Here is a 72,089-nt window from a genome sequence, read left to right as displayed (position 1 = left end):
TTTGAACTCGCATTGCCGTAACTGTGCAGTACAGAATACTCACGGCTCTGCCCTAGTGAATAGTCTTGAGCGTAAACGGTTCAAAACCACGCTTGACATTTCCAATGGTTTTTATGCACATAGATTAGATGGTCTGAGTTCCCAATGGACCAGTTTTACATGCGGCGGCGTACAAAAAAAGTTTAAACGACTCCCAATGGGATACAAAAATAGTCCTGGAGTGTTTTCCGCTCGCATTGTCTCTCTTTTGGAGAGTTTCGACCCAGTTGCATGTTCGTATGTGGATGACATTTATCTCACAGACGACGAGCTTTGGGTGCATCTGTGTCGAGTAAACAGCATAATTTGTAACTTTGCAGACATGGGTTACAAGTTTAACTTTGCTAAATCACACATTGCAGAGTACACAGTGTTGTTTCTAGGTTATGAACTTAACCATGAAGGAAAGGGATTGGCTCCTCACTTCCTGGAGAAGTGCGCGCAGTTGCGCTCTCCGACAACACTGAAAAAATTACAGTCTTTACTGGGTTTTTTAAATTTCGGGAGGACATACATTCCGGAATATGCCCAGCGTATCAAGCCTTTATATGCCTTGGTACAACCATCTTTTTCCAAATCATGCTGGCTGCCTGAGCATTCAGCCATTCTGCAGTCTTTGCAGGCTGATTTGCTCACTTCTGACTACTTACAGACCCGTGATAACAGGACCAACCTGGTGATAAGAATAATCCCTGGGACGGTGGGTTTCACGTACCTGACTTTTAATGAGGGGGATACTGTACCTATTGCTTACAAATCACACTTGTACACTTCGGCTGAACTGCGTTTTTCCACTGTGGAGAAAGTGTTAACGGCTGTGCAGATGGCAATTCTTAAGGAACGTGCCCTGTCGCAGGGAAAGCGCATGTTGGTTGTTACCCCGTGTCCTGCCTTGGAGGCGGTCACGAAAGCCAGTGTACCTAATTCTAAAGCTTTGCACCCTCGGTGGATTCAGTGGGCTACTTCCTTGACATCTCAGGATGTCACGTTTATTTTTGACGCCGCTTTACGGTCGCAGGAGTATTTACAGTATGAATTTGTTCATCCTGCTCCTTTAGCAATGCGGCCGTTGGAGGATTTCCACTGTATCATTTACACGGATGGTTCGGCGCAGGTTGCGCATGGCTCTAAACATGCCTACGTTTCCGCTTGCGCCATTGTGGTCGGTGCCATGGTGAACGATGAGTTCAAGTCCAGTGTCGTGCACACGCAGACACTTGGAGACTGCACCGCACAATTAGCAGAGCTCCGTGCTCTTATGCTTGCATTGGAGTACGCAGATCCTAGTGTGACAACTTTAATCGTAAGTGATTCTTACTACTGTGTCCAGTCTTACAATGAGAACTTGTTCTTTTGGATTCAGAATGATTTTCGTGATTCCAAAGGTAGCACAATAAAACATAAAATGATCTGGGTCCGAGTGGCGGAACTTAAAGAAAAGCTGCCGCTCGTGTTTGTAATTCATACTCTCGGCCACCAGCGCGTGGGAGTCCACGCTGTTGGCAATTCGCTTGCTGATGAGGCAGCGAAGTCTGCGGTATCAAAATACTTAGTTGCAGCGGTCACGAGGTCCAAGAGCAAAATAGATGACGACATCTTGGCGGCTGTTGCTGCCACGGCGAAGGGAGGTAAATATCCTGCGGGGTTCCCTTCGAAATACACATACCACTTAAGTCCCGATAAGGTTCCTTATGTGAAAATTCCTGAAGTTGGAGAGCGTCTGATTCCCAACTCGGATCGCAGAGCTTCTCTGATTACAGTGGCTCATGAAGGTGTGGCGTCTGCGCATGCGGGCGTCTCAGCCACTGTATCACAGCTACAACAGAGGTTCTGGTGGCGGGGACTGTACAAACAGACGCGCGATTATGTCCTTATGTGTGACATTTGTCAGCAGATTAAGCCTTCTACTGCTGCGCGTCCGCCTCAGACAAAGTTGTACATTTCTAATAAACCGCTTGGTTGTGTTTATTTGGATCACTGCGGTCCTTTCTCTTCTGATACTACGTATAAATACATCTTAGTAGCAGTTGACTCATGCACACGCTTTGTGTGGTTATGGCCGCATCGCAGCGCTGATTCACGGACTGTCATTAAGGATTTGCGTGTCTTTGTGGGAATCTTTGCTTGTGGTGCTTTCCATTCGGACCAGGGTCCGGCTTTCGCCTCTAAGGCGTATAAGGATGCTATGGTTTCGTTGGGAGTACAGGTGAAGTTTTCAAGCCCCTACAGGCCTGAGGGCAATTCTGTGGTAGAAAGAATGAACCGCGACTTAAAGCAATCTTTGACAGCCCGAGTTATAGGCACTGGTAGAAACTGGCTGTCCCACCTCTATGGCGTGCAGCGTGCGCTTAATAATCTCCCTAGAAGGTCTCTGGGTGGGCGGACCCCATACGAAATGCTCTTTGGTATCAAGATGTACGTCCCTGACCTTGATGGTGCAGACTGCCAGGCCCAGGCCGCGGCCTTTGACGTAGATGAACATTGCAATGTTTTACAGGATCTACAAAAGACCAGAGACAGTCTTGCAAAGGAACACTTGCCCTCCACGTCGGATGACGCGTTGCAGATCCCGGTAGTTGGCTGGCTACCCCAAGTTGGAGAACTGGTTCGAGAGAAGATCGATAACAAAAAGGAATTTGGTCCCTCATATCGAGCGCCAGTTCGGGTCCTTGGAGTGAAGGGCACAAGAACAGTCATTTTACCACCACTTCCAGGTCGTAAAGAAAACAGATTTATTTCTATTGACAATGTCAAGACACACAGGGTGGCCGATTCTTCATAGCATGACACCGGCTGTATCCTGTCCTTCTGTGGTGAGGCACTCTGTGCTGGCTATTACATCCGGTGCAAATCAGGAGGTGTCCCTCGAGATGCCTGCCATGACAAGTCCTTTATTAAATACTATTCCTGTTACTAACATTGATGAGGTGACCTATGCAGATCCTGCTGATTTATCCATGTCCGATTTACATGCACGTTTGGCTAACCAGTCCAGATTCTCTTTTGACTCTGTTTCGGAACTTTCAAAAAAACCATCAACTATTGCAAAATATGCCACGTTGTTTAAAAAATATTTTTTAATTCCGCCTTGGACATACGTTTGGCTGATACTATTTTCGTTTTATCTTTTTATGTCAATTGGTTTTGTGTTTTATTTTTTCCGCCTGATTGATGGCCATTATGTGAAAGAAAGAACAGGAATTCGGTACCTTAATGGAACATTGGCCCCTCACTCCTCCTCGCATTCGGCACACAGACTAAAGAGAGACTTACATTCAGTACAAATTACTGCTTGGCCTGTCCTTGATGGGATTGTGTGGGATGCGGTTAGGTTTCAGATACATGGCCCCACAGAAGTTATTAATGTTCCTAATGTGCTTAGAGTAAACATGGGAGATGTGATTAAGCAAAATATTCGTTCTGATGATTGGGATCTTCAGGCAGTAGAAGCATTATTCTCTGATTTAAAATATTATGCGGCTTTTGATGATGAGGATTTATATTTAGATTCTGTCAATTATGGTGATTTATTTTGTTACCAACATTATGGAAATCATTTCTTGCACAAGACAAGTTCCAGGCGGGTTCCTGTGAATTACACTCAGTGGGAACATTGCCCTGCTCCTTTACAGGGGAGCTCAAGTACTTTTTTGGGAAAATACTCTTATTTTACAGATTTTAATCAATCAAATCCTGAGTCATTTTACTTCAAGGTGAAACAGAAATCAATGCCAAAAGTTAGACTGACTGACACAAAATTGTTGTATTCAAAGTCCTTTCTAGAAAGGTTATCTGTGGATGGCTATGAGTTATGGAAGGATGTTATTGACCTTAAATCGGTTTGGGGTACCAAAGATTGGCAGGTACAAGGCACTGAGGCTTTGCATCGTGCATGTCTCATCCCAAATCACATGTTGTTTTTAAATTCGACTATTTCCCAAACAACGTGTTTTGGATTGGCTACATCTAAAAAATTAAATACCCCTACTATCCCTGATTTGGAAGAATATTCGGGTTGGAGTAATTTCACTACCTTGTCCATAAATCAGATACAAGCTCTTTTGCAAAATTCCTCCTTTAATATTTCCAGTTTTGATCCGGATGGGTGGCTTTTATGGCAAAGAAGCTCTGATTCTTGCCAAAGTCGTTTTTTGGGTTTGTCTGAGGGTTTTACACACATCAGGCCAGATCCCAGGTTTGACCAAGATCACACTGTTACAACTTATTCAGTAGGCAAATTGTGTCAGAACTGGTTACAACATTCCACTTTAGCTGCAGTTAAACTGCATTTGTCCCAGTTGAATGAAAACATAGAGTTAAATGATTTTATAAAAGGCCCAACTATGGGTAGGTCTAAACGCTTTATTTATGCTATTTACAATGAAATTTGGAAATTTTCAAGAGTCGAAGCAGCTAAACGCCTGAGGGCTATTGATCAAGCCAATTTGGAAAAAGTGCTTGCAGTAGTTGATAATAGTATTAACACGCTTTCTTCCAGAATTTACACATTGGATAATATTGTTTCTTCTGTTGTTGATATTGTACATGATGAAGTGTCCACGTTATACCATGGTCAAAATCAATTACGTTCTGTAATGCAGTTTGCCTGGACTCTACAGACAATTAAGGCTGGTCGAGTTCCCTGGACCTCATTGAACGTTTCATCACTTTTTGCCCCTTTTAATCTTACTGATAAACAACGCATGCTTTCAATGCGTGATGCATCGTTTTCTATGTTACATATTGAGAGGCTAGAATCCTTACCTTTTTCTGTTGCTGAAACCACCACTGCCACGTGGCTTATTCATGGTTTAATTACATTACCATTTCCCTTATATAAATTTACTAACTGTATGCGGTATATTGCTATAGGACGATATGAGCCACTAGGCAATGCATTCCTACATGAGGCTTGGTCATTACCATACACATACAGATGTCTGAAAGATGGAAAAGAAGTGAATCTTAATGGTGAGGAATGCACACAGTCACCTGACCATTCATTAATATGCAGACACATTCAGTTACACGGTTCTTGTAATCAGGACCGCCCAAATTTAGCATGTGTTTTAAAAGGCACGCCAGTTCCAGCAGTAGTGCCCACATTTACATTATTAGCTAATGGTAGTTATTTGCTTTTAAACAATGAATTATGTTGTGGTTTATTAATTGGTGTGGCTTATATAGTTACTGTATCAGAGCGTGTAGTGTGCTGCAAGAACGTTCTATACCCACCCACGCATGGCTCTTCAGATGTCTCCATCTGGCCTCGGATCCCAACCTTGGAAGCGAAATTCAATGGTTTAAGCAGAATAAGGGCTCTTTTGTCTCAAAAACAAGTGACCCTGAGTTCGGCCCGGGAAACTTATGTCCTTCACATAGCTAACACCCGCACAGAGGTGCAGGCGCTTTTAAACACTGATTTGCCATTTCATTTCTGCGAGCTGGTACACCAGATTTTTAATGCTTCTTCAACGACTGGGCTGGCGCATTTTTTTAAACTAGTAAGCAGTGGACTCGTGACTACGTTTGAAAAAGTTTTTGGTATCATTCCCACGTTTTTCCACACTATTTTTGGGAGTTTGTTTGGTGGAATACCTGTGTTGCTGGCTGTGGCCGCAGGCTTTCTGTTGGTGTTTTACTTCATAAAACATGGATGCCCATCCTGCGCAAGACGCCGTTCAACGCCTCCTGACACTGTGCCGTAATCGGATGCTCAATTACTATGGAACTTTGCCGCTTGCAGCATTAAGCACGGCCTATAGATTGTCATTTCGGTTCACCGACTTCACGTGTGTCCAACCTGTGTTTCACTGCCTAAACTGCGAGTTCGATTGGGCCATTGATTTGTGCCTATGCTTGAGGACTGCTCCTGACGTCGATTTTGATCAGCTAATGCGTCCCGTTGTGGCTCACGAGCTGATCTGTTCTGGCGAGAGAGTTATGGCCTTGGCAGCGATAAATGGAGTTCTGGGCCAATGGGAGATCTCTGCAGCGGCGAATGCCTTTCTGACACACAGCGTTCTGGTGAACCCACCGAGTTGTCCTCTGACGTTGCAAGAGGATCCGATGCTGGAGGAGCACGTATGTTCTTTCCCATTGCTAAATTGGATGGCTGAACTATTTTCGGATGATGGCAGTGATTTCATACTGGAGGCTGTTGCAACTTTCTTTGCATATACTTTCCAATCGTGAGATGCCTGGAAGGAATGCTTTGTTGTGAAATATGACTTTCCCCTCGCTGAATTGGAGGGATGGACTATGTTCAGCTGATGGAGAGTTCGCTCACGTGAGGTTGCTGGAGATAACGTCTAAGTGGCACATGACTTTGGATATCGGATGAGTGCCTTGGTTTTTTCTCTTACAAACATTTGAATGGAAGCGACCTGGTCATACATTTCATAATTTTTTGAACCGGGCGGAAGACTTTTGGTTCAGGACTTTTGATATTTTTTAGATTTGATGCCACTGTAGGCATTCATACATATTCATTCATACATATTCATTCATACATATTTTTAGCTTATTTTGGCTCAAAACTATTGAATTTTGCTTTCAAATTGTGTATCTGATTTAGTATTGCCTTTTCCCTTATGATTGGCGGTGCTCGGACCAATGGGGGGGTGTCATATGGATACTTCATTACATATATTGCGTTAAGTTAGCATGAGTGTATTACATGTTTAAACAGCCGTTTTTCCTTCAGGCTTCAGTTTTGCACACGACACGTACTTGTTGTTGTAGCTTTCAGCCTAGAAGTGGTGAGGTGTTTTATTTGAGAATAATATGTTATTCCTAAGCTATCAGCTTTGCCTTGTACACTTGGTACAACTGTCTGCACACTGAGAGCTGCACACTCTAAGATTAACCTAACACAAGGTTGCTGGGAAGTCTGATCCTCGCACCACATTAGACATTAGACATAACACAAATAATGTTGATGCCAACATTTTGGGCTCTACGCGGGTTTAAGATAGAGTTACACGGAATGAACGCAGACACTTGGTGCTGCGCATGAAGAGAACTGGTAGATGCTGATGTGAACTGCTCCTACTGACATTGAGAGGTATGGGGTCGCCCTGCTAAAGCCCGAATGAGACCTTCTTAGATATAATATAATATGCTAGATAGGGTGCGCGAAATATAGGTGATATAGATTTCTATAGAAATTGCATTGTAACATGCTAGCACCTTTTGCTTACTATGGATTAGTGACTATGCTGCTGACTCTGAATTTTATAATCTGCATTTTGGTATTATACAAGATACTGCGTTTGAGAACTTTGCATTGAATAATAAATATTTCAAACTTGCACTTGTGTTCTTTGACTCTCAGTTTTGGTTTGAAATGATTATAGAACGAAAGAGTGTTCATGTGTTCCACGACTCCTGAGGTATTCTAAAGATCATGTTCTGGTTTGTCTAATACATGTATCATTCCATAATGATCCATGAGACACTGTAGCTAGCTAGGTAACTAGATTTCTGACACTGAGATGAGTTTTTGGATCATCCTAACTCACTAAGGTTCTAGATCTCTATGCACAGTTCTGTGGGAGAACGGAAACCCTGCTACAAGGGGAGAACAGGCGTTGCCATGGACCCCCCTTACATCCCATTTAAGGCGGGTACAGTCACTCACCTTCTGCAAGGGGATCTCTCTTCCCTCTTGAAGGCGCAGGTGGGTTGCCGCCTGTACAGAGAAACATGGAACATCTTTTAAACAGCTGTTTCGTATTTCCTTTCAATCTGCTACCCTGGGGGCAGTCCCAGTTCACGGCTGCCCTGAGGTCAGTGAATTCTTCCTAATAGAGCACACTTTCCTGTTTGCAACTGGCACACCTGCTTTAAGGTGCGCCATGGCGCAAACAGGAAAAGTGCACCCCATCTGTAATAGGGGCCCTGATTACTTAGGTTTTGGGTGAGTGTTGACACAACGCATATCAACACAAACAAAAGCTCTAAATACCTTTCACATGCAAAATGCACCTGTAACATGGCTGAAAGTCTTTACAAGCACCACAGTGCTAAATGGCATTGCATGGCTTATCACACCTCATGGAAATAGCCATATGAGTTAATGCAAACTCAAACCTACGAAAGGAACACAGAATAGGACAACTTTGCAATGAAAGAAATACTAGTGTTAAATGAAAAAAAGGCTTAAATTATGGTCAAATATTGTGTGGAGCGACATGGCAAGACTTTTCTGTGCATAAACTGTGATTGCATCTGTAACCTTGATTGGTCGTCTGCAGGAAGATAATTGTACTCCAGGTTATGTCACAATAGATACCCATAAACTTTGCACCATAGGGCAAACTTAGATCACTGCACTAAATCTGTCAGTTATTGAAACACAGTGTAGCTGGCTTTCATTCACTGTAGGAATCTTCATAGATCTTTCCCCTAGTGTGCTCAAGCGTAACATATGACAGCTGATTGCTCATTCTTTGAATAGGAAATCTGCTAATATTCAAAACACAGGCATCCATACCAATGAGCAAGCACTTATTTGAAAAGGTGTAGTACTGCTACAGCACTAAAAATGTGCAACAAAATGTTGTTCACAATCTTATGATGGAGACATAATTCATCTGCCTCACCTATCTTTTTCTGTACAAGGGTCTCCACACCCAATTGGGGAGTCTTACCACATGTAAGTATACATTTTAGCAGTAAATGTGGGAGGAGGAGAAGGGAGAGGCTGTAAATTAGGGAATGCTCACGACTAAAGGGGAGTGGATTAGGTAGGAATAAGGGGAGATTTAGGGAGGTTAATTAAGGGTGGTGTTTAGGGAGGGACATTTACCCACCCACAACAGTGTAAACCCATCGCTATTCACAAACTGTACTTCTTTAGTTACTACAGACAAAAAGGAACCTAAATTAACAGTAAAATACTCCGGTGCAGAGCTCGTCAGTCCAGCACCACACATGGCCACCTACTGGTACTGCAACACCCTCCTATAGCAAATAATTAAACAAAACCACAAAGGAAAAAATGTTAAATGAATGTAAATAATGTAAAGTAGTTTAACACAAAAATAAATGTAAGTGAAAGTTAAAATTGCAAAAAATTAAATTTTTATTTATTTCTAGCATATTTTAACAATTTTTTTAATTTTAAAATTATTGGGACATTACATTTCAATAACATGTAAATATTATTTATACTTTTTTGCATTTAACAATTTTATCATTAGCAATACATAATAACATTTACTTTAGGTGGAAATTTATTTTAATTCCTGTGGTTGGTAATCTTGATCTTATGGACCATGTTTCTTGGATGACCTTAATTTGTTTTGTCTACATTTTGGATGAGCCACTGACAAAGTTCTGGGTAAGAGCCATTTGGTCCATTGTTATAAGTCAAATATTGAGGAGTTCTTTCGTGACAATAGTGAATTCTTTGTGTTTTCCCTGCTAATCAATAAGGAAGAGTTATGAATGCATCTGACATTTCAGCACCAAGTCAAGATGTCTCTTATTAAATTATTATGATGGATTAAACATCCTGGAAGACATTTAGGAACGTTTACATAGAAGACACCCTAACCAAGAGTGGCCCTTCCTATTCCCCCATTTCCACATAACGCTCAGCCAGTGATATTATAATGTGGGAATCAAGGGCCAGATGTAGGTAATTCATATTTACCGACTCTTAAATACCGAATTTTACCGATTCGGTATTTAAGAGTCAGTAAATATGAAGGGGGGAGATTTAGGTATTACAGATTCTGTAAATACCGAATCGTTAAGATTCGGTATTTACCGAATCTGTAAATACCGAATCGGTATTGCCCATTGATTCCTATGGGCCTTAAAGCCCATAGGAATCAATGGGCAATACCGATTCTGTAATTACAGAATCGGTAAATACCGAATTTTGCAAGGGTGCAGGGGGTGTCACTTTGACACCTTCTGGCACCCTAAAAATAGGCATGTTGGCCATGTGGCAACCAGACATGCCCTAAGGGCATGTCTGTCTGTCACATGGCTAGGTGTGCATGCACACATGTGCATGCACACCTGAATTCGGTATTTTAACACCCAATTGAGTCCCACCTACATCTGGGAATTACCGAAACGGTAAAAATACCGATTCGGTATTTTACAGATTCTGTAAATTTACCGATTCGGTAAATTTACAGAATCTGTAAAATCTGGCCCCCTACATCTCAAGATGCCAAATACCGGTCGGAAACGGCCGAATTCGGCCGTTTCCGACCGGTATTTGCCACCTACATTGGGCCCCAAATGCCTGCTTGGGAATGGTGAAAACGTATGACTTTGAAAGCAGCTAAACAAGCCGCAGGTTAATTTTTTTGTTGATTGGTTTGTGGATATGACATGGCAACAATTCCAAATGTGTGTACTGCCACTGCACATCTCCCACCCACTTCAGATCTTTGCACCAGTTACAGATGATTCCTGACCTGTGTGATTTAGATCGTTGCTGTGGAGCAGAGCTTATGCTAATGTACACCAAACCTGCTGATCCCTAGACCAGGTTTTCAGTATGTATTGCCATATTTTCGTTAAGGGATAAAGTGAACATTTTTAATAGGTTTAGAATTACTCAATGCAATCACCTCTTTGTGATCTCAGAGTCCTAAAATCAGAGACAGTGCCTCTGGGCTCTGCACCTTGTAATGTGAGAGGTCAAATAAGTATGCAGGAGCCTTTAAGAGGCATATCATGCATCACTTATGTGAGATGTGATGATACTTCTGTCTAACAACAGAAGATAATAAAAAGAAAATACCCGTCTTTATGATTATCTGTGACTCCTCATGTTCCATTAAGTAATGTGCCTATATCCATATTGTATGTTACATTTGCTAGAAAAGAAATAACACAACGTTCTGAACACAAATACTTTGACGAAGAGGACCCCATGTGATAATCTCGTTTACCAACAAAACTGTAGTTGGATATGCACTTGAAGAAACATGATAACTACAGGGACAATCAATCAATTAAGCCGCATTTGTAAAGCGCAACACTATCACCCCAGGGCGAAGGTGCTGTGTCTCCTTCGTAAAGCCAGGTCTTAAGCTTCTTTCTGAAGTCTGCTTGGGAGGATTCGTTCTTGGCAGCAATGTAGGAGAAGGAGCGTCCACTGTTGTAGTGGATGCTGGTGGTGTGTGTGAAGGTGTGTGAGGTGGAGTGCAGGTGCCTTGAGGGCTTGTGGAGATAATTCAGTGGTTGATGTAGGATGGTCGTTTGTCATAAAGCGCTTTGTAGGTGTGAATGAGAATCTTGAACTGGCATTTCTTCTTGATGGGGAGCCAGTGGAGGTTTCTGAGGTGGGGATTGATTCAGGTCCATTTGATGAGGTCTAGGATGAGCCTGGCTGTGCCGTTCTGTATGGTCTGGAGTCTTTTTAGGAGCTGGTTGGAGATTCCAGCATAGAGAGCATTGCTATAGTTAAGGCCGCTTGTGACGAGGGCCTATGTGACAGTTTTTCTGGTGTTGCTTGGGATCCATCTGAAGATTCAGCAGAGCATGTGAAGGGTGTCAAAGCAAGAGACGGGGACTGTGTTTACTAGTTTCATGGTGATGTAGGTGTCAAGGATCATGCTGTGATTGCGTACATAGTCGTCCGGAGTTCTGCTGGCAAACAGCTGTGATCTCAAATGGAGGTGAACCATTTTCTCGAAGAGGAGCTTGAGGCATTTGTCTGTCCTCCACTTGGCTATGTCCGTCATGGTGTTGTAGAAGTTGATTTTAGCGTTGGCGGAGTCCTCGGTGAGTGAGAGGATTAATTGAATGTCATCTGTGTAGGAGATTATGTTGACTCCATGGGATCTGATGATGTCTGCCAGGGAGTTCTTGTAGATTTTGAACAGGATGGGGCTGAGGGATGATCCTTGTGGTTTATGATGCCCTTGGGTGTGGAGGGGTAGGGGGGCAGTTGTGTGCTCTGTGTGTGTTCTTATAGAAAGAAGGCGATCCACTTGAGGGCGTTTTATTGTATGTCTATGTTGTAGAGTCTGTTAATGAGAGTGTGGTGGGTGACGATGTTGAATGCAGCAGAGAGGTCGAGGAGGATCAGGGCCACAGTTTTGCCATTGTCGAAGAGAGTTCTGATGTAATCTGTGACAGCGATCAGCATGGTCTCCATGCTGTGTTTGGCATGGAATCCTGATTGTTGTCTCTCAAATCCATCAAGTTCCATTAAAGAGACTCAACAATTGTTTCTGTCCAGGTTATGCAACGTCACAGGCACACATGCTAGAAAAGACACATTGTTTAAGGAAGACAAAGTCTTCTGTGTCAGAAAGTAACTAAATACAAGTGGGAAACATCATTGTGGACAAGAGAAACCAGTGGCCCTACCAAGTACCAAACCTCCAACTGAAGTGATGTTACAGAGTGAAGAAAGCAGTCACAGCACTGTTGGATACAGATGAATGAGATGTTAATGAACAAATCCCATTGGAGGAGAATAAACCTTGAGAAGGGACATGCAACACTATTAAAAACTTGCGATAGAGAAGCCGAAAGTTTGGTGCTAATTCCTAAAATAAGAGTAAAGCTACTGAGCCATGAGCAGTCAGCCACAATATATAGTAAGCAAAAGAGGTTCCAAGCACTGTCACAGGTACATGCAATAAATCGTCTAATGGTATCCGTACTTAGTTAAGTTGACATATGGTTGAAGGTTAGTCAAATACAAATGCATCATTAATGACCCTTGAAATGTTACCGGAAGGCAGGATATGGTACTGTCTCAGATGAACAGTTTGCTACCAGAACTTTTCCCCCCACAGTGTCATCCACTTCAACAATACAAAAACTCACACAAGTTTCTTCTCAAATGGTAGCGGGTATTCTGTATGAATGGCACAATTTTCAGTCTCCCCCAAAAAAAGACACCAACAAAGAAAAACAAATAGTGAGCCATTATGTTTAAGATATTTATCATAGTGCATTTGAATATTATTTGAATGTAATTGTACCTGTATATGTTACTTTTTAAAGTGTATTGAAGCACTGATTGCTTGTGTACATGTACCTGTTGACGAATCAGTTAATAAACACAATTTACATTGAGTAATGATGTTGAATTACCGAGAAAGTTGTAATTGACATATTTACATACAAGTTGAAGTCATCAACATATGAGTATAATGAGAATAAATATAGTTCTGCAAGCAGTAGTTGTGTGAGTCTGTTTTTCATGATTAAAGGCCTAATGAACTAAAATGCATTCTGTGAAAGTGGTTGGAGTTTGTGCACTGACGCAGTGGCAGCTCCTCATCTAAGGTGGAGAAGCGCCGTCCCACTGGTCCTCAGCAGGAAACTCTGTAGGAAGCTGGCTCTGTATTTACTATACCAAAGTAAGGTATAGTGTGCAGAGAGTCCAGTGGAATCCCAAAGGTAGGCAGAGGTTAAAGTACATAGTACCTTGCTCTCTATTTGTGGTAGTGTGGGTGAGGTATGAGGCCTTATGAGAAGGTGGTGCTAAGCATATATTGTACACACTCAGGCAAGCAAAGATTACATATGTTCAATGACTAAACTCTGACCAATTTGTTTTATATAAAAATATTATTTAGTTATGTTTATTTTCTAGAACCAAGCCAGGGCTGGTACAGGTACGTATACAAATAATTTGCAAGCATAAGCAGTTTAAAAACAGTGTGAATGCAGCGAATCGGTTTACAGAATAATTACTTTGTATTCACAAATAGTCAGAGTTCATTTTCAATTTCTTTTCTTGTACAGCCAGGTATCTCTAGATACAAGGGTGGTACATTTCCTGTGGGAGGTAAGAAAAAGAATATAATGACATTTTGCAAGCTCAGTACAGGTTTACAATATTACTCACAAGCCACATTTAGTACTGAGAAGACAGCACTGGGTTTACGGGCCAGTGGGTAGGATTCGGCCAGATAGGCACTCAAGTCGCACCACCAATGGCTCGGAGGCAGCCAGGTGAAGAGTACAGGGACCACACATTAGCCGATGGGCTGCGCACGGTCGTGGGTGTGGGGACTGCGGCATTCAGGCCACCAGGTTGGGAAACAGAAGCTTCTTGGACCAAGGTCAGTATGGTAGGGCCAAATAGCAAAAACAAGAACTACACCGCCAGTGGCCCAGAGGCGGCCGAGTGTATGACACGGTCTTGGCTGAAGCTGCAGATTCCGTTGAGGGTCCCTTAGAGTCAGTTAGCGGCTGATGAGGAGAATGGGGCCTTTTGGAGTTGTCATCTTGTGACCACAAGCTTTCGGAGAAGGAATCGGTCGAACAGTCACAGTTGGTCTTTTTGTACTGCTTCTGTTACAGGTTTGGTCAGGGGGTCGCCTTCGGTTGAGGGAATCCTCCACTTGTTGGCTGCAGATTTGGTTTAGGAGTTTGTAGAGTTTCATGGTACAATGGGATCCAGGCTAGGATCACCACTGGGGGGACCTCATGAGGATAGTGGGTCACTCTGGCTCAGGGCGCCGGGACCAGAGTGTTGAAGACTCCCTGAATCAGCCAGAGTCAGAGTCGGTTAGTTTTGAGCAGGTCCAGTGCTCAAGGGAGAAAGAGTCTGTTTGGTTGCGAAGGCAGTGCAGGTCCTCCAGGCTGAGGGCTGATTGCTGCAGGACACACCAAGGTTCTGCTGCAGGAGTCTGAGGTTGGGACAGGCCAGTAGGGCTGAGGACAAGTCAGAGGGTGTTTTCCTCTCCTTCTTTCAGCACGCTATTCGGTCCTTCTTCCTGCTTCTTCTTTTCGGCTCAGGTCTGAGTAAGCAAGGTTCCGGGTTGCCTCTAAATACTAAATTTAGGGGTGTTACAGGTAGGTATACATCAGGACCAAAGTGTCCCTTCCTTGGATTGGGTTCACCCCCTATTATGACAACCTCCAGTGGAAGGGGGCCATAAGCCTCACTTGGGTTGGCTGGGCCCCCCCATCTGCAAGATGACGGGGACTGAGAGTTGGGCTACACCTTGCCTCCCTCACCTCAGGGGTGGGGTTGGCAAAGGTGGGCACACCTCTCCTCCTAACTTTGGTCTTCCCGCTGATTCATCCAACCAAAGTGGGGGTCAGAACCGGTGGGACCCAATTTCTGGTCTGGGGGAGGCTTGGCACCTCGTCCAAGGCTATGTTTTGTTTCAGGAGCCTGAGAGCAGCAGGCTCTCGACCCAGGGATCCAGAAACATGTCCGGTGGGGACATGTGTTGTGCAGCCACTCAGCCAGGACACTAGAGTTAGGTCGTTTTTCAGGGGGCACCTCTAAGATGCCATCTGAGTGCATTTTTTATTAAATCCCATACTGGCATCCGTGTGGGCTTATTGTGCTGATATGTTTGTAACCAAACTTCCCAGTTTTCAGTAAGGCCATTATGGTACTGTTGAGTTCGTAATAAGAAACTCCCATACCATATACTCTTTATGGCATTACCAAATTTACAATGTCTACAAATGGACTTAGACACTGTAGGGGTACAGGGGTCATGCCCCTGTGCCCTCACCACTGATATAGTGCACCCAGCTAGAGGGTGGCCTAGCTATACCAGGGCAGTGGATTGTAGGCATGGCACACAGGGATGTGGATCACGGTGACTCTTCAATTTGTTCTGCAGCAAGACACGCAGGCAGCAATGGCAGTGTGTGTGTGTAAAGGTACAGGGCATTTAAGGCTGGCACAATAAGTGCTGCAGCCCTTAGAGGCCTTCCATGGTCACAGTGCACTCAGTGCCTAGGGTACCCTTTGTAAGGGACTCACGTGTGGCCAGAGGGTTGCCAATTGGGTTTTTCAACATTGCAAGTTTAAGGAAAGAACATAGGCCCTGGGTACCTGGTTGCCAGGAACCCAGGGCACACTCAGTCAAAGTACATCAACATAAAGCAAAAAGTGGGGGCAACCAATCAAAAAGGGGCACTTTTTCACAAACATAAAATGATAATAGCTTGTGTTTTTATCATTTTATGTTTCCTTCTCCTGCTGCAGCTTTCTGGGCGGGGCGGAACTGCTCAAAGAACAGAAGAGCATGGTAGGAGTGGTTTGCCCATTCCTAATGGCACATGACTGTTTGGTCAGCCCTATCGGGCCGTCCAAAACAGTCATGGGCACTCCCCATATTCTCCATACAGGCTGCATTGCAGCCTGTATGGACAACATGCCCAGGCCCCCTGGCTGAGCACCGATCCACATTGCAGAGTTGATATTGGCTATCGGGAGCCTGGAAACCAGGTGCTTCCTGCTACTTCCTGTGTCCTGCTACAGGACTGGAGCAAAAAAGAGCACAAAGGAGAGGAGCCTGCCTGCTGGCTGGCCAGCAATCACAGTTGTTTAAAAAAAAGTTTTGTACACCCCCCCTGGCCTCTCTCCCACCTCACTACCTGAGTGCGGTAGCAGCCGCCACTGCACAGATGTTTACTGAATGCATTGATATTGTGAAAACCCTTTTGTGTACTAACAGGTTGGCTCCCAAAAGCCTGAATCGTAGTGGGTTTCAGTTCAGCCAACCTCATGAATATTAATAAGGTGGTCGAAAATCACGATCCATTATGATTTGTTTTCATCACCTGATGGGAACAGCAAATGACCATGTCTTTAATGGTTTTTAAGTAAAGCAGTCTTTTTTTAAATGCAACCTGTTTTCCTTTGAGGAAACTGGGATTCAAAACCAAACAAAAACATTGTACACACATTTTTTAGGACTAGGCAGTGGTCCCAGGGATGAGTGCTTGTTCCAGAAAAGTGTTTTTATCAACATTCACCAAGGGAAGACTGTCCCTTGGTGACCTCTTCCCATTTGTGAATGTGTTACCAACTCCTTTTCGGTCACAAAATATTAATACATACCATAAGGAATTGGTATTTGGAAGGGACACTACTACACCTCCCATTTCAATAAGGATTCAGTTTGGTTTCATAAACTCATTTAACAAAAACCTTTTCCAAAATGTTACATAGACTTTGTGAATTTAAGAAAGGGTTTTAGCGGTTGCAAACCCGAAACCCATTTAACAAAAACCTTTCCCAAATTGTTGCATAGACTTTGTGAATTTGAAAAAACGGTTTTAGCGTTTGCAAACCCTCTGAATAACCAAATCAGAGGTTTGCAAATGCGAAAACCTTTTGTACAAGAAGCCCTAAGTTCTCTCTGATGTTATGTGCACTGCCATTCGGTTGTTCAGCACTGCTGTTCATGATCTAGATCGTCATCACCACTCATGTTAACTCTTCTGTCCATGTGTTCAGTCAAGGAAATGCAATCCAGGTTATGTAACGTAGTGTTGATAACAATTACATGACTTAAATTAGCAAGCATGTATCCTAAGGCACCTCGAGCCCTATGTAAACTTCTCAATTGTCTTTTTTACAGACCTAATGTCCATCCAACTGTGTTTCAGGTCCCAGCATCCGCTTAGTTTTATCATTGTTCATGTACTTCGACTGGGTCTAATACAGGTATTATTAGGTATGACTTCTGATGCTATACTACGTCACTAAAATGAAAGGTTCACCAAGTATCAATGTTGATATACTTTCATATACAGTGCACAACAGCTTCCTTTATAATTTGATCATCAGGTTTTTAATGTCGATTCCGCACAGTCAGACTAATGTTGGCGTATGTTCTTAAGGTGCCTACTAGCATTCATATTTGGACATGTTGCATCACAGTCACTGGCTTATGTATGTTTACTCATCTACAGTATGGGCATGACATATAACTCCTATTGTATAAGTAATATTGAATATACTTATGTTCTTATAATTACTTAGACACATAAGTCCCAATCTCTCAGCACAATACGTAGATCATACGTAACTGTAGTGAGTATGTAAAACACTAACCAAGTGGCCTGGTGCAATGTAGGGAGTATCTTTCTATGGTATCTGGAAGGCAGCATTGGTGATGTGTCATGGCATCATTACGTCATCCAGGGCACTTAGCAAAACATTGGGAAAGCATAAATCCATGGCACAAATCATCTAAACATGTATGGTATGTTACATCTTATGATTGTGGTACATCTATGCACATGCACTTTATCCAATTAGCAATGTCTATGGCCTCTGGTATGTTTGGAGATCCAGATGTTGCATAAAATGTAGCTTTAATTGCATTAGTTATACATGACTCAAGGGGGGAATGCATTGCGCTGATCTCTTATATTCAACAAAGCTGAAACACTTGATTTAGGAGTTTTGACAATGTGGCTTGTGACATTTCATGAACCATTGACACTGTGTGCCGTGTACTAACTGTTGTAAAGAATACAAAGACTACCAATATTTTCAAGGAGAAGAGACATGGCAGTATGTATGCCAGTGTTGGGATAAAAAATATCACCCAGTGAGTGTAGAAAAGGCTGTGTGGTTTCCATGTCAGGTTTATAGATGGTAAATACCTCAGCTCCTGTCCAGTTCAGTGGTTCTACCACATCCCCTGAATCCTTGGTGCACTTCTAGATCTTTGCCTCCATGGACAATGCAGCATCACCCTCCTTGTGTGCGCTGGTGCATGGCATGCTCCTGAGGTATTGGTATCTAGTGCAGCATCATGAAGTGTCCCATTAGCAATGCATCCATTTAGGTGTAACCATAAAACCTGCCTTGGTGTAGCTTTTTTGTAGGCACTTAGTTTGTCTCACCAGTGCCACTGGTTGGTTATGTGAATCGGGGTACGTGATTGTAATGTGGTACTTATTAAAGGCTGTTTTAGTGATGTATTGTTAGAAATGGGGGTCTCTAGTTGGCAGAGCTAGGTACCTTTGTCCAAATAGTGACCATTGCTTCTAGTCAGGGTAAGGGGGATACACACTTTAGATGACCCCTGCTCATCCCTTGGGTAGCTTGGCACGAGCAGACAGACTTAACCTATCCCAAAGGCAATGTATAAAGTATTTTTACTCAAAACACACAATAATGCAGTGATAACACCACAAATGGACACCACACCAGTTAATAAAAATAATGTAACTTTATATAAACTCAACAAGACCAAAACAACAAAAATCCAAAATATTTGTAATAAGAATATGATTAAAAAAAGGTTTCAAACAACTTGGTCCATAGAAAACTATGGATGCATGATTTCTCACAAAGTACCTGTAGATGCGACAAAATTCACAAGGCCAAACAGCCGCAGAGATGGGAAGCATCCACAAATAAAGAGATGCATCAGTTCCTGAGAGCTTGGGGGAGGGGGGGGGCGATGCGACAGTTCTGCTGCACCCAGGAGAAGTGATGCATCGTGCCCAGTCTGTAGGGGGAAAATATGTGTCGACTCCAAGACGATTCTGGTCCACGCTTGATGCATCGGGAAAATGTTCCACACAGGTGCAATGCGTGAAAATCTGGGATGAGTCGGCGATCGATGCCATAGAGTTGAGCAGTGCTGCATCAGTTCCTTCAGCCGCGATCCCTCGATGCATCAGTTCTTGCAACGGCAAAAAGAACTGCATCAGTTTCGGCAGCGGCTCAGCAATGCATGGAGATTCTTCTCGCACAGTGGTGCTGCGTTGGAAAAACAGCTGTAAGAATAGTGATGCATCGATTTTCGGTGTTCTTCAGGTTTCTTCGAGTTCCCAGCAGCAAGCACAACTCCAGAGACCGAGAACTGGAACAGTCACCTCCTGGCAGGTTAGAACTCTCAGCAGCAGAGCTCAGGGGAGCGGGTTGAAGTCTTTGTGGCCCTTAGTCTTCAGAACAATGGCCAGCACACACAGACCCTTGGAGTTCTTTTTCAAGCAGGTTTAAAGGTATATATGATGTTACAACGCAAACAATTAGAACACATGATTTTACAACACAGTTTTTACATCTCAACTACCATTGCATTGCATGATTTTACAGCGCATGCCATTACAAAGCATTTTTAGAAACTACCATTACAACGATTCCATTACAAGGCATCCCATTACAACGCATAATACTTTTAGGACAAGAGTAGGGTGAGTGCTGGATAGTGTAGGGATACAAATTACTATTCCCACTCCAATGAGTGTAACAGTAGGGAAAGTGTTGGATCGTGTAGGGGTAAAAATGATTATTCCAATCTACCTCAAAACCCATACCCACCCTAAAACAAAAAAATCTCTAGTACTTACCTTACAATGCGTTGTAATGGCATGCGTTGTAATGGTATGCGTTGTAATGGCATGCGTTGTAGTGACATGCATTGTAATGGCATGCGATGTAAATGCAGTTGCATTGTAACAGCTGTGTTGTAAAAGCAGTGCGAACTAACAACTGCGTTGTAATGGATGTTTCCAGGTTCAAAGCAAAGTTCTGGTCTTTGTCCTCTCCTTGGCAGAAACCGCAACTGCAGGCCAATCCCACACAGCACACTGCAAAGGGGCAGTCCTCTTCCTCACAGCTTTTCAGCTTTTCTCCTTCACAGAGGTTCCTCTTAGTTCCAGAAGTAGTCTAAAGTTCTGAGGTTTTAAGTCTAATTCTTATACCCCAAAATGCATTTGTTCTCTTTTCACAAGGGTCTCTGAACTCAGTACCAATTAGTTCTGTCCTCACTGGTATAGTACGTGTAGTATTCTGCAATGGAGACAGGCCCTATTCATGTGCAAGGAAATCTCCTCCCACTACTCTAAATTCAGCCAGGGTCTATTCAGCCCAGCTCTGAGTCATCCATGAAGGGCCAAGCATACCTCAACCCCCCAGTAGTTGTCTGCAGTGAATGCACATCCCCAGCCCCTGTCACTCCAAAACTGACAGTCAATACACAAACAGGCAGAGGCACACAGAATGGTTGAACAAGAAAATGCCTATTGTCTTAAGGTGGCATGGTCAAACACACTTTACAATTTAAAAACCATCTTTACTAAAACATGTGGTATTAAATTCTAAGTTCAGCGAGCTAAACCAAATTTATCTATCTTGTCCCAATGGGAAGTTATGCTTGTAAGATTTTACAAAGCATTCCCCATTCTATCCTATGGGGTAAGATGGCCTTTCAATAGTAAAAAAAAGAGATTGGCAGTATTCCACTATCAGAACATGTCACACACACCTGTACATGTCCTACCTTTCCCATACATTGCAACCTGCCCAGGGGGGAACCCTCGGGTCTACCATAGTGGTGCCTTACATGTAAGAAAAGGAATGTTTTGGGCCTGGCAAGTGGGTGCACTTGCCAAGTCAACATGGCAGTTCAAAAACAGCATGCAGACACTGCAGTGGCAGGTCTGAGACACATTTACAGGCTACTCTTGTGGGTGGCACAGTCAGTGCTGCAAGCCCACTAGTAGCTTTTGATTTACAGGCCCTGGCACACCTCAGTGCAATTTACTAGGGACTAGGGACTGACCAGTAAATCAAATATGCCTATCACGGGGAACCTATGGTAACCACAATTTACACATGGAGCACTTGCACTGTTATACTGATCAGCAGAGTACCCAAAGCAACTAAGCCAGCAAAGTAAAATCCAGCACAGTATCCAAAAAAACAGGAGGTAAAGGCAAAAAGTCTGGGGAAACCATGGCAAAGATGCCAAGTCTAACATGTGTAAATGCTAATTTGTGTCCAACAGGCTGAGGGAACACTTGAAGCCCCACCTAAGCTTCCACTCAGACCCATGCAGCCAACGGTTCCACCTCCAAGGCAAACAACAGGGGAGACAGCGGGCAGCCCTGTCTAGTACCGAGCCTAATAGGAAACGGGGCAGAAATCTCCCCTGCCACACTAACCGAAGCCATCAAGCCTGTATATAATAACTGGATATATGACAGAAATCTTGGCCCCAGGTTGATGGATAGTAGGAAGGCGAACAGATATTTTCAGCTCACGGAATCAAAGGTTTTATTGATGTCTGCTAACCGCAACCGATCCACAAGAGCCATGGCATTATATGCGTGATATATGGTATGACAGGTGGCGCAGCGAGGCATAAACCCTGCCTGATCTAGATGTACCAAATTTGGCATATATGATACCAGTCTGTTTGCCAGGGCCTTCTAAAGGAGTTTGACACCACTTTTTATAAGCGAGATCAGGCGATAAGAAGAGTGAGCCTCCGGTCGACGACCCAGCTTGGGAAACACAACAATCTCAGTGTGCCGCCAGTCAGGGGGCATATGCAACTCTTTGATCGCAGCTTGAATCACCTCCAGCAGGGATGATCCAATATGTGACATAAAAGCTCTTACAAGTTCACCAGGGAACCCAGTGGGAACAGGGACTTTCCCAGGGTGCCACTGTGCCAGGGCAGCAGTTCATTCTTCTACTGTGAGCAGCCCATCCAGCTGCTCCCTGACCATTCCAGAAAGGTGATTTGGGGGGGGGGGGGCAGTAATGAAGTCATCAATTTGGGCCCGCTGTCACAACCTCGCTCTCAGTGTAGAGAGAGTCATACTACTCTGCAAAGATTTGAGCTACTGCATCAGGGCCAGATAACAGACTGCCACGTCCATCACGAACAATTGGGACCAGAGTAATCACCAGAGATGCCTGCCAGAGCCTATGTAACATTTTGCTGAGCCAAGTCCAGCTGTCTATGTGCCTCCACCCCCGTGCCAAGACTACGCTTTTCAAGATCGAGCAGCCGTGCCTCCATCCATGCCAGCTCCTGGGTTCTATCTACGCCACTAAGGGTGAGTTTCATCACTTCCCATAAAAAGATCCAGGAGGAGGTGGTCTCAAGATTGAGAGAGATGTACTCCACCACAGCACAGTGCATGTGTGCCTTATATAGTGGGTATTTCAAGTATATGAAGGGGGGATGCCGTAGACCCAGGTGAAGCCACACGCCACTGGGGAATGAACCGATAACCCTCTCGGAAAAAGTCTGCTCATGATACTCTGTATATGGAACTAGCAGGCACCAGCAGATGATCTAGTCGAGAGACGAAACCAATTGCAGCAGAGTCGTATTTATACCCAGCTTCCACAAGATGATATCCCCTCCATATGTCTGGGGACATTACGTCATTCCAGTGCCCGCCAGTTATGGCAAGGCCATCTGGCAATTCTCCCCAAAGGCCTATGATGTGGTATACGAATGAATGCCTGAGTGGCGGGGGCATAAACACTACTGACAACCGGGGCTCCCCATAAACTTTCCCAGCCACAAAGACGTATCTTCTGTGGGTAGCAACCCATGTTTTGAGGGATTGAAAGGGGACCCTGTGGTGTATGAGAATGGCTGCCCTTACAAAGCTGAAATAGAGTACCCGTGTGAACCCAAAGCGAGCCAAACATGGGACCCTGGACCCCAGAAGTTGTGTCTCCTGCTAGAGGAGAATGTCAGCCTCCTGTCTTTTGGCCTGCCGGAGCACAAACCCCATGCTTAACTTTGTCTAATATAGCACAGACAATCCATGTTATGACACAAAGTTGTCTGGTGGGACCGGTGGGGTCTGCATCAGCCATCAGTGCCTGAGGTAAACTAATCTGGGTCGACCATAGAAGGTGTTGTGGGCAGGTATTTGCCCGGCCTGTGCATTTCCAACTTTAACAAAACCTTTCAACAACCCCCCCCTGAACACCTCACAAAGGTAGAAGTATCTCTCGTGGAGAGAGCCAAGCATCGACCCCAACGGGTGGCAGAAGCAGGCTTCGTCTAATGGAGCCCCATGCCCCCAGACAAATAGCGCTCGCTCTAGGAGGGCCTTAGTACAGGGCAAACCAGATGTACAGCCTTCGGCAATTTGCCGTCCTCAAAACCTATGGAAGAGTAGAAGAAACCACTATCGAGGGCAGCGATGGCTGCATGCCCTACGGCCAGGCAAGGATCAGGCCTCCAAGCCACAGAGCTCTCTCAGTGTTCATCTCCCCGATGCTTTGATCACCAAGATGAGCGTGACCTATTTCAGCATTTCTCCTTGGGTTTGGCCTGCGGTGAGTGGTGATCGCTTGAGGGAAGATCAAAATCAAAATGCGGTGGTGCATGAGGCTTCATTGAGATAGTCTTGTTTGTCCATGCAAAGGTTTCTTCAGGGGTGTCAAAGAACAGCATTTGAGAATTAAACACTACTCACATGGGGGCGGGCAGGAAAAATAAGCATGTACTGAAATTTTGAGATCTCTGAGATATTTTTTCGCTGTGACAAAGGATGGCACTGTTGTTGAACGATTTTGGTATAGATCGGAGAGATCATAATATGGTGAGAGTCAAATAGCAGTGCCTCCTGACTCTGGTATTATTTAAGGATAGCACCTCTGTTGTGGAAGTTGATGACCCTGGCAATAATAGGCTGAGGTCGGGTACTCGGGTGATGCTTTTTAACCTGGGCCCTTAGGGTAACTTCTATGACGAAGCAGGAAGAGAGGGAGTCAGAGGGCATAACGTGTAATGATCCATTGAGTGAGGAATTTACCCATATTCTCTCCTTCACAACCTTCTGGAAAGCCCACAAACCGCATGTTGTTGCGACGGGCACAGCCCTCCGCATCTTCAACCAGCACTGCCAACTCCTTAGTCATGGTCATGAGTGCAGTGACCTTTTGATGTAGAGAGGCCAACATTGAATACTCATCTCAGCTTCAGTGATCTGCTTCACAGCCCTCCAATGGTCCTGGTGCTGCAAGGTCACTTCGGAGCCCACAGCTCTGATCTTGGCATCCAGCCTCTCAGGACTGGGTGATAGCGGCCAGAAGCACCACGTTATCCAGCAGCCCTTTCAAATCGGCCACTGCAGCACCGCAAACTTATCCATTAGGCTGAGTTAGGCAGTGGAGCCCGCAGGCTTATCCTTGGTCATGATGCGGCACCGTCCGGCTTGTAGTCCACACATTTTTAACTTTTAATTCCAATAGGTCCGTAGACCCACCAGTCCTCTTAATCCACAGCTCCATATGGGTGGCACGAACAGTCAGGGTAGATAAGTGGCGACACTGCCCCAGAAGTGTGGAGGCAGACTCCGCAGCCTGTGACCTACCCCCAAAGGCACCCGACAAATATGGATATATCTGTAGTGGGGTATCCCAGACCTGAAGCCACACAGGGGCTGGTATAGCCACCTCTGTGATCAGGAGCCCACCCGCAGCAGACATATATAGAGGAAAAAACAAACAAGAAGGAATACAAAAATATTCTCCTTGTTGCACCTGCCCTGGGGAGGCATAATGGTTCGGCAAATCCCTCTGTTTACATGGTTTTGTAAAACTGGGAAAGCGTCAAAACGCATGGGAGTTAAATGAGAACAACCACTGCAATGTCCATGGAATGCCTCCCAGGCGCAGAGTTAAGCAACACAGCGATTTGCACAGCCTTGTCTTACTCCATGTCTATGCGGCAATTCAAAGGCATATAATAGGCCTCATAAATATTAGTTTGTAATTTGCCCAGCCGTAGCATCACATTAAGTGGCACTACAGTGGCGCAAGGGGCTCATAAATATGTCCCCGAATGTGCAGGCCCTGCATTCTGGATTGGGATTCTGTTCACTAACCCAGTTCCCCATTTTTTTTTTTTTTTTTTTAAACATATTTATTAAATTGTTCCGCAATTTTTCCACATATTCCAACGTATGTATTACAGCACATACCAATTTCTCAGGTGGTTATATAGTACATATACATTTCATTGTTTTATACAAATTTTCATATCATAAGCAGATATAATAAACCAAAAGACAGTCCTCTAAAACAAATCAAATCAAACTTCTGTTGCACTATTCTAGATTTATCCTGCTAGTTTTCCACGTCATAATTGGTTGCCATATTTTTTTGCCTAAGGCCTTAGCCCTTCTACCTTTCCTGTCGTATATTGCCTTTTCTAAATTATATATAGCAAGGAGGCTAGCAATCCAATCTGCAAATAGTGGAGGAGCCTTATTCAGCCAATTCCTTGCTATGCAGATGCGGAACACTGCTATTGAAACAAAAATAAACTCTACTGGCATAGCTTCCATCATGTTTACCACCCCTAAAATGATTAATTCATCTAGAAGCTTAATCTTGATCCTAAACGTTTTATCAAAAAATTCTTCAATCGCCATTTTCAAAGTAAATAGTTGTGGGCACTGCGAAAACATATGTACAATATCTGCTCCGCTCGCATTACATCGTGGGCAAGTTATTCCTGTTGTTCCGCCCCACTGGGCAATTCTAGCCGGTGTATGGTAAAGTGAAAATAATGTTTTGTAGTGTTGCGATTGAAGGGTTGCCGAGCATAGCACCGTTCTACCCAGATCTAGTGACTCCTGAAAAATTTCTGAGCCTGACCCCAATTTTTCCATCCATTTTTGTGAAAATGTTGCCCTTTCATCTGACTTAGTTCCTTTCAATTCTGCATAGAGATGTCTTATTGTACATTTGGTGGTTATTTTTATATAATCCATAATTTTGCATTGCCGCATCCCAAGCGGACCACCTTGTTTTTGTGTTAGAAAACTCCTCACTTGTAAGTATTTATAAAAACTATTGTGCTCTAGTCCAAATTTTGCTTTGAGTGCTCCAAACTGCATGATTTTGCCCTGCACATCCAGTAAATTCCCTATCTGCATTATGCCTTTATTGTACCAATCAAACATAGTGGCATCCTTAAAGATCCCCCTCAGCAATGAGCTATTTGTGTACAATCTTGTATAGATATTAAATCTGCCTAGCCCTAATTTTTTAGCCACTCCTTTCCACACCCTATATACTGCATTCAAAGTCTTAAATCTCGTGTGTTTGAAATACGTGAATTCAGTAGTATTGAAAAACCCATTCTCAGCTTCCTCCCCCAGCAATACGGCATACACATTAGGTAAGCCCACCTCACTATCCGTTGGTTGCTCCAGACCTCCCCCTCCTATTAACACCTTACTGTATTGTAATACCGCAGCCCAATAATAGAGCCTAAAATCTGGTGCTCCCCAGCCCCCTTTTTCCCTATCTACCGTCAAATGTCTGTATGCTCTTCTTGTTTTCCCTTTCACCCAGATGAATTTATTCAGAATCAATTCTAATTTGCTAAACCAACCATTTTCAAAATATAGGGGTATGGATCTAAGTAAATACAGCACTTTAGGGAATGTTATCATTTTAATGACATTTATTCGACCCATTAAGGTCAGATGTAAGTTATTCATTCTTTCTGTGTTTGTTTTAATTTTCTCCAACAGTGGTCTCATATTGATTTCAACTAAACTATCTAACTCGGATGTGATCTTCACCCCTAAATAAGTGACTTCAGGTGCTATTCTTATATCATGATAGTTTACCCAGTTATTTTTAATTATTTGTGTTTTTCCTTTATTTAGTGAATACCCTGAAAATGTGCCAAAAAGTGTAGCCTCCTGTTCGATTTCAATAATGGCTGACCCTGGATCCGGTGTGACCACTGCCACGTCATCCGCATATGCAAGTGTCTTATATGCATAGCCATGTAAACCAATCGGGAGAATGTTCGAGTTTCCTTCTAACCTTCGCAAAAAAGAGTCTAGATATAGGGCGAATAACAGTGGTGAGGCCGGGCAACCCTGTCTTGTACCACGCTTTATATGTATATCCTCTGTATACCCTCTATTAATCCTCACTTTAGCTGTTGGAGCTGCATATAACGCCTTTATAGCCTGTATATAACCTGTGCCAATCCCAAACCACTCCAAGGCTTTCCACAAATAGCACCAGGAGACCCTGTCAAAGGCCTTCTCTGCATCCAAAAAGATGGCTGAGGCAGGGTCTCCTGCAGCTCCCGTGACATCCAATATGGTGATCATTCTCCTTGTGTGTTCCGTAGTCCCTTTACCTGGTATGAAACCATGCTGTGTTGTGTATACCAGCCCCTCAATTACTCTACTAAGTCTTTGTGATAAAGCCTTAGAGTATATTTTTGCATCTGCGTTCATAAGCGTGATCGGCCTATAAGAGCCGGGATCCAGATGTGGTTTATTCTTCTTTAAAATAACTACTATACTTGCACCAGCCCATGACTGTGGTGTATTCTCCCCTATCTGTGCATACCTTAAAGTTTCCAACATGTCTATCCCTAGTGTATCCCAAAACGTCCTATAAAATTCTGCCGGTATCTGGTCAGGTCCTGCGGCCTTCCCCGGGGGGAGTTTTGATACTGCATTATGTAGTTCACTCAGCATTAGTGGTGCCTCTAGAGTCTCTTTATCTTCCAAGGACAATTCCTTGTGTGGGATACCAGCCAAATAGTCCTCTATCTCGTCTCCCTTACTACTCACGTCTTGATCATATAATTCAGAATAAAACTCTCTAAACACCTCCCTCACCTCTTCCACCTTGGTTACAACCTTCCCACATTTATTCTTAATTTCTTTAATTTCCCCAGCTGCCAGGTCTTGCCTAATACGCACTGCGAGCATGTGTCCAACCCTCTTGTTGAACTCGTAACACTTTTCTTTTTTTGCCAAATAATTAGCCGCAGCTTTATTAGCTAATCTTTCCCCAGTTTCTGCCTTCTTCAATTCTATTTCTAGTAAGACCTGCTCAAGAGGTTCTTGATTTATAACATGCTGGATAAGCTGTTGTTCTAGGTTCCTTAAATCCTGTAGCCTACTGGCTAACTCCATTTTCTCCTTTTTACTCCTATGTAGAGTATAAGCCAGTGTTTCCCCCCTTATCCCTGCTTTGAATGCATCCCAAACCATGCCTGCGGTTGCCGTACCTCTGTTTACCTCCCAGAACTGTGTAATCCATACCTTCATTCTGCTAACATAGTCATCTTCTCTGAGCAACCCTCTTTCAAATGTCCAATAGTACTCTTTGTGACTAATATTGTGGTTCCGGGAGATAGTCAACACCAGTGGATTATGATCTGAGGAAACTTGAGGTAATATTTCTATTTTCAATTCTGATACTAATGGACTGGAGACAAAGAAGTAGTCTAATCTGGCTATACTTTTATGAGGGGCCGAATAAAAAGTACTACCTGTCCCTATAGGATTGTATGCCGCCCAAACGTCTACCAATGCATTATTATTCATTAGATTGGCAATGGCTTTTCTTACTCTCTTCTTGCGCTCGCCCTTCATCCCCCCTCCCCTCATACCCAGCCCGGTTAGCCCATTGATGTTGAAATCTCCACACACAATTATAGGTTCAGTCCATAGCGGCAATTCGGTATCTAGATAATCAAATAAATCAGGTTCGTCTTCATTGGAACCATATACAGAAACAATTGTGTAGCGGCTTCCGGCTATTTCTCCTTCTATCATCACCCATCTACCATCCACGTCTTCCTTCTTTCTCTCTACTTTCATCAAACCTTTTTTTTCCAGTATGGCCACTCCTTTTGTTTTAGTATCTTGGTGCGTGTGTGCTAATACATCAAACCCTAGCTGATCCATAAGATACCTATCCTTCCCCCTCACATGTGTTTCCTGCAGACATATGACATCCAATTTTAACATTCTGCACATGGCCGCTACTTTCTGCCTTTTACCCCCATCATTTAACCCGCATATATTGATTGTAGTAATTCTTAATGCCATCTGCTTTTATAGAAAAGACCAAAAAACAATTCCTCAAGATATTTTCCTGCCACCTTTGTGTGTCTACATACCTTTTTATTTTGTGCTGTACAAAACCTTATCTCTTTACCACCCCCTTCCTGCCCCCCCTCCCCCAACCCCCCCTTTCCCCCCCTCCCCTTGCTAACCCCCGCTGTCACAGGCAAATAGGTCAATTTTGACCTATGTGTGGCTGCGCGCTACTGTAGTGTCGCTTTCCTTCTCTCACCCTAGTTAACCATATTACCATCGTGAAACCCAATATGCAATATGCCTAATATTTTCCTTGTTTAACCTATGCTGGTTCTGATTCCTTGCTCTTCCTGCCTTTCTGAAGCTCTGTAATCTCTGCAAGATATTCTCCTGCCTTTACTTCCGAGAAAAACATTCTGATGCGGCCCCTTGTAACCACTTTTAACTTAGATGGATACATCAAGTATGCTTCTGAGCCCTGTCGTTGAAAAGGAGTGATAAGCTGTCTCAGTTTCCACCTCCTTTCCACGGTAGTGTGGCAGAAGTCGGGCCTCGTAAAAAAAGTAATCCCTTCAACTGATTTTTTCCTCTCTGGTCTTGCAGTCTCAAAGATTTCCTGCCTAGCCAAAAAGTTTCCAAAAAAGACCAGCATTGCCCTAGGCAATCCATTCTGATTACTGCTGTTTTGGTTACTGCCTCTTCCCCCCTTCTGCATTAATGGAAATCTATGCGCTCTCTGCACTTCAACTTCCCACTGCCACTGCGTCTCTGGGTATGCATCTTTTAACAGTTTAACCATAACCCCCTTGGGTCCTTCCCTTCCAGTCCTTCCTCTATGCCTAGAAAGCGTAGATTGTTCCGTCTTTGGCGATTCTCGAAATCTTCCAGCTTCCACTGCAAGTCTTCGATCACCTTCCCTTGTTCTGTTCTTGCATTCTGCCAATCTGTAACCTCATCCTCTAATTTCCCAGTTCTTTCTTCTACTTGTTCCACTCTACTTTCAACTTCCTGATATTTTCTGTTCATTTTCCTGATGCTCGCTTGTATTTTCTTTGTATCCTGCCTTGCTCGCCTGCTTTCTAAGCGAGCTTCTAAGTGCATTTGTTTCAGCATAGAGAACATACCATCCAAAGTTGCTTGAGGCGGGATATCATTTAACTCATTAGGGGCATTTAAGGGATAAGTCTCGGGTGCCACTCCCAGATCTTGATCCTGGTAAATTTTGAAAGCACTACCATAGTCCCATAACAGCTTCCTGTTTGTACTTGTTGCTGCTCTGTCCATCTCTCTGTCACGCCTTATCATTGTTCTTCTTCTCTTTTGTGTTTCCCTGTTTCTGTGCTCGCTAGAGAGGGATCTTTCAGACTCTGTCCCAGATGATAGGTCTGTGTTAGTGTCCTCTTCCTCTGATCCCAGCAATGAAGAGTCTGACCCCTCAGTCACAGAGTAGAACTTTTCCCTCTCCGGGGAGCATACTCTCCTCCCTTTTGCCCCCTTTGTTATGTGGCTCTGAATACTTTTCATACTGCCCCAGGTAGACTGTATCATTACACTGCTGACCACGGGTGTTGGCGCTAGATTTACTTCATTCAAAGCTTCGAGCATTTGGGCAGTGTTAATGTTTGTTTCAAATGTTTCCTTTGATTGGGTATTACTAAGCTTACTTGCGTTATTCGCCGTCTTTGATCCTGCTTCTCCGCCTGCATTAACGTCTTTGTTCGTGCTGGCGTCCTCGACAACCTCCTCGACAACCTCCGCTGCATTCTCAAGCCCTTGTGCGTCTCCCGCTAGAGGCGTGAGCGTTTCAGGCCCCGGTTGCTTAGCAACCGCCGTGCTTGCATCCTCGCGGTCGGCGAGAAGAGTTTCCGCGTTCGGTCTTGAGTTTGGATCCGAGGCACCTCCAGCGGCCGGGGTTAACTGCTGATTTCTTCCAGCGAAAGCCTCTGTCACAGTGGGTTGCCGCCGATCCTTACCAGCGGCAGGTACAGTAATCACATGCTTTGCTGTTCCACTTTCGGAGTGAGAGCGCCTCTGTTGTGCCTGCGCTTTACCTCCAGGAGTTTCCGGTTGTGTTGCTTGCGAGGCTGTCTTAATCTCCGCTTTAGAGTCGGCCTTTTCTTTGTCTTTATCCTTAGCAGGTCTCTCGCTCTTCTTGAGCTGCGTTTTCTGGGAAGTGCCGCTTGTAGCCATAGTTGTTGTGCGTTTACTCTGCGTGACCTTTGGTATAGCACCTGAGCGCTGCGACATCCTTAAGGCTGTATAGATACTGTCCACAATCGCCTTCTTAAAATGTTCACAATAATAGCACCCCCAGGTTGTAAGCACCTTTTGTAATGTCTTGATGCTAGTACCGCCTTCAGTCCAGAGTGTACCCCGTAGAATCAGCATGCTTTAATCCATATCCAGCCATTTATTCCCTGGGTCCAGGAGAAGGAATAAGTGCGACTGCACTCTACAGCAGCATGGCGGCCATCTTGCCTCAGTTCCCCATTTTTTCTAAGGTTCATTAGCATACTCTCAGGTTGCATGGATGTCAACAAGTCCATGTGAAGGCTGCTAAATGTCTGTCTCCGGAGGTGTGTTGAACCCCTGGGAAGGAGTAGGAGAAGGCATAAAGGCTCTTGGGGACTCCTTGCATTTCTGAGATAGTACTACATGGCTGCAAGTCTGCAAGCTCTGTCTCCATGAAGTGACAGTTTACTTTACAAACTGCTCCACGCATATAGAATGTGTTTCAGTTCACAAATACACAACTTCTTTCATTCAAGGGGAAGACCTCCATTCCCTTTCAGCACTGTGAAATCCCAAGGAATGTGTAATAACGTATTACAAGTGACTGAGTGCATCATTTTATTTTATTCAAGTGGTGTCTGGTGATCTGGTTATGAAAGTAGACATACATATTTGGAACCAACAATCTTGCGAAAAATTGAAGATGAATGACTCTATAATTCCGTTTGTAGCCTTTAAAATTGCAGCTGCCCAGCAATAACAATTGATATTATAAAGGCATCCAGAGGCTTCACTTAAGGTAAAAGCAATGACGTGCATTACTCCACAATCCTTTACTCCATCTAAAATTACAATTGCATTTTAGATAAGGTGTATCTTAAGCTAAGAATTGACGTCATCAATCTATTACACTGTGTTTACAATTGTGTATGCTTCCCAATTAATGTACATTATTGAATGATACTAGGGTAATAGCAAACGCGATTGGCAATTATTTCATCAAAATGCTCCATACAGACATTCCCAAAAAGAACAGCTGTTACTACCCTGTGTCTGCCCCAAAACTGTTTGAATGATATAAGTTATAAAACTCAATTCTCTTCAAAATATCGCATGGGCTTGTTTTGCTGACTATTGAAACACGTTCCACTGATAAGAATTCTTATCAAGCACACAGACACACACAAGAGCTTTACAGCACACATGTTCACAAGCCAGCACGGCTCAATTATTCTACTCTTTCGCTTGTGTGGACTCCTCTGGACATTTTACCTCCAGCTGTATTTATGTGCTCTCAATAGCAGTGGAAAGGAAAAGTAGCTACATAAATTCCTCGAAATTGTCCTCGATGGTTGCAGTCCTTAAGGGTCCTTATAGGATTACAATAGGGTGGAATAGCTCTTTCAACATGAGCAAAGCCTGCATTAGGCACTCCTGAAACGATGAAGAATGGAATGTTAAGCGCCATAAAATGGCTCAGAGACACAACACCGTGCACTACTGGGAAACACATGTAGGTACACAGAATAGCCATTCGCCTTAAATTACAGATCCCACAACAACTATGCAATTTCCTACCTGGTGGAAAGTAAACAAACACACTTTGTTTGTCCTTCAGGCTGATAGGAGAAAGGAAAGAAGTACACGGGAGCAGAGGAATCAGATGAAACACAAAAAAAAGAGCAAGCCAAGGTGATTCAGTTGAATACAATAAATGGCTGGCCCCCTAGCATCGTGGCTGGAATCTTTTTAAACGCTTCTATATGAACAATTACCACTACCGTCTGACCTAAATCTTTTCCTAAAAGGTAAACGTTTTCTGTTGAGGCTCCTTTTCCGAGAAGTGCGCTCCCATCTCTTCGAAAAAGCTATAACCTCGCAAGTGCAGACCTGCCAAGGGAAAACTACAGCTCTTAGAAGAACTTGTCGACGTTTACATTTTTTTGTGAAAAGCTAACGGTGCAGACAACACCTGTCTGGGTATTATTCCATATGTGTTTTTGTAATTTAGCAAAAATACAGTAGAACCATTTGGGACCCTTTGCTAGGCACAGCCTGTACTGTTAGCCCTCACTAAACGATTATAAACATTGCACACATCTAAAAATAAAATCTACACCACAGCAATGAAGTTATTGAAGCATTTGGTGAGGTTTGCCCATTTTCACAAACCTGTAATACGTGTTGCAATCAATTGATTGAAATTAATACACTGCGGAATTAAGTACTTCATTTAATTTCATTTATAATCTTTATTTCGGCACAATAGAGCTATAAAAGATACATAAAACAAGATTACATCGCAAAATCTGCTTGGAGGAATCAATAATCTTATAGATAACCATGATACGGTTTAAAAATCGTTACATTAAAAAACGTAATTTAAATAGTCTAAAAAGGCATCAGATTGTAAAAAACACAAAGGAATCATATTTAAATTCTTCTTATCATTGTTTCCCATTGCTAATTATACATTAAAAATTGGAAAAAATATATATACAAAATTGGTCTAGCCAACTTAGCAGCAACATTTTAAAACAAGTTACGTTAAAATTGTATTACAATTATCTTTGTAGTTTCAGGCCCACATTATTACGTACAAAACTTATTGCTAAGAGAAATCTACTAACTCCAAAATCACCTTCCTAGTATCGGCCTTGAGGATCCTTTCCGCTTCTTTATAGGAACGCACTCCTAGATTCCGACAGAGAGGCTTCATCCATCTTTTCCTTACTGCCTCGTATTTTCGGCAAAAGAAGACAATATGACATTCATCTTCTTTTGCATCACTTGAACACTTGAGTACATAGATCGCTAGCCTTTTCTTGACATAAGTTTGTCCACCTAGCTATAGTCTTCTTTATTTTAAAAATCCCATACCTAAATTTCATATATAGTGTTTTGGCCAATGGTGGTTGAACCTCATCCTAAAACTGTTCAAAGTAAGGACTATCTTTGAATACAAGAAAATTACTTATCAAAGTTCAACCTATTTGATCATTTGACAACCTATGTTCAATATATACCCAGAATCTGGTTTTCAACATTTTTTTCGAATTTTGGGTCAAAGTTAGAGGCTCTTTCAAAAACTCTACTGTAGAATTCACCAAAGGACAACCAGAACTCAGGGTGGTGAATAATAAGGAACCGTTTATTACGAAGTACAAACTCCCGTGACCTCAGCCACAGCCTCTCCAACTGCTGTCGCCTCAGAGTGTCCCCGGCGCTCGCCTTGGAACGCTGGTCGCGGTGACATTCTAAGTGATGTCACCGCGAGCAGCACCATCACACGCAGAGCCGCCGGGGGAGGCAGAAGAGGGAGATACCACACATCCCCCTTCCCTGCAGAAATAGAAAACGTTAGATAGAACAATGAGCAGGAAACAGAAATATGGAAAAACTTACATTCGGCAGAATGGCAATAGTTACATCATTACATATTGGTCGAAATGCCTGGGAGGTCTGATCACTCTCCTGTTGGGCCTGTGGCCTGGGTGAGGGACACCCGATGGCCTCCTGATGGCGAAACCGCTATCCAGTCTTGGACCACTCTCCCCCCCCCCTTGCACCTTCAGGGACTTCTACTGGAGGGTGGTACTTTACAACTCTCCCTAGGTTCCATATTTTCCCTTCTTGGGTTTTTACTGCATTCTTGAAAAGTTTTGTGATTTTTGTGGGACTGCTGTACTCTGACCAGCTTGCCTTCCCTGTGGGAGCTTTGATTTTGATATTGTCACCTACTTTGAAACCAACCTCCCGTGTGGCCTTGCGTTGGTCGTAGCCTTCTTTCCTCATCCTCATGGCTTGTTCATGTTTCCTCAGACTGTCCTTTTCTTTGGTTCAGTCCGACCACCCCTTGTGCCATTCCATCCACCCCGGGGTAAGCTTAGTGTTGGGCGTCCTTGCGCGGAGCAATTCGAACGGGGTGACGCCCGTCGTCTGATGCGGCGTGAACCTGTATGCTTCTAGACGCCTCCACACCTCTTCTTCCCTACTTATGCCACTGGCTTTGGCCAGCTGGATGCTCTCCTTGATGGTTTTGTTAAAGCGTTCGACCATGCCATTGGTTTCTGGGTGGTATAATGCGCATCGCTTGTGTCTGATGCCTCTTTCTTCTAGGAAGTCCTCCATCTCTTTCGAGCATAGTTGCACTCCGTTGTCAGTGAGGATGTTGCTGGGGAGCCCCTCTCGGATAAATACCTCCTGCAAGAATCCGATGACGGTCTTTGTCGTGACTTCACTGACGAGTTTTATCTCCGGCCACCGAGAATACAGATCCACAAGCACCAAGATGTAAGGTGTCCGCAGTTCCCCAGACATCGGGCCCACGATGTCTAAAGCCAACTCGTCCCATGGTCCTGACGGGGGCGGCCTACACACCATGGGTGGTGTCTGTTGCTTCAGGACCTTGTCGCTATTGCAGCAAGGGATGCACTCCCTGATTCTCCTTTCAGTGACCAGGTCCATGTTCGGCCACCAATAGCTCTCCCTGAGTCTTTGCTTGGTTTTGGTGATACCTAAGTGCCCTTCGTGAGCTATCTCGACCAGGTTGTCTCTCACCGTAGCTGGTGGCACGAGCCTTGTTCCCCTGAACAGGCATCCGTCAACAATGGTTAACTCGTCCTTAACAGCCTGGAAAGGCCGTAGGTCTTCATCTCGTTTGTCACCGTGCTTCCATCCATCCCTCACTCTTCTGCAGACTTCCTCCATAATCTTGTCCTCCTCCTGTGCCTTTCTCCACGTTTCTTCACCCAACGCCTTCTGGATGGTGCAGACATTCTCAACCATAAATCCTTCTTCATCTTCATCTGTTTTTTCTCGCATTTCACTTGCTTCTACACCACTGACGAGTCTGGACAAACAGTCAGCTGCGAGGTTTTGTGTTCCTGGGACATACTCGACATTGAATGTGTACTCCTGGAGACTGACCACCCAGCGCCTTATCTTACTGGAGATGGCATCCAAACCCTTCTTGCTGAACACTTCTACCAGCGGTTTGTGGTCGGTTCGGAGGGTGAACTGCGTACCCCACAGGAAGTCTCTGAATTTACCTACTGCCCAGGATACCGCCAATGCCTCTTTTTCGATGACTGAGTAGTTGTTCTCAGATTTTTGGAGTGACCTTGAGGCGAAGGCTACGGTTTCTTCTCCTTCCACGCCTTTCTGGGTGAGGACAGCTCCCAACCCTTTTGCGCTTGCATCAGTGGTGAGGATCGTTGCCCGGCCGGGCAGGTAAGACTTCAAGCTGGGGGCTTCTGCAAGAGCTCTCCTTACATCCTCGAACTCGCTCTGGCATTCCTGGCTCCATTTGAATTCGTTTTCTTTTTTCAGCAACAGCCTGATGGCGTAAGTCCTGCCTGCTAAGTTTCTAATGAACTTTCCATAGAACTCCAACATCCCCATGAATGATTTGATCTCGTCTTTGCTTTTGGGGGGTGACAGATTCACAATGGTGTTTTGCAGTTCGGCCTTGGGGCGTATGCCTTCTGTTGTTATCTTGTGACCCAGGAAATCCAACTCAGCACAGCTAAAAACACATTTGTTCTTCTTTACGGTAAGACCTTGGGACAAAAACCTCCTCAGCACACATCTCAGTCTCTCATCATGCTCAACTTGGTTCTTAGCGAAAACCAGCACGTCATCCTGGTAACACATGACGCCAGGGATGCCTTTCAGGATGTTGCCCATGATTCTTTGGAATACGGCAGCCGCCGAGACTAGGCCGAAAGGCATCCTTTTGAACTTGTAAGCGCCAATGGGTGTCACAAAAGCAGTGAGTTCCTGAGACTCCTCGGGAAGTTTTATCTGGAAATAGGCCGAGGTGAGGTCGAGGGTGGAAAACACCTTGGCACCCTCTAGCATGCTCATCATTTGGGTGATGTTCGGCAAGGGGTATCGGTCAACGACGACCTCTTTATTGAGTGCCCTCAAATCAATGCAGAGCCGGACTGACCCACCCTTCTTCTTCGCTGCCACGATGGGCGCCAACCATTCGGTCGCTTCCACAGGTTCGATGACTCCAGCCTTACACAGTTTATCCAGTTCGGTTCTGACCTCCTCCTGAATGGCTATGGGGAGTCTTCTTACTTTTGCCACAACGGGCTTGGCATTTACCTTCAGTTTTATTTTGTGACAGTAGTTCTTCAAACACCCAAGCCCTTCCCTAAACACCTCTTCAAATTCTTTAGTGATGTCAGACTCACATTCTTGTATCTCCTGTATCAAGATCTGGGGATTGCTGTTGGGATTGAGATACACTCCCAAACCCTTCTGAGCACGCCACCCCAAAATGTTGTCTCCTACAGTGGATACATATACTTTAGACACAGTAGACCTGTTTCTGTACTCAATTTTACTCAGAAAGTATCCTTTCATGGAGATGGGGCGCCCCGCATACCCTCCTGGCCTCAGGTCTAACCTCTTCAAGATTATCTTTCCTTTAGACACACGTGAGAACTCCTTAGCATTGATAATTGTTATTCTAGAACAGGAGTCAAACAATGCATCTAGGTCAACCTCCCCTACTTTTATGGTGTCTTTAGGACTATCGACTTGATCTTCATCAACCTGTGCTGTAACTTCTGTACACATGGGGTTTCTGGGACCAGGCGCCTTCAACTCTTGTACTCGCACAACAAACTCGTCGCACACCACATTCGTTCTGTCTCTACTCTGTCTACTGGCCCCCTGCCCACTCTTGCAATATTGCTTGAAATGGCCTTTCTTACCACACTTGTTACATGTGAACCTGAGGGCGGGACACTCCTTGTCGTTGGCTAGGTGCCCTTGTTTCCCACACCTGTAGCAGGTACCTTTGTATGATCCTCCCGGCCTGCCTTCCTTCTGCTCCTTGCCCACTGCCTTCTGACCTTTAACTGCAGACACAGTCTCGCATTCGGACACCACCTCACTGACATTGGTCTTGTCATCGTTCTTTTTCTCCCCTGCATCTTGCTTAATCTCCTTGACGCACTGCAACATGTGCTCTACCTGCTTGGCTATGATGAGAACTTCTCTCAACGGCGGGTCATCTTTAAGCCATAGCTCCTCGCGCACTCGCTCCATCCTGCAGGTCAAGACAAACAGGTCCCTAATTCTCTCCTCGCTCGCTCCCCCAAACTTGCACGTTGCAGCTAACTTCCTCAACTCAGACACAAAATCTTCTATAGACTCCCCATCCTTTTGTGCCCTCTTACCAAAATGGTACCTCTCCATGATTGTGCTGGTCTTGGGGAGGTAGTGCAAATCTAACTTCTTTAGACTAACTTCAAATTCATTCAGACCCCTTGCCTCCTGTGCCCCTAAATCCGGGAGATGGTCTAGGACTTCCTCTCCCTCTGCGCCCAAGTAATAGGCCAGCAATGCAACCTTCCTTTCTAGACCTAAGTTGGGCCCACACACAGTAGCGTAATTTAGGAACACTTTTTTCCATGTTTTCCACAGGATGGTGGGATCACCTGGGTTGGTTAAGAAGAAGGGTGGAGGGGTCACACTTTGCATGCTTAATTCACTATGGACAGTGAGAAACTTTAACCTTCAAACATGCACCTATCCTCCGTGTAGCTAGCTGCGTTCAGTGGGAACCTGAAATCTGAGCCAAATAAATGTGACTTAAGGAAGGAGAGAACTACCAGTGAAGACACTTGTAAAGGAAAGGAAATGCCTAACGACCCCTGTGCAGCTCTCACTTCCTAAAACATACACGCAGAAGATAAAACCTGCCCCTCGAAAATTCAATGCTTAGCTCTCAATGTTTCAAGTTAGTAATGCTTTCTTGGTGCAGTCTGTAAGGACAGTACTCCAATCAAAGTAGCCCCACTGCTGTGCTCTCAATGGTGCCACCACCTGATGTTTTTCCACTTCCCACGCCGCGCTGTCAGTTGAACCCACAGTCATTCAGGCATGAGGCTTAGATTATTCTGACATAGAAGCACTGCCCCGCTGCGCTAGTAGGCTCCTTACTCCTTCCACGTTGCGCTCCCAGAGGCCTCTAGGTGTTCCACTCACGTTCTTTACAGCAGCCTAAACGCCTCTCACTTCCTCACAGCGCTGGCAAGTTCACATCTAGCAGCAGCCCAAAACCAATGCGGCAGGAGAGCACTTCAGCTCCTCTAATTCTCACTTCTCGCGCTGCCCTGTGTGTACTTCCTTTAACTGGGCGCCAATTGCCACGCGCCACTATCGCAGGGGCTCTGAGCAGGGAGGATTCGCCAAGGGAGGCCAGGCTTCAACACGCCCCTGTGGCGACAACACACAACGCTGCCCTGTTGCTGATAAAAGGAGCGCGCGGTGAAAGTCTCAAATGAAGGGCTGAGAACTATGCGCCTGACTCCCGCTTTAAGTCACAGCTCCGGTGGCTCTATAATTGGCCGCTGGCAGGGTCCGACAAGAACCGGAAGGTTACCTCACCTTGTCAGCTGTCGATGTCGAGGCTCGCCACACACAACGTGGGCGGAAGGTCTGGGGTCAGCGCGCTGGGACACAAACGGCCGTACCTCACCTCCAGGGTGTCAGTCAGGAGGAGACTTAGCACGTTCGTCTTCAGGCACCTTCAATTCCTCTGCCTTCCTTCGAGTCGACGACACGTTCCTTTGTTGAGCTGCTCCTCACATCGGTCAGCTCTTCGCGTTGCAGTCAGTTTCACTGTGACTCGTTTCCTTCCCAGTCGGCCTGCTGTGTTTACTCGAGTCAGCTGCTGCTGTTACGATTTTCTTCCATCGGCTGTACTCTTCTGGGCGTGTTGAGGTCACAGGCTTTAACCCTCGTCGCCAGTGTAGAATTCACCAAAGGACGACCAGAACTCAGGGTAGTGAATAATAAGGAACCGTTTATTACGAAGTGCAAACTCCCGTGACCTCAGCCACAGCCTCTCCAACTGCTGTCGCCTCAGAGTGTCCCCGGCGCTCGCCTTGGAACGCTGGTCGCGGTGACATTCTAAGTGATGTCACCGCGAGCAGCACCATCACACGCAGAGCCGCCGGGGGAGGCAGAAGAGGGAGATACCACATCCACCAAACCAATTCTTTTTAACCATGTACGCACAGGTTTTAGCCAACATTACATTTGTGGTATTACAGTCTAATCTCATCTTCTTGGAGACCATTTTTATAATCAACTAGCTCTGGTGTACAGAAAAGTCTTACCCATAATGACAATGGTCTCAAAATGGCATAATGATCCGTGCGTTTCATATTCAAGTCAAGCATTAGAGGTATTAATGGTGTACTTGTCGGCAATCTCAAGAGTGCCCTATAAAATTTCTTTTCACTATTTGAAAAGGTATTCCTGGCAGGTTGCTTATATCCCACCCAGTGGCGACGAGGGTGGGATACAAGCAACCTGCCAGTCCTGCTGAAGAACAGGAACAAGAACTAACCTGTCCCAAGTACCAGCAAGACGGGATCGCTGTTGTGACGTCTGTGCCTTGAAGTTGCCGCCGCCTGCAGTCTGAGGCCAGCGGTGGAGGAGTTGCCCCACGACCAGGAGATCGTGTGGCATCACTGTCGAGCAGCGGAAAGTAAAGCGCTGCCCCTCCGGTATCCGACGCGATTTTCGCGCCAAAATCGGGAGCGCGTCCCGAAGACTGAGCCCAGAAGGAAGGAACTGGGAGCCCACCACAGGCTTCCTGAAGTGACCTGCCCGAGTGAGGAGCACAGCGGGAAGCAAGTGAGAGCTGCGGAGGCTCAAGGATAAAGCGCCAGATTCACCGGCATCGGGTCTCACCTCCGATATGTAAGGAACAGCACGCGGCAAGCGCGATACGCTGGAGCTCGCCCCTTGCCTACCTAAATGGTGGAAAGTGGCCTAGAAGTGGAAAACGAAGCTGCCACATCCTTGCTGCTGGAAGCAGGAACCCTCGGTAAGTGCCCAGGAGATTGAATGTGATCGATGCTGTTTAGGACCCCAAGCCTCGTGGGTGACTGGGGGCGGCCATTTTGAAGTCAGGCGATTGCAAGGGACATCCCTGTGAAGTGAATGGGCGGCCATTTTGGAGTCAGGCACCCCAGAATAAGACAAAAACAAGCATTGAAAAGACAAAAACAAACATTGGCAAGTGCAAGTGCAAAAGCTAAACAAGCATTGAAAAGACAAAAACAAGCATTGAAAAGACAAAAACAAGCATTGGCGAGTGCAAGTGCAAAAGCAAAACAAGCATTGAAAAGACAAAAACAAGCATTGGCAAGTGCAAGAGCAAAGACAAAAACAAGCATTGGCAAGTGCAAGAGCAAAGACAAAACGAGCATTGAAAGGTGAAAACAAGCATCGAACCTTACAAGAACACACTCCAGTCAAAATAAAAGTGCGACATTGACACGCCAATTCAGCCATGGCACCGTCACCCATCAGGAATGGAGGTGATGCAGCAGCGGCTGCGGCTACCCCGGTCGTACCTATCGTCTCACATCTCCGTCCCCCGGAACCACTAACTCTGGTGGCGGGTGGAAGCATGGGCCCCCGGGGGCAAGAATGGCTAGAGGACTTTGAAGACTACCTAGAGGGGTAGAAAGTTACAGGAGACAGAGACAAGCTAATTGCAATCCGCAATCTGGTCGGCAAAGAGAACGGGAAAGTCATTAAAGAACTACCGACGGACGACAAAGGGACCTATGATAAGGTGCGCGATGCGCTCAACAGAAAGTTCGTACATAAAAGAAATGTTGACTATGAAAGGTACGTGTTTCATCAAGCGAGTCAGGACAAAGACGAGATGATGAGCACATTCATCGCACGTCTGCGCGGCCTGTCACAATACTGCAACTTTGACTCTTTCTCAACAGAAGATGCCATCCAAAAGAGAGTCATTGAGGGCTGCCATTCAGAGACCCTTCACAGGCACCTATTGCGGAAGAGTCATACTCTTGACGAGATTGAGGAGATGACAAGAGTATATGATCAGGCGGAGGAACATGCCAAGAACATGGAGACAAGCCGGGGCGATCGGAAGGAACAGGCGTACTGGACGCAAAGCTCCAGCAGTCGGAGAATACCAGGTGACCACCGGAGAAAGTCTCATCCAGCGTCCCGACGTGGTCATCAAAGCCACCGATGACACGAATCCAGAAGAAGAGAACGGAAAACGGACTACAACAAAAAGCCTGAACGCCCACGGAAATGTTATAGATGTGGGTATGATTTCCCACACACAGTTCCTGTCCCACGATGGGCCAACAGTGTCGAAAATGTGGGCGCATGAATCACTTTGAAGTAATGTGCGGAGTCTTCAACAAGGACAGAAGGAGTGAAACAACCAGATCCCGACCAGTAGGAAAGCGACACTACGCGAAAGCCGTGCAAGACCGAGCACCGTCGTCGTCCGGGTTGTCACACTCCAGTAAAGAATCACACAGATCCCAATGGACCAGAAGGTCATCATCGAGGGAGTCAAGGTCAAACTCGAGAGAAACGACATACACAGATGAATACATATGCGTGGTAGCCGACACAGACCAACTAAAGAAGTATCCTCCATTAGACATTAAGGTGGGGACTCATGCCACCAAATTTGTGCTTGACAGTGGGGCATCACTAAACTACATGCCCGTGACTGAATACAGGAAGATGAAGCCACCGCCGGCCTTGAGCCCCGCATATGTCAGGGTGTTCACCTGGATGGCGAGAAAACCACTCCCCTGTCTGGGCAAGTTTGCAACAACACTCAAACATGAATCCACGGCAGTACCGGCATACATTCATGTCATTGAAGGACCAGAGGCTGACTGCCTCCTCAGCCTCCCCAAAGCGGAGAGACTTAGACTAGTAGAGATACTATATTGAGTGCATGACAACCCAGACATTGTCCGAAAATTCCCAAAACTGTTCAGCGGGCTTGGCAAGATGAATAAATGTCTGATTCGATTACACATAAATGATCAGGTGCGCCCTGTTGCTCAACACCCAAGGAGAGTACCTTTCCACCTTCAGCAAGCAGTGGAGAACGAGATTCAAGAACTGCTCCAGGCAGACATCATTGAGAAGACGGATGGCCCCACACCATGGCTATCACCAGTCGTGATCGTTCTCAAGAAAGGCACCCCATAGAAAGTAAGGCTGTGCGTGGACATGAGGCTCCCCAACACAGCGATATAACGAGAAAGACATCCAGGGCCACACCTGAGCGACATGATAGCGGCGCTAAATGGGGCCCGAGTATTCTCGAAACTAGATCTCAACAAGGGTTACCATCAGCTCGAATTGCACGAGAAATCAAGGTACATCACAACGTTTGCAACCCACCTGGGCCTCTTCCGCTACAAAAGACTAAGCTTCGGAATTTCCTCAGCAGCCGAAATATTCCAGGAGGTCATAGGCCAAACCATCAGGCACATCCCGAACTCACTAAATTACAGTGATGACATACTGGTTTATGGTTCTAACACCCAAGAACATGACCAAGCCCTAGACCGAGTGTGCCATGCTCTCCTGGAGGTGAACTTAACGTTGAACAAAGACAAGTGTGAATTTCACCAATCCACTCTCAAGTTCTTCGGTCATATCTTTTCAAGGGCAGGAATGAAGCCCGACCCCGAGAAAGTCACCGCTCTCAATACCACCAAGAGCCCTCAAGATGTCAGTGACATTCGATCATTTTTAGGAATGGCCAGCTACTGCTCCAGGTACATCAAGGACTACGCAACCATTAGCCATCCACTTCGTGCCCTCACGAAACAAGGACAACCATTCGAGTGGAGCCCTCAGTGTGAGAGAACCTTCCAAGAGATCAAACAAGCAGTAGAATCAGCAGACAATTTGGCCTATTTCAACACCAAGCGGAAAACAGAAATAACAGTAGATGCAAGTCCCGTGGGCCTGGGAGCCATTCTAGGCTAATATGATGCTGACACGGAACAGCGCCACATCGTAGCTTATGCCAGCCGAAGCCTGTCCGACACCGAAAAGGCTTACTTCCAGCTCCAGAAGGAAAGCCTGGCAGTAGTGTGGGCCTGTGAACACTTTCATGTGTTTATCTTCGGCAAGCACTTCACCATGATCACCGACCACCAGGCCCTGGTCACCATTTTCGGCAACCCCAAAGCCAAGATGCCGCACGCATTGAAAGATGGGGTCTGAGACTGCTAGAGTACACGTTCACCATCATTCACAAACATGGGAAGGGTGAGAATCCAGCGGACTATATGTCCAGAAACCTGCAGGCATCCCATGAGTCACGTCCCTCGATAGCTGAGGAGTATGTCCACTTCGTGGTAGACGTAGCCCGACCACCGGCAGTCCCCATAGATGCCATCAAAGATGCGACGGTGTAAGACAATATCCTGCAAAAGGTGATGCACCGGTTGCGCACGCACCGTTGGAGACATGAGAGTGGGGATGAAGCAAGCGATCCTCAAATGCGCCAAGAAATGCAAGCCTTCCGACACGTCAGTGATGAGTTGTCAACCACCTCAGAGGGGCTCCTACTGAGGGACCATTGAATCGTAATTCCGAGACAGCTACGGCAAGGGGTAATCAACCTCGCACATGAGGGCCACCGTGGAGTGGTTGCCACCAAGAGAGCTTTGAGAGAGAGAGTGTGGTTCCCGAATCTCGATCAAATGGTTGAGCTTACCTTGAAAGACTGTCCTCAATGTCAGCTGGTAAGACCCGGAGAACCTCCAGCTCCTCTCCAAATGACTCCATTACCAGAAGGAGTATGGCAGGAATTGGCCATGGACTTCTATGGACCTCTCCAATCTGGCCGGTATGTGGTAGCCATCATCGATGAGTATTCAAGATTCCCAATAGCCCGGTTTGTACCCTCCACAAACGCATCCAACACAATTGCGGTGCTGGATGAGGTGTTCGCTGCGTGTGGTGTCCCCAAAGAACTCAATACAGACAATGGTCCGCCGTTCAGCAGTCATGCGTTCCATAAGTTTGCAAAGCATCTAAACTTTCGACACCGAAAGGCTACGCCGTTGTGGCCGCAGGCCAATGGCACCATGGAAAGATTTATGGCCACACTCAAGAAGACCTTCCAGCAGGCCACGCTCGAGAAAAAGGACTTGCTGACAGCGCTAAACAAAGTGCTAAGGGCATACAGGACCACCCCACATGCCACCACTGGGAAGTGTCCTGCCACCCTCATGCTTGGGCGACCCATCAGGACAAGGATCCCGACGTGGGAAGGAGCTCTAGCATCGGTGTCCCCGACTCGCACCCATCAAGAGACTGCGAGAACTGATCAAGCGGAGAAAAGCAGAATGAAGACATATGCAGATGCAAAACGGCACGCAAAGTCTCCCTCTCTCCAGACCGGGGATTTGGGTACTAGTGAAACAGGAGCAGTCCAAGAAGACAGACTGTTGATTCAAAAAGTAGCCCCTGTCTATCACTCAGCAGAAAGGCACCATGATCACTGCTGAGTCCGGGAAAAGAAGGATTACTCGAAACGTGTCTCAATTTGAGAAGTGCACACCAGGCTTGAAAGAAGCACTTGAAAAGGACACAGCACCACGTGGCAGTAGCGGACTAAGTCCACCCAGTCCCATTCCACGATGTGAAGGGCCACCGTAGAGTGCGCCTATGGACTTTGGACCAAGTCTCAGACCACGACGAGACATACTCAAGCCAAAAAGACTAATTGAGGAAATGGACTAGGAATAACTCCAATTTCGTTTTTTCTTTGTTAACAAGGGGGGAGATGTAATGTTGTATGCAGTCTAGTAGTTGGGATGGGAGGAGTTTCGGGGTTGAGGGAATAGGAGGGGCAACAACAGGAAAGGGGCAGTTAGAGTAGGGACAGGGTCAAGAGAAGAAGCAGAAATAAAGCTCATATATATATCTACTTTGTCTGTCGTTATTGCTGCCACGACATGACAAAGGGTTACTTTTACCCAAATACAAGCCCCCCAAATTAAGTAGTTTAATCTTTCTGCCAAAGTGCAGCTTTCTTTAATGGTGTTAGAAAAGTTCCCCGCAGGCGACCTTGGTACGATTTAACAAACAAAATCATACCTTGTACCTGGGAAGTGTATCAGAGTTATGAAAAGTGCATTCACTGCACACAGGGAGCCAATCATTTCTCCTAGATGTAGGGTGCTGGTGTTTGTCATCCAAAATGTGGATTTCTTGCTATTTAGGGGAAGGCCCTAAAAGCTCAGCTCCAGGTCAGTGACTCTTTACCCAGGGTCTGACAGATATGAGGAAATAGGTGTAGAGAAGATATACTGGCCCACAGAAGTAGGCCAAAGCAGACAGACACAAAGCACTAACTTCTGGCAACACATGTTTCTCTCAGTCTCTAAAGCTGGCAAGCCAACCTGTTCCTGGAGCAGCACAACATTAGAAGAATCAAAATTAACAAAATATGTTTTTGTGAAGATTTTAATGTGCAGCTGAAGCCTCCTCACCTGAGCTTGATGCAGTAGTGTCTCTAGGCAGCTCCACCTTCCCTCAGGAGTAGAAATTGCTTTATTTCCCCTGGCTTGTTTCTAGCCAGGAGGAATATGTCAGCTCCCAATTCCACATTCTGGAAGCACCGATTGGAGCAGGGTCCGTGTAGAGTAATTAACAAAGATGTTTGCTAAACTGGAGGGAGGAGTCAGGTTCCACGAATCATCAATTGATCGACCCTCAATTAAGTAGTTAATCTCTTTTTCAAATCTGTAGGATAACTGCCAAATCATCTGGAGGTCAGGTGTGTCAGGAAACCACTGTGGATGAAAGTGGTGACTGAGAGCAAGAGACAATGCTATAATTTCCAGCAGATGACACCTCATGAGCTTCAGAAGTATTGGGATCCTAATGATATCGGTGGAATCCAGACATCCAGCAGGGGTCGAAGCATAAGAAAGGAAGGCTGAGTACAGTAATTCTAGGTATTTTTAAGAAAGCAAAGTTTATCAATGAAACTTCTTCCACAAGGTGAGTAGTCCCTCCCCCTTCCTTGCTTCCCGCACCTGCGTAGCCAGAAACCGGTCCTTGGATGCCTGATTCCGGTCCAGGAAAGACATGGCTTGGCAGTTCGGGCTGGACTGTTCCCATGAGGCACAGGGTCAAAGCTGATTTGCATATGGCCATATCTGACCTGGGGTGGTGTGGAGTGCAAAAAACGATGGATTTAGGCCCAGATCTCTGTACTGGGGTGACTGTATGACTATGTTCTGCATTCTGTCCATCACCTGCTGTTTTTGCCTTTGTCGCCCCGAGTGGGATGGGTATGCTCAGACGTGAGTCCCATGCTCTCCACACCACTGGAGTCAAGCTATCCAGGCTGATGATGGCTGATAGCTAGAAACCGGTCCTTGGATGCTTGATTCCGGTCCAGGAAAGACATGGCTTGGCAGTTCGGGCTGGACTGTTCCCATGAGGCACAGGGTCAAGGCTGATTTTCATATGGCCATGTCTGACCTGCGGTGGTGTGGAGTGCAAAAAAACGATGGATTTAGGCCCAGATCTCGGTACTGGGGTGAATGTATGACAATGTTCTGCATTCTGTCCATCACCTGCTGTTTTTGCCTTTGTCGCCCTGAGTGGGATGGGTATGCTCAGACGTGAGTCCCATACTCTCCACACCACTGGAGTCAAGCTATCCAGGCTGATGATGGCTGATAGCCAGAAACCGGTCCTTGGATGCTTGATTCCGGTCCAGGAAAGACATGGCTTGGCAGTTCGGGCTAGACTGTTCCCATGAGGCACAGGGTCAAGGCTGATTTGCATATGGCCATGTCTGACCTGGGGTGGTGTGGAGTGCAAAAAAACGATGGATTTAGGCCCAGATCTCTGTACTGGGGTGAATGTATGACGATGTTCTGCATTCTGTCCATCACCTGTTGTTTTTGCCTTTGTCGCACCTGCGTCCCTTCTGCACTTCAAATTAAATCACTGACAATTTGCTTTGGTGCCAAAAAAGGTCGGAGTTTATTCAACATAGCATGTTTTATACATTTGTACAATCATGGTTATCCTCCTGCTCTCTTACTATTCATGTGAATATCTTCCTTGTCTTTGCCATTACTTTTGTTGTTGCATGGACCCAGCCTCCTCAGCTTACGGGGACGGGAGGGGCCCACTTCCGGGGCTTCTGTTCACAGGTCAAGGCTTCAACTTGCTACCGATTTGGGGCCAGCCCAGCCTGCAAGTTCCATCCCGCTATGCCCTGCTCTTTCTTGGGCCCTTCCTGCTCCCCGGGGTCCCTGTAGTGTGGCATCCCAAGGACCCTGCTTGAGCATCCACACTATCTATCATGAGGCTCCTTCCATTTTTTGCGCCTTCGGTACCCAGTCGTGAGGCATCCCAAGGATCCTGCTGGAGCATCCCATCTACTCTTTCCATGGCGGTAGGCCACCCTTGTCTCCCTTAGTGTCCCTGCCGTGAGGCAACACAATGACCTGTGTGAACCTTCCCTCTACCTTTTAGTAATTCTTTTTTTTTATTTTCTACTTTTCTTGTGTTCGTTCCGCCATGCTACCTAAGGTTTCACGATCGGAGGGAGCTCCCCCCTTTCCCCTAGGTCTGCCTCCCCACTTCTCTGCTGCCCTCGTCTGGGGAGGCCCGCACCTTACTCCCTTGGGCCTACTTTTTCTTCATGTGCCCCTGCCCCTGAGGCCTGCTTACAGCGGCTGGCGGGGTGGTTGCCCCTCCATGCCCCGCACACGTGTTGAAACCTGCATGATGCCCCCCATGTACAGTCGCCTTTTCGAACTTCCAGCATATTTTTCCTGCTTTATTATTGCCTTGATTCTTCCCCTTGAAACCTTGCCTTCATCTTTGCCCTTGCTCCCGTATGGCTGAAAATTGCTCTCTTTGCTGCTGACGCCTTCCCTGGCAGCCACCATGTGCTTTGTGAAACCCTCCATGTCCTGGCAATCTCATCCCATCATCGGCCACACCTGCATTTTCGCCCTGAAACCCTTGTCGTATCTCAGCCATGCCTCGTCCTGATACTGTTGCAGAGCCTCATGCACTTTCGACTCGTATAAAATTAATGCTGCTACGCTTTGGAGAAATTTCTCAATGGAAACACATGCCATTGTTCTGAAGGCTTTCAGACAATTTTCTTTTGATCTTTCTACTCTAGGCTTTCAGCGGTCCCTTCTGTCATCATCCTTTTTGTGTTGCAACGCTAAGTCTAGACCTGCCTGGCGCACCTCCAGCAGTGAAAATATATCTATCAACTCCTTCCTCCACATTCTCTCCTTCACTGTTAGTGGGATGAGATTGGCCAGCCCTAAAAGTTTTGTGGTTGTGGGGGGCCACTCGAGGAAGGGCGCAGGTACTCGCTGGCTGGCTTCCCTTTTTGGTCCAGGCTCTCCCCAGCCCTGCTTTTGTCCTACCCCTGGGGGTCACAGTCCCTTCCTTAGAGGTCCCCCTGGGTCCTGCCTCCTTGCACTGTGTAGCCTGGTAGGTGTCTCACTTTTCCTTGTTTGAGGCCCCTTTCCTGCTGCTCCCCAGCACGGCCTCTCAGTCTGGCTTCTGGTTATCCCCATGCCCCTCCCTGCCCCACAGGAGGCTTCCTTGGAAGGGGGCTCCTGTCCCTGGCCATTGCCACCACTGCGTCCATGCCGCTGGGTGAGCAGCCCCAGTTCCCCATGCCTACCCATGGAAATCCTGCTGCCCCCGGCATAGCCCTGTCTACCATGGGAGTGGCATGGACCATGGCCCGTGGATTGCCCCGTTGCTTGCTCCCATTTCTGTGCCCATGTTAAAGTATTGCCCTGGTTACTCCTCTTTTGGACCATCCTGCTGCACCCTTGAGCGCCTTGATTTGTCACTTTGCCCACGATGCTTACCCTTACCCTTGTTGGTTGCATGGTATCGCCATTCTCTTGTCTCTTGAGGGGCCGCTGTGCTGGCTACAGACCCCTCATCATCGCTGCTCCCTTTGGTTTCAGAGCTGGACACCAGCTCTGGCATTGCGACCCTCCTGCTCCTGGCTTGTGGTTGCTTCCTCCCCTCTTGCTCCCTGCCCTGGGGCTGGGTGTTTCTTGTGCCAGTCTTACTGCCTGCGGGTGCCACCGTCTTGGCTGCATGCCCCCCACCCCTGGCTTCTTTGGGGGGCGGTGCTGTTGGTGCTGCCCATTTTTTCCCGTGGGCCCTGTCCCGGATCTGGTGGCCCATCCACGCTGCTCCCTTCAGAGCTACCAGTGACCTGGCATTTTCCACGGTTAGAGGCGGCAGACCCGGAGGCAGAGGTCGGCCCGGGACCAGGGTTCAATTTCCGATGCGGCCGGGTGCAGGACCAATGTCAGAGGGCCTGATCAATCTCGCCTCGGTGCCACTCTAACCATGGGGTCCCACGCTGCAACTCTGGGCAATAGCTTGCTTAATCTCCACTCCGGCCTCATCAACGCCGGGGATGCCTGGCTGCACCTTGGGGATGCCCAGTAAAGGGACCATCTCACAGGAAAAGCCAGGACGGATTCCCCAGTGGTACAGCACTGGGACGCTCCAGGGTAACCACGCGCTCTATAAATCCAACATTCATTCATTCATTCATTCATTGCTTGCAATTTGCCGAGCCGATCAGGTCCTGTGTCCCTTCTGTGCTTCTTCTGGCTCATCCCATTGTCCTCTGGCTCGTCCCGCTCTTCCCTAAAGCGCACTGGGAGCCGTGTTTTCTTTCCAGCTTGTAGGCACTTGCCTGCCATCGCAAGCCAACCCTTCCTCCACTGGAGCCTCTTTGGTGCCCTTCTCTAGCCACCACCGATTTTCCGATAGCTGCCCAATTAGCTGCTCTACACTTTCTCTTATGCAGTGGCACAGCCTCCTTCTAGTTCCAAAGTCAACTAGTGTCTCACTGTTTGGCAATCTATTGCCCACTTCAGCCCAGGAGCAAGCCGCCTGCAAATGCTCTGCTATGCTCCTGCCCCTTTCTGAAAACGTTGCTCCTTTTTGGGCTCCTTCCCCTTTAAGAATCAAACGCTCCACTAAGCGCAGTTGAGTGACGCCAGCACTCCCTAACACAGCTGCCCTTTGTAGGCTACCGTCCCCTGGCATGGAAATGGCACAGCGAGCCAAGGCGGGAACACCAGTCACGCTGCCCGAAAGCCAGTCATTATTGCAACGGGGAACAGCACGTCCTTTCTCTCATATTCCGAAAGCCCGCCGCCTCCTTTGCCGCTGCTCCTGGGAACCGTTGATGTGGCGCCAGTGGCGGTTCACACCGGATCCAATGTGCTCCAGCTGTCCTGTGTTGCAGATACCCCCTTGAGGCGCTCCAGCCCTCTTTGTCCAAACAGTAAAAACTGGATGCTTTGAGGGCAAGCCGGGACCCAGAATACCGGCACAGGTGACCCAGCTGGGGTCCGAGGTGACTGACAACAATCCCTTGAGTGGGAAACGCCGGTGCCCTCACAGGATAATGACTGAGTGGGAAATGCTGGTGCCCCACCGACGAGTTAGGCCGATTTAGGAATCTCGCAGTCCAAGCCAACACAAGGTCCATGGCTGGTCGAGTCCCGAGGTCAAAGCAGGGGAGAATGTGGCTCCTGCTGCAGGGCTCTTCTATCGAGGCGGGGGTATTTGTCTATCTGGGCCTGTTAACCCCTTATTTATCCCCCCTTGCCTCGCCAGCTCCCTCCCAGATTGGGGAGTTTGTGCTTGCCATGGGGCGACCAATCCTGTTCGCCCCCTTTTGAGCAGTCTATTTTGAATTTTGCAGGGGACGGGCTCCCCACCTACGGCTGGCGTTTGGCCTGGGCCCCTAATGAGTCCGGGTTTGCCTCCCCAGGCCCAGGTATCATGCCCAGGTACTTACCTGCACATATATAACATGATGCTGTAACAACACCCACGCCTACATCGAATCTACCTGAGACAACATGAGGAAGGTGATGGCATAACCACTGCTGAATTACAAGTAGGATTCAAATTCAGCTGCAAATTCTACTCATCAAAGGAAACGCCACCAATTGCTCTCGCCAGGCATTGATACGATTAGGTTGAGACTTTTTTCTTGGGAAGGACATGAGTCCTTCGTAAGTAATAAGTCCAAAGTCTTGTCAGGTCCAACACACATATTCAATAAATAAATCCGGGTGCAACCTCTGATAGCTACAGTACAGAAAAAAACAAGCAATGCAATAGGTCTCGCATTTGTTGGAGTTAGATCTATTGGCACTGTAAATGGCAATTTTTTTAATTTGTTTTTTTAAGTGGAGTGACGCACTGGTGACACTGTCACCCAATGTCACCAGCTTGGATCAGAAAACCAGTTGATCCAAATGTAGATTATGTACAATGGTAAACAAACAAGTGCAGCATTGCTTGCTAGCAAAACATGACCACACACAAGATATGTGAACGGTGGAAAACTCAACAACTATTTGTGTTTCTTGATTTCTCCGTATAATACAGATCCACATTTGCCCAGTTTCCTGCCACTAATCCAAGATCGATGACAGGTACTTTCCATGGCCGAACTAAAAGGGACTTCGTCTGTTTCAAACTGGAATGTTTGAACTAACACCAACCCATCAGTAACTCATTAGGAGCTGAAGACGAATGCAAGCACTGGTTTATTTGAAATAATTGCACAGCTTCATTATGACTCATCACTAACAACTCTGAAAGAGTCTTGAGGTATGCAGCCATGAGCATGAGAAAACTGAAAACCGCAAGATGGAGGTCAGGGGTTCTAAGGTTTGTTCTGCTTTATCTATCCTTAGCGTGACCTTTTCCATCTGTGCTATTTGCATTCGTGGAGTTAAAATATGAGATTTAAGTAACAAATTAAGAGAAGCAAATAATAAGTCAGGCTTACTTTTGAATTGAAGCTCTGAAATATCGCAACTGTTTTATTAAATCTAGGGGAACAAACCTCTCTGAACTGCAGACAAGGGGCCACAGACCGCAAGTTTAAATTAACGGGAAAGACATTTTAGACATAAAAGAGGGAGTGGGAGATAAAACTGAGGTATGGAGCTGACGTTTTTAAAGAGGTGGGCACCATTAAAAATATTTCACTCTGGGGTCGGCATGGTTTGTCTCGAGCCAGCGTATGCCGAGGAAAACACAGGGGCATATTACCAAGGGGGGCGATAGGCAAATATCACCGATTTAGCGACCGTTTTCGTCCGCTAAGCAGCAATAATTCTATCTCCCTATTAGCAAGCTGTCGCTAACTGATGTTAGCGACAGCTTTTAGGCGATAGCGAGTGGTTTGGGACCCGCTTTGCATGTCAGCGATGTTTATCGCTAATGACATGCAAAGTGGGCGTACCCAACCAGTTAGCGACTGAAAGCAGTCGCTAACGTCGCTATCGCCTATTAGCAAGGCAGGCGTAGCGATGGAAATATTCGCGCTAAGCGTGAATATCTCCAAATACTAACACCTGCCCAGACCAGTTCTTAGCCATGTTATCCAATGGGAGGTGGATACCATGGCTAAGAGCATTTTGTCGCTAATGCGTGAATATCGCTGTATTCTCAGCGATATTCACGCATTTCTCCGCTATCGCTGGATATTTTAGCACTGGAACTTTCCAACAATTTGAGAGGTCGGGACAGCACAGTGTTGCCAGTGGCCCAAGAGGACACTTGGTGAACGATGGAGGAAAGTGGTGATTAAGGCCTGTGAACGCAGAGTACGGAACTGCACAACAGACTGTACTGGAATAGAGGTAGGAAACACCTCACAGGTTGTCCTTGTCAACATTTTTACCTTCTGACTTAAGTCTGATTTAGATCTCTGTGGGCAAGGTGACAGATACCTCATCTGCCAAATTACAAATACCTAAGGAAATAATGGGATTTATATTTCGGCCAGTGGGATATTCAGCACTGTGTTGATGAAGTAACCTGTCCACCAAGATCTAAAACAGGTGCTCAGTCTCTTAAATATAGCTTATACCAAATTAGGTTCTGAAAAATAGAATTCTAATAGCACTTTATTTGTTCTCAGCTCCAGTCATATACAGTGAAAATAGCTTTCGGGGCTGAAGATCCTTGCCAACATGAAATTCATGCATTTTCCACATTGTTATTCAACAGGAGCCCTACCTTGTGAGTTACAAGGCCCATTTAGAGGTGAGTCATTTTATATTTACAAGTAGAGTTCCTTCTTGTAAAAAAGGATTATTTTTATAGTATTCCATTCAGGATTAAAGCTGTAGCAGTGAAGTTTCGCAGGTACTCCTAAAGCCATGTTTTCGTTTTCAACCTTGTGTTTGCTACAATAGGTACTGCAGGCCACAAGTGACATTTAATTTTTTATGCCATTCAATAATGTCCCAAAACCATATATAATATGGCCTTACTTTGAAGTTAATTGGGGATTAGCCAAGTTTAACATATATTCGGGGTAAGAACATATATATTGAGGACTGAACGGTGGTCCCAGTGTGCAATGGTAAAAAAACAGCAATTCCAAACAGTAAAAAATGGGGCTAATCAAGCAAAAAGCGGTATTTTCTAATATGTTCCATCCTCAGACAGTCTTCTGATCAATTCCTTTTGCCAGAGTGCATTGCAATGGGCAGTGCTTCATGCAAATGACACGCTACACTATCTAAGGTGAAGCTTTGTCTGGAAATCAAGCATATACCCACTAAACTAAAGAAATGGGGTCTCACAATGGTGTCGTACGCCGACGACACCCAGTTGGTCATCAGCCTCAACCAGGCCCCCTCTCCCGATGCCACTAGATTCAGGGATGGTCTAAGCGCCGTTGCTAAATGGATGACGGCTAATTGCCTTCAACTCAACGGCGGCAAAACAGAGGTGCTGATAATGGGGAAAAATAGTAACAACTGGAATGACCTCTGGTGGCCCCAATCACTGGGCCCAGCACCCCCCCCCCCAAAGACTCTAGCTAAAAACCTGGGAGTGTGGCTGGACTCTGCTCTTAGCTTCCAGTCGCACACAAAAAAAGTTGCCGCAACCTGCATTGGCTTACTGAGAAGCCTTACCCCCATCTTGGGCTATTTTGACTCCAAAACTCGACAACTCATCATACAGTCTACCATTCTGTCCAGACTGGACTACGCGAGTGTCTTGTTATTAGGAGCTAATAAAACTGAACTGAAGAGACTCCAACGGATACAAAATTCGGCGGCAAGGGCTATAGTAGGTCTCCCAAAAAGATGCTCGGCGAGAGCGACCATTCGCAGATTACATTGGTTACCCATGGAAGCCCGCATCCAATTCAAAGCCCTCATATTCGCCTTCAAAATCATGAAGAACGAAGGCCCGGAGCTTCTCCGCTCGCTGCTGACCCCCTACACTCCCAAACGGAACCTCAGGTCCATGGGGCAACACCTAGCAATGGTACCCCACACTAAGCTTTGCCGCATTGGAGGGCGCTCCTTCAAACTACTGGGGGCCAAATTATGGAACTCCCTTCCCCTCAATATTCGATGCATGGACAACATCCTAGCTTTCCGCAGAGCTATTAAAACCTATCTCTTCCCCCCCTATTAGGTCCCTCCCTCCCCCCTATCTCAGTTGGTTGTGTTATGGTTTCCAGCGCCGGGACGCCCCGTTGCGGGGGCAGCTGTTTGCGCTTTACAAAACTGCTAACATAACATAACATAACATAAACCGCTATGAAAACAAAGCATCGCTAGTGGAAGTAGTGAGGAATCGGGAAGCATCCATTATTTTTCTTAAAGCGGCAATTATTTAAAAAAAATATTTGTGAATAACTACTGATTAGATTAACAGTAGATGTACTGGTAGTATTGGTGTAGCATTTACTGTGCACACACAGTTTCTGATAACGTAGATGTTATTGCGAAAAGGGATGCTCATGAGGTATCCTTGAGGAACATACCTTTTGTAAAATTTGTAAAAAACTAAAAAGACAAAGAAACCTTCAGGCACAAAGACAATTTTTGGGGGATGGCACAGCTGCACAGGTTTCATTCATCTCAAACCATACAAAAACAAAACTCAGAGGTGAGGAGAGGTATTTTTGGTTCTTCATTAGTTTTTTGTTGTAAAGTACAAAAGGATTGCCATTACAAACACCTTCAAGTCATAGCAATGTACACGGTATGGCCCAAGTAACAGACCATTGAGGTTTACAATTTATATATTCATATACACATTATGTTAATGGTGTTTCATTCAGTTTAATTAAACCTTAGTTAATTTAGTTCAATGAGTCTAGCATTACTAAACTATTTTTTTAAATACATGTGGAGGAATTAGCAGAGGTACACCATATTCATATTCCAATATGCTGATAAAAGAATAAACACTTCATTTAGATTCGGGTTAGGGTTCACTATCGTTCGCTCACTTTAAATTCCATATCAATTTAAGAAGGTAATTAGCAATCTAATTACACCTAATTTGCATTCATTTCCATTTTCTACCTTTTACTCTCGGCGTTTTTTGGGAAGTGAGAAGACAATCTCTTTCACATTTTTATAAAAATAACACTGCAGCACTTACCAAAGTAAATTAAACTCGAGTGAATATAAAAATATATCCTTTAATTAAGTAAAGCCAAATATATGTCCTACAGCTTTATCTGCTTTTCCAACACACCATCATTTTGTTTATGGATCGGCACTCAATTCATCCAACATCAGTGCTGTGAGATCATTCCAGATGTTTGATCTGGTCTGCTGCCCTGTCCAGAGTCTGGAAATGTTCCTATGCAGCCATTAAAGGGGGCTTTGAGAGGGAATACATTTGATGGGAAAGTATAAATATTTTTGGAAGCTTACCACTAGAAGAGGATTGGGAGGCATGTATCAAACTCTGCAACCAGTCATATCTCCACCAAGAGCTGGACCACAAGCAATACACTGTTAAAATCACATGCAGACAAAAAGTCAGATTACGCCTGCACAGACTGCTGTGCCCCATTAAATCAATGCAATTCCTCATCCACCTAGTTACATCTTTTGCATTTCACAGATATCGAGGGTACGGAACAGGAGACACCTTTATTACTATTTGAAATTGCTCAAGTACAGGTTGCAATGGTAATATGGTGGTTTTGCTCACACTATTGGGATTCTCAGCTTCTTTTCACACTGTTCAAGATGTATGCGCTTCTACAGGTTGTACTAAATGGACTTTCAAGGAAAGGCTGTTTAATAAAATATCTGTCTTTTAGGGTAAATTTCAGATTGTCTATCTTCCATAAAACCCATGTTGACTTAAGGCGTGAGTTACAGTTACTTGAGATAACTATAACTGGTAAATTTCTGTGGGTTTTCTTTGGTCTTTTTTTAAATATGTAAAATAAAATCCATGAAAACACATGGATGAACATCCAAGAATTGGGTGTAGATAGCTAGAAATATCCAGATTTATTGTGATACGAACCCAACACATTTCAGCTCGTCACAGCAATCCTTGTTCACCGATGGCCGCCTTTTACCTTGTGTGCGTAAATAAACAAAAGTATCAGCTGATGTGTTTAACCTAGAAAACAGATTTCTTACAATTCTTTTTTCTCTCATTCCCTTCCGAAAGTAAAAGCCATCAGTTACTTAAACAGATAATATGTCAAATTCATAAATCAAAATATTACTCAAACGCCAAGGCAAAGGACATACAAATTTAATATAAATTACTTTGTTAACAGATCAGGCAAGAAAATCAATATGAATTCATTTGTTGCAAGGTCAATTGAAAAAATATAGTAGAAATCTTCCAAACATTGCCTATTACCCAATGCATTGCTCAAAATTATATGTGGTGATACCATAGGTCAAGTTCATCAAACATAATCCTTTGCCCATTTGCCATTGACCCTGAATCATCAACACAGCACGATGTCCACATTTCTCAAAATTGTCTTATACCATAGAAAGTATCCAAAATGGCATTGACAACCTAGAAAGTCTTTGTGATAACACTAGAGTTACCCATTTAAATATTTCATCCTTTACATATACTTCAGGATTGTTTAGAATGACTTTGCCAGCTATTTGAATTAATAGCCCAGTTGAAATCATCCAATGACTTCAGAATGAGGCCTGGAAACTTTTCCATTTTGACTTGGGAATTTTCCTCCAGCAGCAGGCTATGGAGGTAGGCAACTCTGTAGTCTGTAGTCTGCTTTTGATCCCAGATTAGAGCACCCACACTTCCCCATGCCAGTCTCCGAGCACTAGCCGGTAACAAAGAGAGTCTGGACACTGTTAGCAGGCAAGTTTCTTGTCATTTAAACTTACGTGCACCAATGTTTGGGAATAGGTAACAGGTATTTCCCCATTAAGTCACCTTTTTCACATTTTTCCAAGTACAAGTACGGAATTTGTTTCGTAAAGAAAAATATAAAACCATTTTGTTTAAAAATCCAGACCCTCCAAATAAAATTGGGAGTGACTCCATATATGCATGTCCTAGAAACCAATCAATGCAACCAATGCACATACCAAAACCCATCAACATCCCTACGGAGGCAAAAATACAGCAACAGACATACACACACGTCCTTTGGTGTCTCATTAGAAGCATGAAACGTTATGTGACTTCAATACAACACACACAGACTTTCATCTTGCCCCTCCCTAGTTTTATCTAGTCTGAACTTCTTGGTGTTGGAAGCCAGGCCATAATTTCCACCTTCAGCAACTAATACGATTCTGCATGATGCCTCCCTCATATGTTCCCTGGGCTTGCCTGTCTACCTTCAAATTCTCACGGCTGTAGTTGTGCACATCCCTATATTCACAAAAGCATTCTATAGTTCTCCTGTGGTTGACTACTGTAAGAGGTGTTTTTTAAGCTCCCATTTGAATGGAGGTCGCCTCAGTAGTGGCTGGCAGAGGTAACGCCATGTTGCGATTTCTAAAATTGCGATTGCATTCAGGAAATCGCAATTTCAGATTTCTTAAATGCAATGCATGATTATTTTTAAATTGCAAATTCGCACTTTGGAAGGGGTAAATTAGCATGAAGTTGAACTTCATGCTAATTTACCAAAAACTTTCAAACTTGCACTAGTTGCATATTTGAAAGTTTTAATTTACACACACACATGTCCTTGGTTCATGTGTGTGAGTAAATTACACTTAAAGTTAAATTTCAGGGGTGCAGGGAGGGGTTTTTTGGACCCCCCTGCACCCTTGAAATTGCATTCACATTTTGCGAATCGCAATTTGAAATTCGCAAAATGTAAATGCCTTCCCATTCATTCCTATGGGCCTTTTGGCCCATAGGAATCAATGGGAAGGGTTTTCCTTAATTGCGATTGGCAAATTGTGAATCGCAATTAAGGAAAATACCGAATCGCCAAAAAATTTGCGATTTTTTAATGCATAGCATTTTGCGATTTCTTAATTGCGATTCCTTAATTTTTGCAATTAAGAAATCGTAAAATGTTACAATGATGCATGTGGGCCAAAGACACAGAGGCAGTAATGGGTGGGGTAGTTAACAACACGGATATTGAAAGACTCCACTGCCAAGAAATGAATCCAACCCACAGATTTCAGCATTTCGATGCAAAGTGGGAGAGTTTTGTTTCCCTACTCACCCCTACTTGGCTGCCTAAGACATGCCTATGGTCCTCTTTGGACTGCTTTGAGGCCACTCACGTGGATGAGAAGAAGGCAGACACCCTCCACCCACCTCCCAGCCACAGATGTGGCTGGCTGACTGATTGAGTGAACAGTCTCTGGCACTCTGACTGTGGCATTAACCCTCAGCGGAAGCCAAGGGGCTTTGTGGATAAGTAGTGTCAGTGCCCTAAGAATGTTTTCTTCTGACCACTGGCACATGCTAAGACATGTGGTGCCAACCACTGAGTTTCTTCACCATACCTGCCACCCACGGGACAAACTGAACAGTCCCTTTGGGCAAAAATAAGTGACGACGGTGCCCCCTGGCAGCCACCATGTGGTATCCTCCACTGTAATTTTCCTTATCATTTGGCTAGAGTGTTACGTTCCAATGTGGAATGGGTTAGTTTAGAATGTTGGGTCTAAGTGACCAGCCATTTGTCAGCTGGACTCTGGAGGATGAGGTTTCTAGCTTGATACTTACAATAAACCTTGTACTACTTCTACTCCTGTTTGCCTTCTCACTACATTTTGGCGACGATTGGACTTACCTCACGCCTAGAGATCCCAACTTAACCCCTCATTTTCAACCTATTTTACATCATTTGGGATTTGGAGTCTGCTGACATCTACTTTCAGCTACAACTTTCCACTGAAGGTAAAGACGTTTTCTTGGTGATACTTACCTTAAAATTTGGAATTTTTGGCACTTTCTCTCATATCTTTAAGGAATTTTAATCAATTTACAAGGGCCTTCATGACTCATAATTCCTACACTTAATTGAGAGATCTGTGACTGCATTCTTGTAAAAATGGAAATAGACTGTTAAGTTTTGGCTAGAGTATTATGTTCCAATGTGGAATGGGTTAGTTTAGAATGTTGGGTCTCAGTGACCAGCCAATTGTCAGCTGGACTCTGGAGGATGAGGTCTCTAGCTTGATACTTACAATAAACCTTGTACTACTTCTATTCCTGCTTGCCTGCTCATTATTCTCACAGCAACACTACACACCTGCACCAGTTAACTACTGCTTTTCAGCCTTCATTGTTACGTTATTATTTTATAACTAGACACTTCACATAATTTTTGTACAGTTGAATTACACGTAAACCTTTTGTCCTCATAGCATTGCAAACGTGTATTATTACTTTGACTGAACTCTAAAAGCGATGAACAGTCACCAGCTCTCTTCAGGGTAGCAGCTTTGCTTGATCTTCTGGCGCTTTTCAGTTTTTTTGTGCAGACTTTCATTATCCTTTCCTTATACTCATTATGAAGTGCAATTGTACCTCATTATTTTCAGCTCCAATTCAAATAAAGGCAAATTAGTACTCAGGCTTTTCTTGGTAACGTAATATCAGACTCGTTACTTTAACAATATGCTAACAAACTAAACTAATCCTTTTAAATGGTCTCTTTAAGAACTTAATTGTGTTTTTTTTAGGTCTTCAGTAGCTCTTAAATGTATTTTTTGATAAGAGATGTGCAGATAACATCACCTCCTATTCCAACTTCTTGTCACCTTTCTTAAAACTAACTTACAAAAATAAAAACTGCATACTACCATGATTTTGGCCATTTATAGTGCAGTTAATAGAGTACATTATTGAGGAGAGTTAATTCACTCTAAAATGTCCTGTTCTTTGAATTCACATATCACCTTTAATTTCGTTGTGCATAAGTAATACACGACTGACTTTAAGAGCATCAAGCATTCCAACAAGTTCTTTTTAAACTTCCTGTGTGCAAAACAGCACACAGAAAATGACACACATTTAAAGCGCACCAAAAAATTTGCAACCACAGTTTAATGAATGAATATTAAAGCACTGTTATCACAGTTTTTTGTGACAAAATTATGTTATCTGTTGCAGGGGGTCCGGCTGTGTTGACTCATATTACTGTCACATATGAATTAGTGTTTGATTCAGGTAGAGATCTCTCTTCAAGATGGAAGGGGTGGGGTTAAGTGGCTAAAGGATATGCGTCTCTGGATTATTGGAGAATAGATGTAAACCTTAGGTCGTGATTTAAAGGTTTTAAATTGTATAATTTTGGGATTACAGTAATGCAACCAGTTTCCAAAGAACGGTTTCACTTTTATTAAATGATTTGTGCATTAAGATGAGTGGATTGTGAATGTGAAGGTGCAACAAATAACACAAAGACTATAGGACTCCTTTATGAGACTCCTTACGCCGCCGGAACATCACTTTTTGTGACGTTTCCTTGCGCAGAAGCTTGCGTGATATTTATCAGGCAGCACTAAGCCACTTTTTTTTGTTTATTGCTGTTTGATAAATATAGGTCCCTTTAACACTGTTTTTTGCGTTATAGGGGCGTGCAATGGGTTTTGCTGGGGGCGTTCCCAGCAACATCCATGGCATTTTGACACTGCCCCAGATTTACGAGAAATCGTAAATCTGAGGCAGTGCCAAAAACATACGCCTCCCCAGGGGAGGCGTAAAGGAGGCACAACGAGGAGAAATATCTTTATTTCTCCTCGTTCCTTTTTCTATGTGTGCTGCATTCTGCAGGACACATAGGAAGAGGGAAAAACCTCTTGTCATTATTTTTGTACAGAAAGGTTTCCCTACCTGTACCAAAATAATCATTCCCGCAACGCAGGCAACCTTGCACCATGGTGCAAAGGTACCTGCATTGGTGCACGGCAGCCCATTGTGCAGCGGCGCAGGGGAAAAGGACAGGAATGCACCATATCTCTTAGATACAGAGCATTCCTGCCCTTTTCTTTTGCCGCAGGGAAGCGCAGCGCCCTAAGGCAAAAACTCATAAATGAGGCCCTTAGTGAGGAAGGTAATAAACATCATGGACGACAATTAAGGGTCGCCAGGGGTCACAGCTTGCTTGCCCTTTGCTACCCCTGGATGAGTCCCTGCGACCCATGACTTATAGGGCTCGCTGTGTGATGATTTATTTCTGAGAAAGACAAACAAGAATTTCACTTTAGTGTGGCCTGCTGGCTCCAGCTACTGACACACGTTTACCACGCTAGTTTGGGGGTGTTTTCAGTCAGTGTGGAGTGTTTCATTGATAATACTAACATCTGTAATTTACCTTGCTCAGAAATTGCAAACGAGTGTATTGTTTTTAAACAGCACTTTGGACCTGAAAACCAAAATATACTTCTAGAAATGTTCCACCTACATTTGTTCAAAAATCCCTAATACACAAACTCATTCAGAAAATATCTCTAGTTTTGCCAGGGTATCTAATGATGTGATTTGGCATTAGATTTTACGTCTCGGAATTTGAGACTATCTGGAAATAGAATGAAAGTACTTTAAAAATAGATGGCTGTGTCAACGATGGCATGCCCCTTTACTGATCACTGTTGTTCTTCACCTCGACCATTCAAAGCAGCGTCCTGCTTTACAACTGAGTAAAGACTTACATAGTGTTATCTATTTTTGTGTATTTTGCATTATGGTAATTTGCTTTTATTGCAGGCCTTCAAGTTCAATTATATCACTTCCTGGGAAGATAACCAATGTTGATGGTCATGAGATCACTACTTGTGATGTCGTAAGGGTGTGTCAAAGTATGTAATGTCACTTCCACTACCCCTCACGTTTCGCGTTTTAGTGCAATGATATCCATGGTAAAACTATATTTGGTATGAGCTATATGTTAAAGAAAACAGGGAAACAAAGTAAGAAAGATATCCACCCATTGCTAAACCTAACATGTGGTGAACAGCAGCAAGAATGAGAGCTTATGAACATTACTGCAGGGAGCTGCATTCGCCTGCAGGGAAATATTTGGAAAATATATTTTGTAAATATAACTGACAATCGAATTTAAGATTCTGAAATGTGCTACTCATGAAGTCTAGGCGTAAGAAAGTCCTAAACTGGGGAAAACTTTCTTATCGAGCCAATACCCGAAAAAATTTGTTGTAGTGGAGGTAGTTGTTCTTTCTATGTAGCGGGCTGTGACTACAATAGGGGTACATTTTTGGGGTTGTCTTGAAAAAATGGAAGCAGACGTTGTTAATGTACAACTACATGACTCAGAGCAGATTGAATAGAGTGCGCTGTACTGCCTCTGTGCCTCTCTCCATACCAAAATTCATGGCGCATCATCTTCTTCCTGACTTACAAGCCTTTCAGGAATCTTCCCTTTCCTTTGGCTCTTGTGGCGGGTCTCGATCGGGGTCCAATGCTTGCCAAAATCATCAGAAGGGGGTCTTGGAGAAGTTCATTGTGGTCTGGTCCACACTTTGGCAGTTATTTGAGCTTTGTGGCATTTCCTTAATTTTAAGTGTTTGTATTTAGCAAGATACTTTGATCCTCAGCACTGTGCTAGTTTTGTGTATTCAAGTCATTTTACTTTTTAAAGAAGAAGCACTGACTGAACATTGAGTCTTATTTCTTGTACTGCTGAGTTCAATGGGAACTATTCACAAAGGGTAATTTACACATGCAAATCTACGCATATGTAACTCTGCTACTGCACCTAGTAGTAACTTTACAATTTTTTGCTGAACATTTCAGAGTGTAAAGTTATTGCTAGATACATGATTAAATGTTTCTAGACTTTGGTGGTGCCTCCTATACCAAGATTTACATGACTGAAAATAAAGTTTCAGGTGTAGGTGGAAACTTCCTCCACCATGGCAGAAATTTAGGTATTATAAATTACTGTGAAAAATATTTTACTTTATTTATCTTTAAAAAAGCAATATTAATTAAAAAAATTCCACTTACTTTTTAAACATAGAATCAGGAAAATACCATAATATATACATTCATTTAAATGTGCATTAAATAATGAATGAATTAAAATTGTTGTGTAATATTTTTATTTATTGTTTTAATAAAATATATTATGAGATATGTATAGAATAGGTGTTCATTATTTGAATTTTTTAACATTATATATTTAACATTAGTTCTTACAGGGTGTTACCTATAAGTACAGATGTATGGAGCTGAACTTAATGCCAGGCTTAGTTAGAGTTCATTTAATACTATTTTGGGCTCTTTTTGAATGTAATAAGTCTAGAAGTGTAGTATGTGAATATCAATGGGTTTATATTTTTGTGCATAGGAGTTTGTATTTGCACTTTCCTCCTTAAACCCCTCCATTTAGGGTGAAACATACACTGATTTGCTCCATTTGATGAATCTCCACAAAACTTTCCAAGAAGCTGCTACTTGCTACTGTTTGACTAGTTTGAGCATGGAAAATGTTGGGGCGATCCGTCAAGCAGGGGGCTGAGAAAAAAGGTAGGCCCCAAAATGTAAAATCTCCATGCACTTTCCATAGACTTCTGGAGGGCTACTGCAAAAACAGCTGAACAGAATTACACCAAATTTGGCAGGAAGCTAGATCTTGGTAAGCAGATTGTGCTTTTGGTGGTAAACTGTGCAGTAGCATTTGAGATATCAAGGTTCGAAAAATAGAGATATCTGGAAGGTTGCATTTGAGGGACTCCAACAACAGTCTTTCAAATTCAATTTTACAACATAGACCATTCTGATTGGTCCATGGATTTTTTTTTTCCTTAGGCCAATTCTCTCTTGTGGGAGTCAGACTCCTGCAGAGCGAGCACTCCGATTGGCTGCCAGAAACATGAGAAAACTGTTGCTGTCAGCCATTACAGGACTCGAGGATTTAGTCGCCTGTCCTGAACAAGTAAAAAAGAAATATATAATGGGGCAGGGTGGGCTACCCTGACAATTTAGTCCCCCCCCCCCCAATAATTATCGCACGGGACTCCAGCAGGACCATAAAAAAAACTGCTGTGGATGCTATGTTTTATTAATGGAGGGGGCCTGAAATCTTTATAGGCCCGGAGGAGCCCACCCCGGTGCAGAATTTAATGTATTTGGGGAGGGAGGCATGCACCCCCCCAAGACAACAGAGGTCTGGGGATCCCACCCAAAGGGCTACCGTTTCTAAAAATGGGGAGGGTTGCTGCCAGGCACCCTCCCAGAGCTATGGCAGACTCTGCGGAGCCCAAACATAGGGTTAAAATTAATGTATATCCCCTTCGCTGCTGCGGCTATTTCGCCGCAGCGCTAAGGGGGCGGGGGGCGGGAGCGCTCCGTCACCAGCCTCCTGTGAGCAGTGCTGATGATGGAGCGTTTCCGTCATGGCCCCGCCCGCTCAATAGAAAGCCCAGCGCAGGCGCGGAATCCGCGCCGCGCAGGCGCGTCGGGCAAGCCATGACGGAACCGCTCCGTAATCAGCACAGCGCCACTGCGGCTGATGACGGAGCGGTTCCGTAATCAGCATCAATGCGGATATGGAAGGGGGCTGCAGGTCCCCCCTGAGCCATCAGAAGCCCCGGGTAGCCCACCCCAGGCCTAATTTCTAAAAATAGGGAGGGGGTCACACAGCCCCCTTGTTCAAGCCACAACAGGCCCCAGGGAGCCCACCCCAGGGGCTGAACTTTTTCAAAACTGGGATGGGGTTCTCCCTGGGGCTGGAAAAGGCTTGGAAAGGGGAGCCACATAGCCCCTACCCTCGTATAGTCACTGGGGGATGGGGTCCCCAGTGCCTAGCAGGGCTCGAGAAGGGGGTCTTGCAACCCTCCTCCCCTTTCATAAAAGAAGGCCCTGGGGGATTGGTTCCCCAGGGCCTAATAATGCTCGGGAAGGGTGGCAACTTCACCTCCTCCCTTTTCATATGAAAATACCCCGAGTAATGGGGTCCCTGGGACCTAATAGGGCTCATGAAGGAGGACTATTTGGCCTCCCATCCTTTAAAAAAAAGGAACTGTGGTCCCCAGGGCCTAATAAGGCTTCTGTGGGGCCATTTGCCCAATCCTTTAAAAAACATAAGGTAATGCTCCCCTTCCCTCGCTTCAGCCATGCATGGTTGGGGGTCAGCTCTATATATAGTGATAAAATATCACTTTACTTTAAAAAACACTAGAGATTCACTGAAAAAAACATTATAGTTAGGTCTGATAAAAAGATCTGTTTTTGTTTAAACCTAAACCTTGGAAATTCACTTGGAAAACTAAAGGTTAAAGTAATGTTATAATTAGGTTAATATGTCAGTAACAAGATTAATCTTTTGAATGAAAAATCCACAGAAATTCACCAGGTTTAGTTAGCAGAGCTAACTATAAGTTACGCCCGCGATGCACTACTTCTGAGCTCATATATTAAATCACTCATGATATGTCTATGACCTAATTTATGACATCACTGATGACATCTCAAATGACATCATTGATGAATGACATCACTGATGTATAAGTATAGATTTACTAAAAAACAGCAGGTTACAAGACTTTATAGTTAAGCTCAGATTTCACTCGTACAAAACTATTGAAATTCAGCAGTTATACTTACCTGAGCTACTTATAACTGAAGCACTGCACTGCTTATAACCTTAGATATTACATCACTCATGACATCGCCAGTGACATTACTGATGACATCCCTGACAACATCACTGATGACATCTCAAATGACATCACTGATGACATCATCTGCAGAACCACTCATACCCCCATGCAACCTCTCATACACCCACTCACACTCCTACACAAACAACCACATACCCATTCACAAACCCCTACCAGTACTCACACAACCACTCACTGATCCATAGAGTGACCTACACATCAACTGACACTCCCATCTGAGGTCCAGCAACGGCTCCCAGTGAGAGCACCTAACTGCTAGGAACTTGCAGTTTTTGCCTGGACTGCATAAAATTTCTTACAGTTGGAGAGCAATCTATTGCTGCTGTTTTGGAAGCAGCAAAACATCATGTGTTACTTTTTTGTATTTTAGTTTAGAATGACCCTTGTTTACCCAGTTTAAAGTTTTTTTGTTAAACCATTTTCCAGTTGCCATTTTATTTAAAAAAAAATACCCACAAAAAGAAAAACTGTTTAATAAAAACTCCAAAAAAGAACAAAAAGGTTCTGAGACTGTATGTGTCTGTATGAGGGAGTGAGTTCTTGTATTAGTGGGTAAGTGAGTGATTATGTGGATGTGTAAGTGGTCTAGTGAGTGGCTGTATAGGTGAGTGAGTCTGTGTCTAAGAGACAGTATGGATGAGACAGTGGGTGTGTCTTTGGGTGTATGCATGAGTAGATGCGTTCGATTTTGAGTGGCTGTATGAGAGGGTGAAAGGGTGCAGGAGTAGCTATATGGATGAGGGAGTGGGTATGCCAGTGTGTGTATGGGTGAGTTAATGCATGTTACAGTAGCTGTATTAGTGATTGAGGGGATGTGTGAGTAGGTATATGGGAGAGAAAAAGGGGGAGTGAGTGGATGTATGAGTGAGTGAGTGGGTGGGTGGGTGGTTGTTTCAGAGGGTGAATGGTGAGAGTGCATGTCTGCTTAGCTGTATGAGTAAGTGAGCCAATGTGTGAGTAGGATTGTGGGTGAGTGAGTAGCTGTGTGAGTATCTACATGGGTGAGTAGATGTGTGAGTATGTGTATGGGTGAGTGAGTGGCTGCATGAGTGCAGTATGGGTGAGAGACTGAGTGGTAGTGTTGGTGACTTAGTGGGTGTATAGCTACCTGTATAGGTGAGTGACTGGATGTGTGAGTGGCTGTATGGGTTAGTGAGTGGCTGTATCGGTGGTGGTATGGGAGACTGAGTGTGTGTATCAGTAGTTGTATATGTGACTTACTTGCTGTGATAGTACTTGTATAGGTTAGTCAGTGGCTCTGTCAGTGAATGCATCAGTGAGTGAGTGGATTTGCAAGTAGCTGCATGGGTGAGTAATTGGGTATATCTGTCAGGGCCCGACTAAGCGCCTGCATTACAGCGCTAAGTGGAAGATAAGACTGTCATCTGATTCGGGCATGAAAAGACTACAATTCCCAGAAGCCTCGGCTGAGGCTACTTCAGACTGTGTGACACGCTTCCTGTTGCGTGTTATTCTGTGTTTTGGACTCGAGCAGGAGGAAGGAGGTCGCTTCTCTGCTGTATCGTGTGAACGCCAGGGACGCTGCCGTGGTGATTTTTCCGCATCAGGTAGGAGCGGTCCCCCGCCCTTCTTTGACCGTCGTTGAGCGGAGCGCTGTGGTGGATCCCACGCGTTGCCGTTTCTCGGTGCGCGCAGTGAAGGAACTGCCGCGCCTTGCCTTTGTTTGGGTATTCATGTAAACGGAGCGTGGTGGTATTCTACTACACGCTGCCGTTTCATAAACTGGTATCAAAGAATGATTAATGGTTGATCTTATTCGGAGTGAAGAGCGGAGCGGAGTGGTAGAGGGCACCACACGCCGCCGTGTCTTCTTGCACATTGAATGTATTTCTGTCGACAAACTTTATTCCTTTACTACCTTGAGTAGGTGGTGCGCGGTGGCGGTCGCAGCTCCGTGTATCCAGAACAAGCGCTTGTTAAGGTTTGATCAAACGAGTTTAATAACGCTTGCGGAGCACGGTGGCGGTCGCAGCTGCGCGTTGCCGTGTGAGCATACTGTCAAGTCTTGAGGAGGTTGTGCTCTTATGGTATTAGCCATTCATAATACTATTTAACAGCCTTCCGTTTTTGTTTGTTGAACCCTACTTATTATTGTACCTGTGGACTATTTGGTGACTTTGTGTTCATTTACAAAACAGAGCGGAGTGCTGTGGTTTTTGCTTCCCACGCATTACCGTGGTCTGTATTTCTACACATCTGTTTCTATACTTTTCCCCCTCCGTTCAGTTAATCTTTTATGGTGGAAACCCACACCCGGAACTCCTTATTTCAAAAACATAAGCTCATACTCAGGTATGATAGGAGGTGTCTTGTCTGGTCCGTTTGTTTCAGTATTAGATATGAGATTGGTCTTAATCTATGTATATTCCATATAGGACTAAAGCATAACTGACCAGAGGGGGATCAGAGAAAACCTATTGCCAAGTCCTGCTTTTCCACACAGGTATCTAGTTTATTAGGAAAGTAAGTTAGATATTAACAGTGCTGGATGAACGGTGTTCTTATCTCTGTATGTTCTGTCGTTTCAGGTACTTCCCTTTCCCAGCTGACCCCTTCCTTCTTTTCCCTGTTTATTATTTTGCATTTACCCCTCACCTAATGGCTCAAATCCTCTGTTGATATATATATCAGAGTGTTTGTGACGTTTGGAGGTGGGCCTTATATTCATCATCCGGATCCTGTGGAGCGTACCTGACAGAATAACACGCCCACGAATTAAGCTACACCCGATCCGGGTGGAGACTATATGGCTACCTTGGAGGATGTGCTTCAGGCCTTGGTGTTGGTGCAACAGGAACTTGTTGCTTCCAAGGCCGAGGCCACTGCCCTAAAAGAAAAGGTGGACAGGTTAAGTATGAACCCCTTTGATGCCTCCCCCTCACAAATCTAGGTTACTGTTCCACCTCCTATACCCCTCGCTAGTCCAGAGAGATATTCTGGGGATCCAGCAAAAACTCAAGTTTTTCTGACACAAATCTTGATGCACTTTTCATGCAAACCGGCCTCCTTTCCGACCAACCATTCCAGAGTGGCTTTCGCCATTTCCTATTTAATCGGAGATGCGGCTAATTGGGCAGTTCCATTGGTACGCAATGATGACCCTGGGTTGAACAACTGGACGGCGTTTAGGGCTGAATTCGAGCGAGTGTTCGATCGCCGAGCCACTACCTTCAGTGCAGACAGAGAGCTACTTACGCTTAGACAGGGAAAGAGAGACCTGATATCCTATATGACAGATTTCAACAGGTTGATAGCTGAAACTGCTTGGCCAGAGGAAAAGAGAATGTCCCTTTTTTATCAAGGATTGAGGGACGGACTCAAGGACGTCATAGCACAGATAGACCCCCAGCCAGCTACCTGTACGGACATGATAAACCTGACCTTACGTCTGGACGGTAGGATGAGTGACAGAGGGGGTGACAGGAGACGATGGGATCGGGGGTACTTTGGGTCCGACTCTAGTCCACGTAGGGCGTTAACGGCTACAGAATCAGGTTCCGAACCTATGGAGATAAGGGCAGTCAAAGCCCCATTGTCCAAAGAAGAAAAGGAACATCGTCGAGCCTTGGGCCTTTGCCTTTATTGCGGTAAAAAGGGTCACTATGTTAGGGACTGCCCTACTAAACCAAAGAGAAGTGGTGTATGGAATCGAAGCAAAAGGTTGGCCATCACATCGATGGGATCCATGGAGAAAGTAGGAAAAGTAGACTCTGCCTTAGAAAACAGTGCTCCCCCTTACCAGATCCCTTCATTGACTGTACTGACGCTGTTAGAGACAGAAACACATATACTCCTTCCCATGTGCTTGGAGAGTCAGTTTCAGAACCATCAGGTGAGAGTCATGATTGACTCAGGAGCCACTGGGAACTTCATAGATAATGGGTTGGTAACTGCTTTGTCTTTAGTAAGAGTGCCAAGAGACGTTCCTGAGGAAGTACTAGCCGTGGACGGGAAACCGTTAAAATCAGGAAAGATCACCGAACAAACAGACACTCTTGTGTTGTCAGTAGAAATACCAGAAGGACATCACAGAGAAGAACTAACACTGAATATCATAGAGTCGCCTCAATACGAGGTTATTTTGGGAATGCCCTGGTTGAGTCACCATAATCCTACGATTGACTGGAGGTCAAAGGAGGTCCGGTTTGCATCCAAGGAATGCAGAGAGCATGTGGTTTCCTCCTGTGTGACGAAAGCTGCTGTGTCTTATCTACCATTGATAGTAGCCACAGCGGCCGAAAAGTTGGTGGTTTTGCCTCCACAATATAAGGCGTATGAGGAGGTGTTCAGTGAAAGTATGGCGGAACAACTGCCTCCTCATCGTCCTTATGATTGTCGGATAGACTTAGTGGATGGGGCTACTCTACCTTCTTGTCGTGTGTATGCCCTCTATGTTCCTGAGACAGCGCACTTGAGGGAATATATTGACCATTATGTGGACATTGGGTTCATCCGTCCCTCTAGATCCCCGGCTGCCTCCCCTTTGTTTTTCATCAAAAAAGCCAACGGGGAGTTAAGAGCGTGTGTCGATTACAGGGTGTTAAATAAGAACACCGTCAGAAACCGATACCCCTTACCCCTAATATCAGTTTTATTGGATCAGGTGAAGGATGCTAGGATTTACACTCG

This window comes from Lissotriton vulgaris, chromosome 11 (assembly GCF_964263255.1).
Source record: "Lissotriton vulgaris chromosome 11, aLisVul1.2, whole genome shotgun sequence".
Classification (NCBI taxonomy): domain Eukaryota; kingdom Metazoa; phylum Chordata; class Amphibia; order Caudata; family Salamandridae; genus Lissotriton; species Lissotriton vulgaris.
The sequence above is the reverse complement of the archived record's forward strand: the minus strand, read 5'-3'. Positions refer to the sequence as shown.